General features: G+C 43.0%; 1 protein-coding gene across 1 annotated transcript; it reads right to left on the bottom strand.

Annotated features, from left to right (window-relative positions):
- Positions 1-18,278: 18,278 nt before the first annotated feature.
- Positions 18,279-49,587, bottom strand: tmtopsb (teleost multiple tissue opsin b). The gene is made up of 4 exons (XM_076760959.1): positions 48,770-49,587; positions 39,925-40,253; positions 26,727-26,960; positions 18,279-19,471 (listed from the first exon to the last, which is right to left on the bottom strand). The coding sequence occupies exons 1-4, from the start codon at positions 49,149-49,151 to the stop codon at positions 19,175-19,177; spliced, it is 1,242 nt and encodes a 413-aa protein (XP_076617074.1). The 5' UTR covers positions 49,152-49,587; the 3' UTR covers positions 18,279-19,174.
- Between the last annotated feature and the right edge of the window lie 1,229 nt (positions 49,588-50,816).

The following is a 50,816-nucleotide window of genomic DNA, read 5'->3' as shown; positions in this document are numbered from 1 at the left end:
TGGTTGTTGAGACTTGAAAAACAAACCAAGAAAGATGCTTGAGAGGAGAGAGAGAGAGAGAGAGAGAGAGAGAGAGAGAGAGAGAGAGAGAGAGAGAGAGAGAGAGAGAGAGAGTGTGTGTGTGTGTGTGTGTGTGACATCTGGCCTTCAGAATGTGTGTTTGTCCCCATTCAAAAGTTTCCCCCTTTTGTTTCCTCCGCTTGTCGTCGTGTAACTTGCTGATTACTTGGATCCTGCGCTGTGTGTCTCTCGAGGGCCGCGGGCGGCTCTCCGAGGCGAGCGGCGCGCAGCGGTCGCCTGGCGACAAACCGGCGACAGGTTGTCGTGGCAACCTTGGTGTGATAGATGTCCCCGCCTCCCGCTGTCGTCTTGGCGATGCCCCGGTGTTTATCTTGCTATCCTTCGCCGTGAGCGCTCATTCATCACGCCGCAGCTCAAAGGGGGCACATCCCTCACTAACAGCACGTCTGATTAAATATGAATCACCTTTTAAAACACTGCCAGGTGCGTGTGCTCAAAACAAAAGTGTGGGGATAACTGTTGTCCGAACGGGCCTCCGTCTCGTCCTGAACAGAAGCAGCATTTGCTCTGCTTCCCTCTGTGTGTCTCCTCTCCCATATTTAATTAAAGCAAAGTAATGGAGCACTCTGAAAATTAAATGTGAAGGCCCATGAAAGTGGAGCAGCCAGTTGCCCGGCGTGACAGAGTCCATTCTAATAAAAATTTGTCTGAACACGTAAGTGTGTGTGTTTCTGAATTATGTTAGTGTGTACGCTTTCCAAACTTTTCCTGTCTGATGAAACATGTGCCACCTGGATCAACGCTGTGTGTGTGTGTGTGTGTGTGTGTGTGTGTGTGTGTGTGTGTGTGTGTGTGTGTGTGTGTGTGTGTGTGTGCGCGCACACATCTGAACAGCAGCTGTTTAAAGGCAACAGATGGCTCCTCCTCCTCCTCCTCCTCCTCCTCATCCTCTCTCCTGAGGCCCTTCACATTTAACCCTTGATGGAGGGAGAAAGTGGAGATCATCAACTAAAAAAAAACTGTTATTTAAACCTTTATGTAAGAGGGACAATAAGTCCCTCACTGTTTATTCGTTCAGCATTTTTATTTTATTTTCTATCAATAATTTCATCTTTTCCAGAAAAAAGCCTCCGGGTCTCAATTTAGTTTGATTTCAGCTTGATTCAGGCTGATTTGATTCACTTACTTAATAAGATCCTCTCTATGCTAACAAAAATAATCACATTTTGAAGCTTGGTCACACCAGAATAAAACAATAAAACACTGATGCGAGCGGTGTTTTACATCCAGATTTGTTTAAGTGCCACTCAGGGAGAAGAATTCACATCATCAAACAACAAAACTGACCACAACCAACAATAGCAATGACACATTCACAAGCCGGCATCATGTCACCAAGCTTCAAGTACCTCCCTATTTCATGACAATGCACAAATTAATGGTCTGACTCAGGCAGCACAATGAATGTAATCAGGTTTTATTCTTAAATGCACAGAAACAACAGTCAAGGACAGCTTTATGTAACAATCCAGTGGTGGAGAGGAGGGTTTTAATTTATGTATTTATTCTGTTCATGGTCTCCACCAGCTCACGAGGGAAACATCTGGCTCTGTGGATGCTAGTCGCCTGTCTCATGTTTCATCTCTCCACTTTTACATCTCTTATCTCTAAACAGTTAAAAGGGTTGCACGATTTGTCTGTTTGACGTTTGTGCAAACAGAGGAGAGTATTGAATTGGAGGCAAGAATGCATGGCCAATCATCCTGATATATTCAGGTGGATGTTTGCCTCTGGAAACAGAGAGTTCATCTCTTCAGTTTTTCCAATTTTCTTGTGGAAACAAACATTTTTTTTTTCCTTTTTACAAATTGATTAACAACTCAAAGGTCTCCATACATGAGCGCAGAGAGCCTTTATTCATTTCTCTGTAAGATCATCACTCATCATCATTGACTGCAGATTTTGGCAGTTTCTCCTTTCCTTCATGCAGATTCTCTCAAGTTCTGCTCACATCAGATGGGACATGAGTTGTTTCCATGTCCTTCACAATGTTTCCAATGAGGCTTAAGGCCTGGCTCGGCCCTAAGTCAGCCTATCTTTGGCAGTGTGCTTCAGGTTGCTGAAATGTAGATCTTAGCACCAGTCATAAGTGCCAGTCACGGCTGCAGAAAGACACGATGCTGCCAGCACCAGACATCATTGTAGAGCTGGTAATAATAAGTAAGATCTGGGTTTTGTCACATGTAGATTGGGCACTCGGGACATCAAATCTTTTCAATCGCCATCATTAAAGTGCTTTGTGGAAAACCTCTCATGAGCTGTCATACCCGTTTATTCAGATGTGCTACAGAGATGGTTGTCTCCCATCACTGCAGAGGAAATCTTAAATTCACTTAAGTACACATGCTCCCCAAGTCACTTTTATGCAACGGTCAGGACAGCAGCCTTTCAATGTTGGACCGAGTAACGTCTCTGTGGCGCTTCCAGCACAAACATGACAAAAGTCTTGACCCACAACATTAAGGAAGTGAAGCTTGGAAACCTGGAACTTGAGTCCACAGATCATTCTGAAGTAGCAGTTTGACTGAAGAGGAGGTTTTTGGAAACTGGTTTGGCAAAGATTCGAGAACTGCTGTTCCCCTAAGCCAAGGACAAGATAATCAAGGGAAGCTGTTTACAACAACATGACTGACTCCCTACATCACAAGACAAAAGGTTCAGACCCGAAGCAAACCTGAGAGCATGCCGACAAAAATCGATATTAAAGAGCACTGCAGAAAAAGCGAGACTGTACAAGGGGAAGCAGCCACTCAGCAAATCAGGTGTCATGAGCCTACTCAGCGTCAGAGGACGGCAACAACACAGTCTTAGCTGACGGACATGTCGAGGACAACAAACAACATTGTCCTGGACGAGCAACTTAAATCCACAGCGGAAACCTGCTCGGATAAGTTGCACTGTCTTTGTTTGAGCAGTAAATAATTGGCTCGGTGTGCTCAGACTTGCTTTCGGTCGTCTTTTTGAGCATTTGAATGACCGACTCTAACAAAGAATCACAGTGCTTCCAAACATCTCCTGTCTGAGGAGGGGAAGTGTCAGACAGGAGGATTAACCATCTTGGAAAAACTGCAGCTGAACTCGCAGACAGAGAAGCTCGAGTGGAAGTGGCTGATTGAGAAGCAGCAGAAGTCGTGAGTTGAATGGGAAACAGAGAGGCTAGTTTGCCAGGAACGACAAAGGCTGGATAAAACTAAATGGATCAGAGTGCTGTTAGGTCTCAGTCCAGGAGAGCACACAGGGAGGACCCAGTCCAGGCAGCTAAACTGGCTCCCTGTGGAGTCCAGAGTCACACAGTTAAAACTGTCAGGTTCACAAATTGTAAATGGTGAAGCCGCAAATTGCTTTTTAACTTTCTTCCTGCAGGTCAGAGAGGCAGCACTGCTAAGAATCAGCAGCCTGATGGATAAAAGTTCTTTCTGCTAGTCTGCTGTCCGGGACTGGAAAAGGGTTCCTAATGGCATTAAAGAGACCACAAACTTAAGGCAAAACTGAAACATTTTTATTTTGAAGCACTTAAAGGCCCTAAAAATTGGCCATCTATTCATATTATTCCCATGTCTCGTAGAGTTATGATTAAATTAGATAACTTACTGTCTTGGCCTTACTGATCACATTGTCTCCATGACGGGAAATGTTCTGCATATGTTCCATCTTCTGTTGTGATTGATGCTGTTAGATCACTGGTTCTGTCACTTCTGGAGTACTGGAGGTTGTCTGCAGCACTTTTTTAGCCTGAGTGTGAAGTGTATTTAGCATTATATCCAATATGAATTCTAATTTATTTCTTATTATCCTTTTATTCATCATTATTATCGTCAAATTCATTGATTTAAGCCCTAATAAGAAACAAACAGATGGACTGTCAGTCAATCTTGGAGGACTACTGTGGAAGCCCCAGCAAAGACACCAACCCACCCAGTATTTCACTATTTTTAAGCATTCGTGCTTTAATCCCCCTGCCCAGTCTTTCTTTTTTAGCCAAAACCCTTTAGGGAGTATCTGGTGACCTTATCTGTAAGTCAGTGCAACAAAACCCCACAAGGAACCCCAAACCCAAACCCACCCTAATCCCAATCCCCATACAGATTCTTGACTTGGACTTGCTACCCTGACCTGTAAGCTCATGTATCACCACTTTTCCAGTAAAAAAAACACATTTCTTAAACCTCTTTGAAGCGGGACGAGCTATCATTGTGTTGCAGCGATTGGTGGGAAACTTTTTTTTGACAGTTGGCAGCAGGTTACTGCATTTGTTTACAAGTATTTCCACGGAGAAAAAAAAGGCTTGCCATGTGGAAATGATTGCACGGAGTCATCCATAGAGAGAACACTCCAATCCAGATGCCAAGCAAAAAGAACAGCAGCTGTTTTGCAGCAGAAGACAAAGGCAAACAACCTAAAAACTTTTCTTCACCAGCTTTGAGAGGTGAGCAAGAATCTTCTACAACCTCTGCGAGAAGAGGCACAATTAGTCTCTGACAATTTTCCCCACAGGATCCATCACAGTCCAGCTGAGCTTGGCTTGCCTTGTCTTGTTCATCGTTGTTGTTTGCCAAGATGTTCACAGTTGGTAAGAACCTAACAAGCAATAAACTCACTCTCAATTATTCTGTTTTCCATACGGTGAGAGATTTCTGCAGCAGCACCGTCAGTGGCCCTAAATAATATGAAAATGTAAACAACGGGAGAGCTAAAAACATGAGTCACAAACATACGAAACGCAGGACACTGCTGGAAGCTTTCCTGCCTATTTTTCATGATATTTTGCAGCAGTGCTGAACCTTTTGATTTCTGTTCCTTTACATATTTGTTTTCCTGGAAGCCTTATTGCCTCTTTCCCATTATATTTTGCCCATCTTTTGTTTCCAATGTTCCCGTCTACACAGGCCACGCTGTGTGCAACCACTCTTACACAAGGGAACAAGAGAAAGAGAGGAAGAGCAAAGGGCGAAGAGAGAGGCAACGGCCGCATTCAGGCAGGACCCAGAGAGGTCAAGGACGGCGGCGAGGATGTTTTTACGAGGCGAGGATGAGCTGCAGCGTTTGTCTTTATTGTCGTGATCAGCCGCAGAATGGAGGGGAGGACAAAGGTGGGAGATGATGTATGGAAGCGCATGGCGGGACGAAAACAAGTGTCACATGGCTGTTGCATGTGCCTGTATGCGCTCAGGTGGAGATCAGAGTGTGTGTGTGTGTGTTTGTAACTGTAATTTGCTGTGATGAATATTCTCATTACACAACGTGCCCTTTGACATTTCCTTTGGGAACTCTTTCAGAGCGAAGAAGAAAAAGTCAAACCTAATAATGAGTGCATGAATGTGCAATAATATGCATATGCGTGTGTGTGTGTGTGTGTGTGTGTGTGTGTGTGTGTGTGTGTGTGTGAGAGTTCAAAGTCTTGTTAATAGCAAAACCATATTAGCTCACAGCTGGGATTACAGATGAGCAGCTCATAGCCACGACAACAAAGAGGCATGAGAGGACAGTAAGAGAAAAATGACGACAAAAACAAACATGTTTACCAGCTTTTGGTCCCATCAGCGTTAAAGACGCAGTGACAGTATGAAGGACAAATGTGATGCTCACTAAAGGCAACTCGCTGAAGCTGACAAGACGAACAAAAATGGTGGTTTAGAGCAGCTGGTTTAGAGATTTTGCTGCATCAAAACTCTGACAGAGTGAAAAATTTAGGTCCAAATTGTCACAACGTGACTGCAGCTACAACCCACAAACCAACCAAAGAGAATACGACATTTAGCAAACGCTGCATTCGATTCAAACTGACATCAGATTGATATTGTAGTGTGTGCAACAGCCAACCTCAGAGCTTTCTGCTGCATGTAACTTTCTTTGTGACCACTGCTTTCCAATACCAATTTACCACTAACCTTTGATTTGATTGACATCTTGGTGCAGCAGCATATGAATTAATTTGTGCATAGTTAACAGATAATGTTGATGAGCTGCAATCAAATCCTTGTTTTACATTGTCAGTTTTCACTTAGAAACATTTGTCATTGAGACTAAATAAAGCACGAGTTTACTAAAACAAAGATTTTCTTCAACAGATATTTTCCCACTCAGTTAAAAGAACCGTTTCTGTCCACACAACCTTCTTCTTACAAAATATGAAGCAATTCCAAACGCTCAAATAGGCCAGTTGGGCCAGTAGGTGGCGATAAAGTCTACATCAACCGGTTTTGGTGATAGTAACTAAAACACACTGACAATAGCAGCTGATTATTTAGACAGAAACTGGAGTTTGGAAAATCTACACTTAAGAGAGCATTTTTAAAAATCAGTTTGTGACCAAAAATGCAGTTTGCATGCAAACACAGAAGGAGAAAACGAGATTCAGCTCGTGCTTCAAATGAGGTGTCAAAAAACATGAAACCCCAAGAGCTCTGTGTATCCCTGAAACTGACAATCTGACAAGCAGGCCCGCTTTGCACAGTGGCTGCCCAGGTGTGCACAGGTGAGAACGTAGGCAGGATTTAAATTTTTCATCTGTCACACAACTAACTCCCACTACAAAACAAATTCCTCAGTGTTGGCTGCACTACCTGTTTGAACAATGACGTCTTCTCCCTCTTAATCAGGGCAGGGATTTTGGCCACCTTGTGCCTTTGGACGAGGGCAGTCGCTGTTCATCTGATTTGTTCTAACCATACCCCGGCCATTTTCCAATCGTTTGGGTGTTCTGAAGTGTACAAAGGTCTTTATGAAAACAGCCTGTAAACGTTAGTTGTTTTGCACACATAAATGCCATTATCAGGTTGAGCCAGCATAGCGTGGACATCGTCTAAGCAGCAGGACAGAGTGAAAGCATAAAAGGGGAGGCGATGTGAGGCAGTGGGAATACTTATCAGAAAAAGAGGAAGAGCGGGTAAAAGCAAAGGAAGCAATGAGGCGTGCTATTTGCTAATGATCACACGGGGAGGTGAGGAATAAACAGTGAGCGCTTACACTGAGTTATATGAGGTGAGGGAGGTAAAACACAGCAGACTCGAGCCTCACTAGCCACTCCCCTGTTGCATGCTGGGAGCAGCTGCAGGAGGTGTTGGGCTGTCGGCATTTTGGAAGACTGTTGGTCAACTTCCTGTTCAAATGAGAGAAAAATAGACATTAAAGTGAGACAGCGGGACATCTTTTGCACCAGTTTTTCATGCAAACACAGAGTGTAACGCAGGTTTAATGCTTCTAAAGCAGGTGTAGCAGTCTGACATTGGATGTAAATATGTGCAAATTAACTGAGCAGTGGATGAATGCATGACCTGAAAGTGATGGTGGCACCAGTAAAGTGTATGCATTCACAGGGCATGAAGTGAAAAGAAGAACACTTATGAGTAAAAGTTTAGATAGTGCTTGTCATTATGTGGCATTGAGTTATGCACAAACACAGACTGCTCAGGTGTGTTTGTACGGAATAAAACAGGAGGCTGCAGAGAAGGTTGTTGTAGACTCACTGGAGAGAGTCAGTGGGAAGAGTAATTTGACCAATTAAGCCCGCTCCCTCAAGAGCTTCGCCCAGGTGGTGATGCGTCGCAGCCCAGGTTTTTTGCTGTTTTAAAGTTGTATGCTAATGAGTCAAGTGACTCAGGTCCAAACAGCAGTTTAAATGCATCTTTTTCAAAGCTGCTGCCTGTGTGCACTTAATGCACCTAGTCTCCAAATGAAGTGTTTTCCCCAGCACACTGCCACCAGCCAACTGAAGAAGAGAAGGAAATTGAGTTACTTGAGTTAGTGAAGTGGATACTCCCACTCCACATCCACGGGGTACGTCCAGGTCTCTTATTTGATATTTCCTCGCTCCGCAAGCCTCGAACCGAAAGTTGTTCTGGTCGGCCATCTTGCAGGTCGTCCCAAAGCTCCCAACGGATATGAGAGCAGCCCCCCTGGAAGACTTTCAGCTAAACAACATCACATATAAATACTCATTAAATGATATTTAATGCAAGAAAATCAGGATCCCCAACAATTCAACTCAGTTTATTTCATCTACAACCTGTTTTGTTATATCACAAGTCTCACTAACAGCATCCTCCCAACATGTGCAACATATTTGATGAAAAGAACAGCTCGTGCTCACTCGACCCTGTTTGTATTGGGTTTTTATTTTATTTTTGTGCCACATTTGGAGAAAATATTACATGACTACAGCTCTTGCTCAATTCTGTTCTTTATCTTGTGTTTGAAACATTAGGAGCTGTCATGGCTGCCACATGTTAGAGGCCCATTTCAAGAAGCAAACTGTCACTGATGGAAACCACACACTGGCTGATCATTCTGCATGTTATGACAGTTAAATGTGCTTCATGGGTTGTACGGTTGCCCTTTACTGACGGGTCTGAAATATGTTTCATTTAACAGGGAAAGATGAATACGCAGTGAGGCTGATCAGGTACAGGGCGGTGACTTCACTGTTTTACGTCTGATTCTGTTTTGCTCACCAGCACAAGCACCTGCTCTGTGTGATAATTGATGCGAACGTCGTGCTATTGTCATTGTCCACCGCATCCTAAATATAGCGTTTGCTGTAATTAGTATGTATCTCACTTATTGTAAGCGATCACACTTTTGCTTTGCCCCTCGTTTTGTATGTGACACCCTCATGAGTCAAATGCCGTACGTGAGAATAAAGCCTGCATCATAGCAGGGATGAGCTGACATGTTTTGTGCTCCACAGCGAAGTCATGAGGACATGGAGGGAAAACTGCCTTCCACACAAGTGTCCAACAATTTAAAGGGAAAATATAAAAGTGAGGTTTTGTGTTTTTGTGTTGAGTGTATTTATTAAGAGTGTGCCTACACCTCACTGATAAATCCCTCATTTGATATCCACCAGGAGCTCAGTAATCCACCGACAGGATGGGGACAGATGGGGGACAGGTTTTCCCTGATGCATGAGACAAGCGTCCACAGTCCTGATGGACTCGTGTAGGACATGACTGACATGGCCTCTGGTGTTTGTGGCTCATCATTTCTGGGAGCTGGAGGAAGAGGAGTCTCTGCACAGCCTGGCACAAGCACACCGGTGGATGATGAGCCACCCACCTCTCACCAAGAGACAACATACCTGCAGGGGGGCTTTAATTGCCTTTTTAAAGAAGGAAGTGGAAAAGGAGGACCGATGTTTCCAAGCTGGGAGAGGCAACACTGAATGTTATTTGGATTTGTTTCAAGAAGAATTACTTAGAAAGCATGATTTCATCACTTATTTATCATCGTCATTATCGTTATTACTGACTTCTGACTAGACTGTTAAGTTGGAAATTGGGACACAGTCCAATCTGTTATTGAAATTCTATTATTATTCAGATTACATTGTGTTTTAACCTTTGTGCCCTTCTGCATTTAGCGTTGGGTGTTGTCATTTTGATTATGTGAGCAGGACGTTTTCAGGCAGCTGAGCAGTGCAAACAGAATACATTTGAATAGGCTTCAGTGATTTTAGCCACTTAATTAACAAATGTCTCTTCCTTTCCAGAGTAACACAAATCAAATGTAAAGATATTTTATGAAGATGCATCAATAAAACAAAAAGGACTTCAAGGCGCACAGCTAATCATAAAGTGTGGTGGCCTGTCTCCCAGGCCTTCATGTCCACAAGGTCTATAAATAATCATGTTCCTGCAGCTCAACAGGGTGTGCGTGTGGAGCCGAGAGCAGCCCTGCCAGTCGGACTCGCAGCCATGTCCGCTTTGATAGCGCCTCACTGGACGTGCTGGAACCACGCCAGTTTCCCCTACATCATTGAAGGCCTCAAGGATGTCCCGCTGTGGTGATACAGGTGATGTGCAGCAATGCACAGGTAGTGCTGGCTGAAGGTGCAAAGGTGTGGTCGACCTCAAGAAACCTGAAGAACAGCTCTCTCCAACATGCCAAAGACCTGCTCTTTAATGGAACAGGCCTTAGCATGATGGTGGAAGAAGCAGCTCTGCAACCTTCCATGATGATGGCCACAGATATTTCAGTGCAGGGGTAGCCACCATGACCCACAATAAACTAGTCGACAGTGGGAAACCAATAATCAATAATTTGTATTTACTGACGAATAGTGATGGATCAGGAAGTTACTTAAGTCTTACTTGAGAGAGGATACAGAGTGCTGTTGATATTCAGGACTCCAACATGTTTCCATCACGCACTGAGAGAAGAGCTTTCTGCTGAGGTAATCCTGGTCACCAGGTCTTGATGTGGACATGGCAGCCATCAATGGAGCTCACATACCTGGAGAACAGCGAGCTGTTGGCCAGCTCTGTAAATACTTGGTCAACCTCATCCAGGACTTAAGCAGCAGGCAGTCTGATGACCTCCTTGCACTCCAGTGTTCACTTGTCTCAGGCCTTCATGTTCCTGCAGACAGTCTTTAAGCAGTGTGCCAACCAGTAGACCTCATGGACTGTCATACCAGCTGGTGTCAGCCATGAGGTCTTCCTGATCCTCAAAGTGCACAGCAGTCAGTCTTCCCACACTTCTTTTATTTATGGAGTGACATTTGTCCGACTTACCTGGAACACATGATGTTCTGAGGATATGATGTACGCTTTCTTTCATCGGCCCGGCTGAGATATTCCAGTTTTTGCGTCCAGGCTTGTGCACGCACTGGAGCCATGTTTGGCAAAATGCCATGATGTCTGATTAGACAACCTGCAGCCACCAATGTGTTTGCTGTACTTGTGATGTGTTAGTTTAATATTAAAGGATTAGATTTGTGGGATGATTACCTCTAATAAAAACAGGATTGAGCTCAGCTGTCTTGCTCTCCTGCGTCTTGAATGCTCCTGTTCCTGCTGGATAATGTCCCATGTGGCAAGCGAAGCAGTTGTGTTAACAGACATCTTAATCCATCTGATCACTGGAGAAAATACAAATTTGGTCAAGCGTTATCTGACACCTGATACGTAACATTCTTGATGAAATTGACAGGACTCTGCTGGCATGAACACACATAATTAATTCAGTGGTTGAACTGAATGAGTCTGCTCATCACAGTGACAGAGTAAACAGCACAGCAAGACAAGGCTAAAGTCTGTTCTTTCATTGCCTTCGATGAGCAGAGTAGATTCAACTGTGCCAGCGCCTTCAGAAACATGCATCTCTTCACATCAGCTTCAAGTTGTAAATGGTAGAAGATATGCAATATTTTTGCCGGAATAACCCAATATTAACACTTAATGCGTTCATTTCAACTTGTAATGACGGAGATATATATAGCCTGCACAATTTGTTCATATCTGGGATAAATGTCAGTATTTGATGCAATTGAAGCTTGTTGCTTTATTGGGGTTTGCTAAAGGAAATAATAGTTTTAGTTCTAATCCTCCATCCCTCCAGTGAGAGATTGAAGAACTGATGTTGGATTTACTCGAAGAGTGGAAAAGTTTCCATTTTTGCTGAGCAGGTTTTGTTTTTACTTTTGTTATACTGGTAGAGAAGAATGTGCAAGTGCAAAGGGGAAAAAAAGAAAAAAAAAAAAAAGGTGGACAGATGGATTTTGAGGCCCGACCTGTTCTACCCATTTATGCCACAGACACAGTGAATACCAGCCTCCTTTATGCTGATGACACCATCTTGTCTCCAGATCTTTATTATTTAAATTTTGGGGAGGAAGATCTAATTGGTGCAGCGCAGCTTCATCTGTAATTAATTAATAACAAAACTCAAGCTAAACTGAAAACTCGTCTTCGAACAGAGGTTGTTCTCCTTTTAAAACAGAAACATTATACAATCCACTTTACTGTCTGCATTGAATTATAGAGCTATCCTATGCTCATGCTGCCGCCGCCATTACCTGTAAACAATATGACGCCATTCATCACAGAGCTGTTTGATTCATGACTCGCTCTCACACGCTGGAATCAATCGAATTGGTTCGCTTTTGCAAAAGAGATTTCCCTGAATGACTAAAGCTTTTGGTCTGACTCTCCTTTTACATCTCACTCATTCGCTCCCTTTCTCTCTCCGTCATATACACCCAGTTTGATGTGTAATGCCTTTTGTGATTTGTCTTTAAAATGATTATTTTACCATAAATAGCCCCATTCATCACTTACTTTTGGCAGATTTTAAACATCCATAATCCGACTTCCATTTCAGGATCTAATGCGCTGAGGATGGGGCAATCAATTCTGTACCCTGATGACATAAACATACGTTTTAATTAAAGTTCTGAGTGAGCAGTGGCTGTGTCATGGATTCCCCATCAGCAGCTATTGGAGTGGAGTATGATCAGCGTTCTGTTGGTGTTGTCTCAGGTGGTCTCACCAGAGCCTCTCCATATTGACCAGGTGTAGGAGATAGCAGTGCTGTGCTAAATGAGCTTCATTTGTCAGTAGAAGGTGGTGCTGTGGGCTAATGGGTTAAGTAGTGAAATCTTTGCTCAGCACCTTAAAAGTTGAGAGCCTCAGTGAGACCAGACACCATGGCTTGTGTTTCCTACTTCACCGTACCATCAGTGAATAGTGTTACCAAGTCTCCTGCAGCTGTATGTACCTTAAAACAGTGCTGGTCCTGAGAGTTGTTTTGATTGTTTCACCTTATTAGCATAGCTTTATATATTTCTTGTACAGAACAATTTCCTGAACAGGTGGATGCAAAATGGTGGTTACTGTTTTTAATACTGAGTCACATCAGTTTGCCTCTCCAACTCCAAACATTCATAGTCAAAATGCAGGTTTACCCTCTTTAGACTCATCAATCTGTCATATTTAGGCTATGGGGCAATACACTTGTATTTGGCGCTGTCCACTAGATCACATCACCCAAGATGCCTGTCAGTGTCAGGTATAGACAGGGTCACTGACTCACTCACAAGCGTCATGTTCAGGTTTTTATCTCAAGCTCAAACTACAGAGTAACTTGCAGATGTTACAAACAACAGGTTTAAATGCTCCCACAGAGCTCCCAGTCAACTCGCCCCAATTAATACTGTATAAACCAGTGCAGATTCCCTGTAATCTTAAGAGGTATTGTGGGAGAGTGAAGGATACATATTGAAATTCTGGCTTCATTTCTGGCTGACAGTCAAAGCATCACCACTTGATCTTAAATACCATTTGGAATGTACCATTAGCATCAGCTGTGGGGAAGAGTCAACCCAGAAAAGGTAAATGTAGATGGTGGTTTCAGTAGTGATTTCATGTCAGCCTTTCTTAGATTACTTCAGTGTTTATTAACTTCCCTGCTTATTACAGAGGAGATTAAAAAGCTGATCAAACACCCATTTTAACTCATCTTCCAATCCAACCAACTTGATGGAGTCCATTGAATCCAACTAGCAGCAGCTGCCTCACAATGAGCACCTGGCTGATTACAATGCAGCTCACCTGGCCTCAATTAAGTCGTGGACCTCACAGGAAAGACCCAAATTGTATTCAAAACCGCCGACTATACAAGCTGCCAAAATGTAGCCTGAATCTGGTCACCCATCTCTCATTTTAGAGCATAAGAAGATGCCGCGCAGTGATGGTGGTTTGTCATTAGCTGTGTTACTGTTAACTTCATCTTTCCAAAACCGGAAACCCGCTGTGCTGTCCTCACGACGCGTGAGGAAGTGTGCTGCTAGACAGCTAGCGAACCATTTAAGAAAACTCCATATACAAGGCTTTCTTTTCTTGCTTTTATGGAGCCATTTTGTAGTCAACATGCCAGTTAGTGATAAATGATGACGACGGTGACAAATGTTGACAAATGTTGACAAATATTGACTGTAACATACAGAAAAATGCAATTACTATCTACAGTACATGTGGTATGCTAACACAAACATGTAGCTAATACAGGTCGGTAACATCGGTATCCGCCAACGGAAACGCAATTGACTTTGCAAACTTACTCAAAACACTAATTCATAACATTTGTGGCCTCTATATAAGTGCTTTGTACACGTAATACTTACAAAGACGAATATTTCCCGTGGCTCAAACGCTCCAGAGTCAACACAGCGTATTATGAGGGTTTTACGATCTTGTTTCTGCCGTACCGCTAGCCAATCTCTCGTGAGAGAAAAAACACCAAAGACTGTCTATTGATGAGATGAGCACCCGCTCTGCAGAAACCAAAACGATCCTTTACGAAGGGTGTCTCACTCTGATAACTTTTAACCATAGCATTTTAACAGTTTTTAACCATGAAATTAACTTATTTATTTAAACATTATGAACTTATTTGTGACCTTACAACTAACTGTTATGAAGGTATTAATGACTTTGATCCAAAGGCATGACACCCGCTAAGCCTGTAAGCTCGATTGAACAGTCTGATGCTGCAAACTGAAAAACAGTTGGCATAAAATACGGAAAAATATTCAAAAGGTCCCAGATCAATGGTGTCCTCCAGGGGATTCCAGTCACAAGCTCAGTTCTGTTTAAAGGCTTGGTCGCACCAGCACTGAAAGTGCTCAGATTTCATGGTGAAACTGTTTTGACAGTGCTGACCTTTCGGCAAACAAGAGAGTTCAAAACAAGAGATGCTGTCAAAGCTTATTAGCTGCACTGCGTCAGCCATGTTTATTGAACCTCCTCCATCAACTGCTCCACCACAGAGACTAAGGAGTTTTAGGAGTGGATGGTGCCTATACATCTCTTTAAGCTGTTGGAATGCAGTACATTGTCTCAAGTACTGTACTTGTACTTCCATTTTAGGTTTATACTTCATACTCCTTCACCAGATTTCAGAGGAAAATATGAACTTTTTCTCCACTGCATTTATTCAACAGATTGACTTTCTAGTTACTTAAAGAAGCAGATTACAAACACAAAATGTTATTAACAAATAGAATATGATGCAGTATTTTATATTAAGCTTCACAATGCTACATAAAGTCATAGAAAATATCCTTCAGCGGCTACAACATTAAATTTGTACATTAATTTATCAATGATTAGAATCCTATAATATTATTCTGAGATGGGCTATTTGGGTTCATGAATTCGTTTGGTATTTTTTGATGCTAATACTGTTTCACTTGTGTGGCACTTTCTGGGGTCTTAAATCAAAATTGGAATAGCAAATTTTAGACTTTTGCTAAAAAGAGTAAAAAATGTTGTGAAAATGTTCTCACACTTGGGAGTTTTATTTTAAAAAAAACATACACGTGTGTGGATAATTTCAAAATCCAAAACGGAGAATCCTTCGGTTAGAAATAAAAATCACTAAAATTGGATTCAGTGCAGAAGTTTGTGCTGAAAAGGATCCAGTTATAAGATTTCAGTTCAGCCCGTTTGGCATCTTCTTCTCTATAAAACTGTTTCACTCATTCGAACGGACGTGGACATTCATCCTGAAAACACAGCGATTATACAACCAATTCTTAACTGCCTCTCTTTATCATGCCGCTAATGAGGATGCATGTAGCGATTTACTGGAGATACACACTCACTTTTCCAATACGAGAATTGGATTTAGTCCAGCTACAACTCACGCGGAGATGTGATGTGAGGACATTTCTGCTCAATCCAATTACAGCGGAGTCAGAGAAGGGACACGCTAAGGACATGTCAAACAATAAATTGTTAATAATGGATGTGTTCTTCTGTTGTTTCAGCTTTGCTAAGTGTTTTCTGGCAACAAAGGGACGCTGGAAATTAGCTCATTTATCTTTTCTGACTCATCTTCAGCGTGTGGATCAATGTTTATCTACATTTGTTGTAATCACTGAGGTAAAATTAATAGTGCAGGAAGTGCTGCATCTCATTTAAAAATGAGCATCAAATCTGTGCTTCTTTATCAGTCTGATGTCTCGAGAGCATGCTGAAAGCACCACTCTGCTGACTAAAATGTAGAACTCAATTAACTTTAGCACCACATTTTCATAAAAAAGGGGTTATCTCAGTATTTGCTTGTACTTTTTCTCTCTTTCTCGTGTACATAACTGGGAAACGTTGGACAAACTGATGTCACATTGTAACAATTATTAGTGCATTCAAAATTTCTGAGCAGACATTCGGTCCAATCACAGTCACATTAATCTGATTTGGGGCCCATGGAGCAGATATTTGCTGTTGGCTCCCTGCAGACCAACCTTTATACAGAGTTTTCACCACATCTGTCGCCATGTGCTGGCAATGTATGAGCTGCTTAAGAATGCAGGTAGGTTGAGGTAAAGTGGGGACAACTTGCTTTAAATATGATAGCCTGGTGATATTAAACCATCTAGAAGTATCCAGCTGTGAAGTTTCTCTCTGGCATAATAGAAACTTTCATTGCCACGGTGATAATTATCCTGCTCTGAACCTATCATATCCTGCGTTACTTCATTATCTGAATCTCTCAGGCGGAAAGGGGTCCAAGGATGGGTGACAAATCATTTTCTGCAAAAATTAAACCTGGCCGTGCTTCAAAAACACCCAAAACCTGTAAACAGTCAAGCGAGGACACAAATATGAAGCAATTTTGAGCATGCTAAATCAGAAATATGACCAGAGCCGACAGTCTTATTGGAGTAACACTGACAAATGAGATTGAAGGAATTTATTTTGAGTAGCGCTGCAAGATCAGATTTGATAGGGTTACTTTTTGGGATCATGTTATAAAAGAGTCTGAAAGTCCAGTGCAAAGAGCGTGTGTTAATTAGTTAAACGTGGAAGATCCCCACTTAAAAAAAAACAAACATTATATCACCAGCCGGAGATGAGGACGGTTCAGCCTGCCACTCCAATCTGTAACATTTATCTCTTGCAGCTTGCCAGTATAATTTCATTAAAAAGTGAACTCTGTGTCCTGATGTCCCATCACAGTCGGGTAATGATTTACACATTTTGCAATGTTAGGCTACATAAAGGGTAGAGCTGTTGGTTTGGATGTCTGGGGTTGATAATCAGCCCATATTTAATCTGTTTTATTACATAACCTGTGTCTCTGCAAGTGATAGGACCACAGCCGGTTGACTCCTTAGTGTTTCTAATTACATCCTAGACAGACAGACTCAGACAGACACACATGCACAGAGCTGTTCGGAAACATTGTATTCATGGTGGTAAAGGCCAGGCCATAGGAATGCTATGACAGGGTCAGTTTGCCCAAATTACACACAGCGTGTCTGCAAATACACGTTCTGCTCACAGCCATTTCCACCCAACTTCACATTATAAAACACGCTTTACTGTGCAGTCACATATGAGCTGTAACTGAGCAGGTAATTGTGCTGTTTCCCTCCTGATTGTCCTGATAGAAGATAAAATAGTTGCTATCAGTGGTGGAATTTAACTGAGTTCATCAATATGATGTATGTTAAACTATGATGTATTTTCACAGCGTGGTTTTGGTACTTATCCTCGAGGGAAGGATGTCTTCCGCCAGTGATGATATGATAACTTTCCACAATTATAAAATTGTCATGGTGTCACACTGCAGTGTTTTACTCAAGATTCAAGTCGTAACTAATGTCGACATTAGTTTTTCCTCAAGGCTCCAATCCAACGTTATGCTTAACGTGAAATCACCTGAAGCCAAGCACATGCTGATGCCTCTTGTCAGCCAGCATCTCATGTTATAGCTAATTAAAACCTAAATTTTATGGATATAGTGCTGTGCTGTCAACGCACAATATTTTTAACAAACTCTGCAATCATGCAACCATCCCTAGTTGTCAAATGAGGTGAATGTGATTTACCAAAAACAACCTCCCTGGAGTCCTGAATCACTCAGCTGTTGGTCTACAGGTCTCCACGACAGGTGGATTGTGCAGCAGGAGTGGTTTGAAATGACTTTAAAGACATTTTCAAACTTTATTCTGCCTCTGCAAACGAGGAGCAAACACATTTCAGCCACTTTTAAACCCTGCAAGAAGTGCTTCACCCAAACTGTTTACTGAGAGGCTGCCCAGATGTTCTTGCCTCTCTCTCTTTGTGTGTGTGTGTGTGTGTGTGTGTGTGTGTGTGTGTGTGTGTGTGTGTGTGTTTACAGCCCTCATCATTCATTCATGGCTGTCAGTTGTTTTATTCAACTCTTACGCTCAGATTGTGGTTTGTTTTCCACTCAGATGAAGGCTGTAATTTAGAGCGTTAATCTTCTTCCGTCCCTGTAAATAATGCCTGTGTTAATAATTCATGGATTAACACCACATGTGAATATGGCCAAGAGGGATGGGACTGAGAGAAAATGACACCGAGCTCCAGTTTCTGAAGGAAGACACGCACACACCGACACACACTTTGGGTGAAGTAAACAGAAAAAGAAGCGAGACGCCCAAATCTGTTTGTGACATGATTTCTTTTATGTTACATAAGCAAAGGAAAATACAATCAGGAGACAACACAAAACCACGTTTCCACTAAACCAATAGGAAACTGCCGCTTCAGAAACATCAAGACAACTCAAAACAGTGACTTCACATGTCCCTCATAACATGCCGAAATGTCCCTTTAATGGCTTTCATTACAGTCGCAGATCGGACGACGGAGGGCCCGTATGGATCAACGTGTAAATAAAGGCATAATAGAAACCTTCTCAGTTCCAAATTGCATAAAATTGCTCAACAAATCTTTAATACTCTGTATCAAATCCTCAAATATCAGGCATGGAAACGGGGTCAGGAAAAAAAAATGCTTACCCCCTTCTTCAACTGAATTATCGTCGAAAAAAGAATAATCCTGCGAACAGAAGCTACACACAAAATACCTCATTGCCCTGTTTACCAGAAAGAAAACGACACCAAACAGTTCATGAAATATCCACCAAAGAACACTGTGCTTTTCCAAAATGTTCCGGAATAATTTCTCAGATTAAGAAAGAACATTGTTTCGTTACGTAACAAAGATACCTCGACCTATTTATGCGTCTGCGTCTGGTCTATAAAGAAGTCTGTAATCTTAGCATGAAGCACTATGCTGAGCCGTAGCCTACCGCTTTATGTACAGTGCCTCTGGTAAGTACGTTTTGTGTGTATCCCTGTTTGCCGACTTCACAGGGCGATGATAACCTGTTCGGGGATTAAAACGTCCCAGTTTGTATTTAAGATTCCCACTGAGCTCACTTTGTGCTCGCTCTTTTCAAATCCTCCCCGATTAAGAGGATTTGCTTCTTAATTGGAGACCTGCGCCTCGCTCCTTCTCTGCTCTGTAAACGTTCGTCTCCTGTCGTGTCCCTGGTTTTACTCTCTGTAGTGAGCCACCAGGACCAGTTTGGGTTTGGGGCTGATGGCGGCAGAGGCGTGAGAAGCGGCAGAGCCTTGATTGGACGGGGACGGAGCCGCGTGGCTGGCTCTCTGCGAGGACGCGTGGACGGAGTTGGGCGAGGGCAGGGCCGAGGAGGGCGCCGGAGCCGACACGTGGTGCTCCCTCTCCGGCCGGACCGTGCGGAGCGTCTTGGTCGGCCTCGACAGCGTCTTTAAGGTGGAGCCTCGCTCGGGGGTGGAGCAGCTCAGGAACGCCCTGAAACACCTGTAGAACTGCACACAAACATAAACAGGGTCACTGTCATTGTTCAGAGTATTTGTACACCATAGTAACACTAGTAATCTGATATTTTGTCCTCTTGTTTGCGTTGGTTTAAGTTGTACACATAACATGTATTTCCTGTCTGTCCATCCTGGAAGAGGGTTTTCGAGGTTTCTCCTATTTTTTCCCCTGTTAAAGGGATTTTTGAGGGAATTTTTCCTTATCTGAATTAAGGGTCTACTGTACAGATTGTAAAGCCCTTTGAGGCAAATTCGTGATTTGTGATTTTGGGCCGTATAAATACACAAATGATGTGTACCCTGAAACCGAGTGGCTGTGATAGTGTATATACAGGCTGGAAGACGGCGTCAGAGGTGCTCGAGAACGAGAGTTTCAGACTGACGAGCAGGTGCTGGCGAAGCAAACAAACACTGTAGTGGTGGACGAGAACAGAAGACAGCGGCAGCGATGGATGCAGCATCACAAGTGACGGCAACGTCAGGAACAAAGAGCATGAAAAGCCGAGAAACACCAAAGGCTGAAGAAAGAACTCGATCAGACGTGGAGGGCGAAATCCACAGCAGTCCCAGAGGTGAGAGGAGCACTCAGGGTTTGGACCCCCATCAGCAAGAAAAATAGTGGTAGCAGCAGAAGTACGAGTGGTAGTAGTTGTTCAATTGTAGTTGTGCTGTACTAGTGACACCGTATGTAATAGTAGTAGTTGAAGTACACCACAGTCACTACTTGTACTAGCAGGTAACTCACATTAATAGTTATGGAAGAAGCAGAAAGGGCTGCATTTATGTAGTACAACAAGCTGCCATGCAAAGTGCTGGAAGGTAGTAATAGTAGTAGAGTAACAGTAACAGCAACAGAACATTTAGTATACATATAGTAGCAGTATAATACATGTATATTCATGTATGCATGAGTGTACCAAAAGCAGTAGACCTGTTAAATAACAGCAGATGTAGACATAGTAAGATAAGTATATCATAAGTAGTCAAATAATACTACATTGAACAGCATTAAAGTAACACACTTCATGCATGTAGTCCTGTAGTAATAGTAATTGCAGACGAAGGAAGTAGTGGTTGTGGGGGTGGTACAGTACTTCTAACATTGCATGCAATAGAAGCAGTAGAAGTAGAAGCAACCATAGATCAAGTAGTAGTAGTAGTAGTGGAGTAGTAAAAGCTGCAGTAATAGTAGGAGTGGTACAACAGAGGAGTTAACAGTAGTCAAAAACTAGTAGTTGTAGTTGTGATAACCACAGTGATACTTAAGCTACTTGAATTACAGTATTTGTCATAGTGGTAGTACTAGAACTAGTAACAGTAGCAGAAGTACAAACACCAGTAATAACCAGAGTAGTAACAGTCATACTAACTGTATACCTACAGTAGCAGTATCAGCACTGGTATCAATAGTACTTTTGTGTAAATCATTATGATGAGTACACGTGAGAGCAAACGTTCGACTGATGAAGATGATTCAGCTGCAGCTCCTTCTCCTTTCCTCTGTGGTGGGGGTCCAGCAGGCAGCGTGCCCCCCTGGATAAACGTAGTGTACTTAGTATACTCTCTGGTTCCACACGTATACTTAAAGTCTACTACATTTCCCCAGGGCGCCGCGGATCAAACGGCGGGCGTGCTGCTTGAAACAGTTTGTGGTGACATATTTAAGCAGTTGGCTGACAATTTATCATATATGAGCCAATTAGTTTTTGTTACCCCGAGGAAATGACGCAGCTTTCAAATTTAGCACTTGGGTTTAAATCTTCTGGTGTCTCGAATCCCGACGTATTAATCGAGCAGAGCGCTGGGCTTGGACGGGGAAAAAGAAAGCCGTCGGTTCAAGAGCAAAACCTCCTGGGAAATGAAAAACGCTCGATGTGTCAAGTGGGAAGTGTGAAGGGGAAAGGGATGAAAACTGGAAAGGGAGAACAGGAGGACGAGCTGACGTCAGGAGGGATTACAGTTAAAACCGGGCACAGATTGGGATCTTCAGGCTGAGAAGTGACCAAATCCTCACCTGCCACTGCAAATCTGTGCGTCCTCAAGACAAACAGACGCGTGACGGCACTGTGATACGTTTCTCTGCAGCAATATGTGCTTGTGTATTTGCAGGAAACTCACTTTTCCTGTCATGCTGCCACTCGTGTGACTCCATCCAGAGAGCCAAAACAATTAAGAGTAAGAGCAGCAGAGATGTCAGGAGCGTACGTGACGGAAATATTCAGAAAACAGAGTCGGAAAACACTCTGCTGTTGTCAACACTTCCTCTAAAAAGACCACAGGGTACGTCAGAACATCTGAACTGCCGTGATGCATTCAGGGCCTCAGCTTCCACTGAGGCCACATTCCCAATTTATAATCTGAAGTACAGTAGTGGGATTATTAAAGGCAAGTAAAAGCGAAGAAATACATAAATAAACACATGCAGTCCAATAAACTTTCCACATCAGGACTGAAATCCTGGCAAACTTGGACAAAGATCTTGAAAAGCTTTTAGAAAAAAGGGTCTCTCGGGGTCTCGCAAGATGAATCTGAGCAGTTGAAGATGATTAAGAGGAGAGAAACCAGAAAAAAACATCTTCTGTTGTAAAGTTGTGGTCATTTTTCAGACTTCATTCTAATTTTTGCTGTTTTCCTTTGGCAAAATTTGACCTCTTCAGACCTCTAAATGCAAAATAAATCAAAAGATCACAAGTACACATTGATTTGCTCTTAAGGGGTCACAAGCCAAAAAATAAATAAAATAAATAAATGAAAATAAAATACAGAACAGTGCAGACAAAAGTAAGAGGTTGCATTCATCACATTTACAGCTGTCTTAAACTTTTTCCTGTCAGCGGTGGAAGAAGTAGAAATACCACAGTGTACAAATACTCAGTTACAAGTACGAGTCATACATTCAAAAAGAAGTACCAGCATGAAAATATACTTAAGTACCGAAAGTAAAAAGTACTCATGATGCAGAGTCTAATGTTATTACTGTGATTGTATTTCTAGATGTGTTAAACGTTACAGCTGGAGAAGGTGGAGATATTTTAACTGCTTTACGTGCTGCTGTGAGGCTTCATCAATGATAATCATCATTAATTACTGTGTACTTGCTGATTATACTTCAAATTTGTCATCTGAAAACGCAAAGACAATGAAAAGGACAATATTTGCCTTCTGAATGTAGTGGAGTAGAAGAAACGTGGAAATACTCCAGTAAAGTGGAGTAAAGTTTCTTTGTGTTCAAGGTTTATCACACAGATTATTCTGAATAATTTAGGTTCATCGAGAGAAAACTGATACAAAATGCATCTAATCAGAACTGTGAGAGTCAAATATGATGAGACTGAGAGGAACTGAGCTGACAGCAGGTGAACAACAGGTGAGAACAAAGACGATAAAAAGTAACTTTTCTTTCTTTCATCCTCCTTTTTCTTTGTTCCTTACCTTCTGTCTTTCCTCCTTCCTTCTCCTTTTCTTTTATATCTGCTTCATACCTCTCTTTTCCTGTCTTCCTTCCTTCCTTCCTTCCATCCTGCCCTCATTTTTCTTCCTCTTTTTCTGTTTCTTCCTTTCTTTCTCTTTCATTTTTTCTTTCATTTCTTTCTTCCTTCTTTCATTTATTTTTCGTCCTTCCTTTTCTCTATTTGTTTCTTCCTTTTTTGTTTGCTTCTTTCTTTCCTCCTTCCTTCCGTCATTTCTTTCTTTCTTTCTTTCTTTCTTTCCTCCTTCACTTATTTTTCTGTCTTTCTTTTCTTTCTTTCCTCCTTCCTTCCTACATTTACTTTTTCTCTTTCCTTTTCTCTATTTGTTCCTTTCTTTATATCTCTTTTCTTTCTTACTTTCTTTCTTTCTTTCTTTCTTCCCATAAAAAACAACAGAAACATGAGAAAAGCTGCTGTGGGACAGTTAACAAGACTGATGTGGGATGAGATGGATTCACAGACAGACAGACAGACAGACAGACAGACAGCAGCGGGACCTTGAGCAGAGACGCCTGTGAAGGCGTCGTGGTTGTGCTGACAGCTCGGCTCTGCCGCATGAATCTGAGCAGCGCTTTAAGTCTTCAACTCGCCTCAACACACTGCTGCCATAGTTATGGGCTGGGAGGAACTGAAGACTGAAAGCGTCACCCAGCGTGAGCGCCTCCCGCACGTTTATCTGTGGAGCTGAAAGTTCAGTTAGCAGCTTAATCATCACACGCGCTCGCACACGCGGCGGAAAAGCGCGTCACAAGTCGGCCATCAAAGGAAGTCAAATGTCTCCCGAGCTCAGAGGCGACAGAGAGACAGAGTGAGGTGGAGGCAGATAAAAAGAGACAGAGACAGATAAAAGAGTGCGTGACAGAAGGAGGAAAAGGTCACCGCCGCACTGTCGTCCTCTGATAGTACCATCACATGCTCATCAAAAAATCAAAGCTAACGTTACCTTCCAGAGATTAAAGAGAACTTTCTTCCTCCACTCGTCCTCCTGTCACCTGTCTCTTTCATATTTCACCTTCCTCTGCCCGTCCTCCATCTTTATGTCCTTCATTCAGCCTGTTTTTTTTCATTCATTCTCACTTTTACTGCCATTTTCTCTTCTTCATTCCTTCTTTCCTGATCGGTCAGCAATCCTTTCTTTTGCCCAGCTCTGTTTCCTGCTAATGTCTTTCTGACACTCCTCATTGCTTTGTCCTGACTTTCCATCTCATTGCTTTCTTTTTTCTCTATTTTCTTCCTTCTTTCCTCCCCTTTTTTCGTTCATTACTTTCTTTTGTCTTTCCTTGATCCTTCCTTCATCTTTCATTTCTTTCTTTTCTCTTTCTTCATTGTTTTTTCTTCACTCCTTTTTCGCTATTTTCCTTTCCTTTTCTTTCTTTCTTTCTATGCATTTTCTTTAAGGGAAATTCTCAATCTTACTCTGCTTCATGTTATTTTTACTGATTTCATCTTTGTTTCTGAGGGACACTGTCTGAAGGAATCTCAGATTATTGATGTGAAGCTCATCTAAAGTTGATCCTGAACCCTGAAGTGATGTAACCTTCAGCTTCAACCTGCCATTAGAAGTGTGTGTGACCTAATTTTAAGCTCTGTGATTGGCAGCTTCCAACTGAAACACCCCTTCTGAGCTGAGTTTATGCTTTTACATGGACAAGCCTCAACGTTTAACCAAAGAAACAAACACTTTCTAATGCGGCTGTTCACCTTTTGTACTTCAGAGTGTCACGTTCATCCCAAACATTTGTTGGTTGATGACAGCCAGGTGAAGTAAACTGACACAAACTGAGCAGGTAGAAAAACACAACCAGAGACGCTCTTTGTTGCAGAAAGCTCGTCAAGATGTCCGAAGCAGTGTGGAGTCACGTGTGAGCCGTCCTCTCCGTGACGCTCGTGTTTGTACACAGTTATTAGACTGATCTACTAATGACTGTGGTCACGATTTATTGACGGTGAAACGCTGCACAGAGCACCTTGAAGTTTGCTCTGCTGTCAATTAGCAAGGCCAGAGGCATCAACCTGATTACTTCCTCTGTCTTCTTCTCTTTTTTTCCTGTGCTGTGTCCTTGAGTGTCAGTCAGTGTGTATCGCAGCCTCTCGGGAGGTGTGTGTGCTGGTGTAATATGTCGATGCTGCTGTGGCTTTGACACATGATAATAACGCTGCACCTCTGTCTGTTATCTGTGCTCTGGGTGTGTGTGCGTTTGTGTGTATTTTTGGCTGGATGTGGGAATGTATGTGTTGTGTCTGGAGGTGTAAATGAGGACCCAGCAGATGGAGAGTGGAGGTCTGCCTCCACCTACATTAACCTCCCCTGGGTGTGAATCTCATGTATGTCTGACTCTTTAAATAAAGGTGAGCAGGTCATTAGACGCCACTGATGCCAGTTTACAGCACTTCAGTTTAGGATGTGCATTTACCCACAAAGCAGTGGTGGAAGGAGTTTACTCCTGTCAGACTAATGGAGTGGAGTGGAAAGTACATTACTTCAAAATGTAGTAAAGTAAAGCTGAAGAAAATGGAAAAACTCAAGTACAGTACCTGAAATTTGTACTTGAGTAAATGTATTTACTTGCCACCATCACCAAAAAGACACTTTACCACTTTGTTCAGCATGTATAGGCACAACATGAACATCTGATATACGACTATAATGTGGTTGTAAGCACACATAAAGACATTGGGTCTATAGCTGTTGATGACATTAATAAACACATATATCTTATGAATCTAAGTTTAGGACAATGGCACCTGTGGAGGCCCTGGACACACGCCTGTTTCCACCAATATTCTAATATTTTCTTGACATTCAGCGAGGAGCATTTTGAACCAATGAGTAAACACAGGAAACAATGCAGAGGACGAGAGGTTCGACTGTGATTGGCTCTGCAGGACTGTGTACGACTGTGCGGACATCGTTCAGGAGAAGGGAAAAGTTTGACTGCGATGACAGGAGGTGAGAGAAACTTCAGCTGAGCAAAGTGAACCCTGATCAACAGGATTATAAAATCTTCTCTCACACATTTCCTTTAGTGCTTAGTCATCATGTTTGGCAGTGGTTTCAGCATCATTCCTCCCACTCGCATGTCATGCAAATAGCCTGAATCATTTCCACTGCAACATGCAACACAACTGATTTTACAAGCCTGATTTCAGAAAAGTTGGGACTCTCTTGAAAAATGTTTTTGGTTTTGCAAAGTGTTCCTGAGCCCATGTCGTCATATCCTTTATCCAATCATGTGTTCACAAAGTGGTGAATCTCGCTCCGTCCTCACTTGTGAACGACTGAGCCTTTCCAGGATGCCCCTTTCACACCCAATCATGATACTCTCACCTGTTACCAATGAGCCTGTTTACCTGTGAAACGTTCCAAACAGGTGTTTTTGGAGCGTTCCACATCTTTCCCAGTCTTTAGTTGCTCCCGTCCCAACTTGTTTGAAACATATATATTATTGAAGCATATACTGACAGCAATCAGTGAAGCAGATGAGGTAACGCATTAAATATATTGTCTTTGTGCTGTTTTTAATTGAGTATACGTCAAAGAGGATTAGCAAGTTGGAGGCATTCAGTTCAACTTTGCCCAATCAGCACTGATGCCTGAAATTTAACACGTATGTCCACCTCATACTAAAATAACATTTTCGAGGAACATCTAACAGACCGTGATTGATTGACAGTGGCATCCTCAGACGCTGCTCGAAACCAGGCAGAAAACACACGGTCGGATCAGCAGGAAGACCGATGAGCCGAGAGAAACACGGCGACAGAGAACGCCTCACCTGTTTGTTCATGAATATGTAGATGAAAGGGTTGATGACGGTGGAGAACTTGGCCAGCAGCGACGGCGTGATGCTCGCCTCCGGGGTCAGAAGGTCGCGGGGGCCGAAGGTCGCGAGCAGAGCTGCCACTCCGTAAGGCAGCCAGCAGACCAGGTAGCACACCACCATGGTGACAACCATCACCAGCACTCGCTGCTCTCTGCGGCGGGTCACCACCGAGCTCACACTGCGAACCTGGCAGAGAAAAAACTTTATTGGAGCATGTGACTGAAAACAAAAGAAGAAATGAAGAGAAAAACATCGCTGGTGCAGTTTTCAGGGTGTTCTGCACAACAGCCGGCCCACATACTACAGAGAGATCACATGATGGAGTATTAAGGCCACTCTTGGGGTAAAACCACACATTTTCACATATAAGCTGACGAGCAGCTCTCACCTGTTTACTACAGGAAAGAATTCAGTTCGTCTTGAAGGTGCTGTGAGTCATTCCGGAGAAAGATTGTTGATATCGCTGAATATCAACAAGCGAGAGGGACGGTGAATCTGGCACGCGGCGTGGAATCACATCGACAAGAAGGAGGGATGGCAACACGAACAATCTTTCTCCAGAATGACTCATGTAATGACTTACGTAATATCCTGATTTTTTGGGTTACTTTTCATAATGTTTTGCGATTTTCTCCAGAAATCATGACTTTGTTTTAGACTAAAAATCGCCAGCTTTAATTGTTGCAGGATCAAAGTGCGTCCGGTGTCTCTTTGTTGTCCACCTCCGCGGCAGATCAGTCGGACATTTACATCTCTCTGACTGCCTGCCAAAGCTAAACGCCGCTGCTGAACTGCTTGAAGATGCAGCTCCAAATAATCCCACTATAAGAGAGGCGGTGAGTTTTCCCAAGCAAGTGAAGGCTCTTCCCAAGGCTCACCATGCCTGGGTCTGTCTCAGACTAGTGCAGAGTGGACAATGAATCCATGCAACTGGAATGGAGGGCGACACATTCAGCATCTAAAACACCTCAATAAAAACTAGTAAATCAGGCTATTTTCACCCTCTCTCACCTGGTTTGCTTTCTTTAACGTGCTCCATGTGGACTTTGGGAAATACTAAAGGAAGGCTTTACTTCATTTTCCTTGCGATGTGTTTTCATGGTGGGCTCAGACCTCATTACAGAATCCGTCCTGAAGTTTAAACAAACAGCAGAAATGTCCCTGCGCTCCAACGTTTGTTTGTCTTGCAGCTATAAAACACCCCCATCAAACAGATAATCTGTTCATGTTTGGAGGGACGTCCATCATTAACCATGGTGACAGCTGTTTCCTGTCTGTTGTGCAGAGTTGTGAAGGTTTTGTGGTTATTTCTATAGTCGCTCCACAGCTGAGAGTCCTCATGTGTAAGTTAGCGGCAGGTACCAGTTTATGAAAGCGAGCGATTTACCTTTTCTTGCACACTAAGTTCGGGTCTCAATTGTTCGCCTCCTCTAAAGTTGTCAGAAAGTTATTGTTCCCTTCAGTAATTATGAAGTCAGTCAGACGTTGAGGTCAAGAGCCGACAGTTTGTGGCAGGTGGTCAGCGGTGGTCCTGGATGATTTGGTGCCCGAGGCAACACTCTGCAAGCAGGAAGTGTAGCGCTGCCGTCGGGTTAGCTGCGGGCTACACCTTGAGTCTGTTTTTGTTGGTTTTCTGGCAGATATTAGTTTACAGTTTAGCACATTTGCATCATTTAAAGTCATGCTGCATGATGTAAGTGCAGTGTAAGCACAGACGTAGAGGGAATCGACGCTTTAAATACTGAAGAGAATCTAAACATGCTGAGATCAAACCAACAGACTTCCACAATAAATCTGCTACACCGGTCCAACTTTACGAAGGACTCATCTGCTATGAATTCTGGGTAAATTAAGTCCTGTTGGCCTTCTGGAAGAATTCAACACCTACAGAGACGTTTTAGGAGGAAAACAAAGCAGAGTGTTTTGCCTGCCTGACTTTGTCAACGTGCTCAGATTTGGCTGATTTGATTATTTTTCCTGAGTACGCAGGCTTCATAGTTGAAAGGTTTCTTTTCTTAAATGCCTTAATTGTTGATGTACGATCTGGAGTCTCCACAGGGCGTTTTATTTTGAAAATGTACCAGATTCTTAACACTGTTCCTGTGTGTGACTTCCTGTCTGGTTCGATCTGCTCCAGGCAGATTGACGCGCTGTCCGTCAAAAATAGACTTGGCACATATTCTCGGCGGAGCAGAGCGTGTGTTGACATTTGACAGATTTATGACTCTGAAGAAAAAGGGCGCAAACTAATTTTCCCCTCCCTCCTATGTCGCCTCTACAACAAGCCGCCGCCACAGCTGGAAAAAATCCAAACTTCAGTCCTCATGAACATTTTCAAGTGACATTTAAACCCAAATAATCACAGCCTCTTCTGCCAACATCAATTTCGCATGGAGAAACTCTTAAATATTCATAAATTGGTCAATGTGATTTAAAAATCTAAATGAAACGATGAGAGTCAGGGGGAGGGAGAATGAGGAAGATTCAGATCGTGCAGCTTTGTTTAATTAAATAATTTGGGCTCATGAATCAGTGGCAAACTCTGCGTTACAGGAAGAGACACATCCAGCGCTACTGATGCCAGATCTGCTCTGACCGAGGTTGCTTCTGGCTGCTCAAACAGCCACCAAACATCGTGTGTAATTTAGCCTATTTGTCATGCAGAGTGTAAAATGAAGCTGTGCGTGGAGCATCGGCGACAGTCCCCTGAGAAAACGTCTCCCAGGTCAAATCACGACGTATCTCTCACATTGACTTTTAGGTTTCCTTTCTTGCTTAACTTACTATATTTGCCTAAAAGCTGTTGTTAAAGGTGGGTTTGATGTAAATGTTCCATTATTTTTAAAACAGCTTAGAGAAATGACGTTTTGTTAAATGACAGCGCAGCAAAAACTCTCATTTGAGATAACTTTAGGGATGTTCTCATATCTGAGGACTGATGGCTGATATGAAGGAATGCATCAACAAACTGCAAGTCTAATTCAGAGGACAAACAAGAAGACATCACTGCTGGAGGTAGTCATTTGTCATTTTGATTGGTTGCCAGACTGGACGGCCTTATCTAGTGTCAGCTCTGAGAGAGGCCAGACAACATTAAACCCTATCTCTGAAGTATTGCAGTGCAGTTTCTCTTTGTTTGCATGTGTTTGTAACCTTAATTGACTGAGCCCAATGGACGGTTGGAGAGTTGAGGACACCATGCCGGCCAAACCTTGAAGCGATTACAGGTTGAGCTCGCTGGACTTCAGATAAGACCTGCATCCAGTTCATGTTCAATCCTTGAGCTCCAACAGTTAGAAGAATGATTTGCCGAACTAAGTCATCCCCTCCATGTTACTCTGAGCCGCCTGCACCCTCTCAATCCCAGTGACAGGTGCTGTGTCAGCTGTGGAGGATGTCATACGAATATTTCAGGCTGGGGATGTGGCAAAAAGAATAATATGTTACAGCATGTTGACAGTTTCAGGTCAGTAATGGACCAGACACTGTCACATGATCAAGGACATGCTCCATCACCGTGCTGGTTTGTCAAACATCAGTGATGCAGTGCTAAGAGTTAACAAGGAGGAAAGGTGTTGGAAAGAGCAGCGAGTGTGCGATGCAGTCAGGGAAAGGGCAAAAAACTTGGAGAGAAAATTGGAAAAAGGACAAATACCTTGTGAAGAGTTAGATGAGAAGCAGGTGAAAGTTAAATTAGCTTAATGCAAAGATGTTTACACACTTTGGTTTGAAGAAATAAGATGCAACGTGTTCATTTATGAGCTGCTTTGTTGCGCAGATTGCTTAACCTTTGAATTTTGCTCAGTTTTATGCTAAGCTAAGCTAATTACCTGTTGACTATTCCTTTAAATATGGCGCGAATTGTCATCACCAAGCTTGCTATGATTTAAGACATATTGTTTTATATGTTTGATTTTTTCCCCCACTTCATTTAAAAAACAGTTTGATCAGTTCTTTAAAGTAAAACTTTTTCTGTGGTTGACTAATTGTACGGGCAAGTTAAGGGCAAATTTCCTATTCAGTCTCCAAGTGCAGTCGTCCTAAACAAAACAAATTAGAAAAGCAGTCTCTGCTTCGAGAGAAAGAGCTGCATAGGTGGAAAGTCTACAGCCTGATTGTCCATCATACTGAAGGGAAGGACAAAGGAGGCAACACTTGTACATTTCTGCAGAGGCTGAAAGTCCAGCCTGAATCTTAAGTCTACACCTTCAACCGACCAATCAGACGGAGGAGCCCCAGAGCTGCACAGGGGCCCTGAAACAGACCCTAAATATGTATTTTTCTTGTGGTGCACATAGCTCCATATCCATACACACTTCAAATTTTGGGAGTAAAACATTCATCAAGTGCATCACTCAAATTTTAAAGCACAGTCGGAGTGATGAAATGACAAATGAATGACTGTTCGGAGCTTGTGAATTGAATTTAAAGGCTCTAAAGGCTCTGAAAACCTACGGGATCATTATCGTAGCATTATCATTTGCAAATGCGTGTGGAGAGTTGTGCATCTCAGTCCGTATGTGCACACACAGATTTGGGAACGTGTACAGGAATCTGCAAACATGTATTCAGATTTGAAAGTGTGCTGAGATTTAGGAATCTGGACACAAATCTGTAAACGGCTTTTTATCGAAGAGGGAAAAGTATTTAACTACAAGACAAAAAGACAATTCTTCAGATCCACCTACAGTATGGCTCTCAGGTCACTGCCTGTTTACATGTGACCCTGCTAAACTCCTGCTATGGCGGAGATTTGCAAACGTCTGTGGCGATCAGTCTGTAACTTCAGGGTTTTTTCACCCTGAGCTCACGCTGCCAGGTTGGCCCTTTTCACTGAAGAACTAAAACAACAGTGATGGAACGGTGCAATGTTACCGCTGCTAACTGCTCTGACCAGCGACTGTCAATCTTACTTGTGGCTTGACTTTAGCAATGCTAACAGTGCAACCTGCAGACCTGTAATGGTGGAGGCAACTAGAAACAGTTAGCACAAGCTAACGTTAGCCAAAAGCTGCACTGTTGCAGTGTTTCCTCTCAATGAGTTTCAATGGTAAAATGCAGTTTCACATTCCTCCACACACATTTGGAAATAATGTTGCTATAATAATACCTCATGAAAACCCTTTTTCTCAATCAGCCCACTGTTATTAGTGTAACCGTTTCCACCAAAGTTTGATCAGCTTGTGTCGTTCCAGTGTTAATTTTGTCGGCTATGTTGTTATTTGGTCTTGTGTGTCAAATGTCCTTCTTAGTTTTTATCCTATTCAGAGTTTTAGATGACATTTTAGTCTTATCTTGGTCAAAGAAAACAACTCTTAATCAATGTTTTAGTCAATAAAAGCTGTTTTTCAGTCATCCGACTGAATATTTCAGTCACTCTCATTTCGGCAAAACCTTTAATTTTTGTCATTTTAGTCAAATCAAATCAAACTGATTTTGATGGTAACGGGACAAATAAACAGTGAATTCTTATGTCAACAAATCCATCAGTAAGCAAGGTGGCTGCTCAGGTGTTTGGTGCATACTGTTGTTTATGGCTGCAAGGCGTTTGGCTTTTAAAATCACAGCTACTAAAATCTGCCAGCGATTGGCTTCGTTCAGTCGGTTGTTGGCTGGAATTCAAACGCCTGCTTTTGTTGACTTTTATTTGAAAATGGAGACATACTGTAACAACACTTAATACAAATTTTCACTGGTAAATATACATCCTTTATGACTGTAAACTGCGTTAAAAAATAAAAAATGTTCCCATATTTTTAACCAGGGACGTTTTCGCCTAACGTGGGTTTTTCATCCAAAGGTTTAAATATCAATTTTGGGGATTTGCACTTTTCAAATGGCCAATAATGTGGTTCATTTACTCCTTTGATTGGACGCTATAGAAAAGCTATTATGGAGCAGAGCAAACAGTGCTGCTGCTGTATTACAAGCAGATCTAATCACTCTCGTAAATGTCAGCCATTAGCTTAATATCCGTGATATGAAAATCGGAAACAAATCATATCGTTCAGACAGAGGAATCATCACATTGCCCATTAATGCTGAAATATTTTAAACAAAGTGCTTCATGATTTTTTTAATAGCTATAAAATGATTTTGAATACCAAATAAAAACAAATTAAGCTCACAGCAAGAGGACGGCCGTTAAAGCCGGAGGAAGCTCACCTCTGCCTCAGTTTCTTTGTCTCGTACAGTGTCTCAGGTTTCATTACACAATATACTGTACACACACACTCACACACACACACACACACACACACACACACACACACACACAAGAGATTTAATCACTTTCACCAAAACTCTGGGAATGTGTCTGTGTGTGTATGTGTGTGCGCGTCTTACAAGTGAGAAAAATGCATGCTGTGTAAGCAGAGGATTATCTCCCCTCAGGTAACCTTACACCTCGGCTGCTGAGACACAACAGCACAAACACGCAAACCCAAGCACACACGCAGACTCTGACGCCGCAGAGCAAAATTAAACAGAGCCGCCGTCCGATGCCAATCTCGATCACCTTGAGCACTTTCTCTTGTCTTTCTCCACAGAAAGTTGGATGTTGTTGTCGCTAATTAACAATTTTGCCAAAGATCTTCACACAACATTAGATTATAAAACCAACAAAGCTGTGAAAATGATTAGGATTGTTATCAGTTCATTAACTTAAGTTGTTATCTGTACTATTCTTGTTTTTAGGTTCTGGCAGCATGTTGTTTTAATGAGTTGAGTCACTTATCAGTTTGGCAATTTGGACGAGAGTTTAATAACCTGAAGTCGATCGCAAATAGCTTTGCGTTTTGTGTGTTGTGGAATCTGCTGCGTGCAGCTCCGAGCGGTGTCAGCGTCCTTGACCGAGGCACCGGCTTAGAGCTGGAGCTGGTTCCCAGGAGCTGCACGCCGGCTGCACACTTCTCCTCAGGGATTTCACTACATTGGTCTATTTCTGACTGTATGTGACAATAAAGGAATACGCAAGACAAAGGCAGCTATCTGTCTGCCTTCGGGCTCTCTGACTTTATCAACCAAGAAAATCACAAACAGCTTTCCAAACCTTCCCTCAGTGTTGTTAGTATGTGACACCAAAAGTGCACACTGGTTTAATTTGTTGATTCTCAGCAGCTCAGCAGTTTATTTAATGTGGTCAAAAGGCAGCTTATGCTCCACTGTGTTTACCGGCCAGTTGCAAACTTTGTCTAACGGTCTAACTGCCTGCTGTGTCTGGAAACGGTGCTGATCAGACGCCAATAACTTAAAGTGCAAAACCCAAGCAAGGATACAAGGACACGTTACCCAAAAAGATTTTTATCCACAGGTTAATGGCCAAGTCCTTTCAATAATACTTTATAATTGAACTTTTCCTTTGCTAAAGTTGCTAAATTCTTATTTTCAGGTGATTACACACGAATGAAAGCATAATTATGAATATCACATTCCAATCCTGCCAAATTCTGCCAATAGATGCTGTAAATAAAACTTTTAGGTCACGACTTTATTAAGATGTTTTCAGGGAAATCTGAAAAAACTAAACACAACTTTTAAAGAAAACAATTATCTTTAGGTCAGTGTGGTGGAGGACTGAGTGAGTGTTATCCTGTCCATCAAATCCACAAACACACATGCACCTGCAGGAACATTAACCTTGAATAATTTTGAAAAATGATAGGCTGCTGTGACTTAGTGTCGACCACATCGAGCTCTGCAGTAAAAAACTGACGGGGAAAAGTGATAAACCAAAGAAATCACAGCCATAACTCTTCCACGATCCACTTCTCTCTCAACCATCCCGTCGCTCTGTTTATTTCTCCATCTCTTCTTCTCTACGCCTACGAGGATCCATCAACATACATGCCACCGTCTTAATCTGACACTGACAGGAAGCAAGATGCTGGGAGACTTCTCACTACATCTGGCTCTGTTTTCCTCAGTTTCTCAGTGTAATTAATTCAGAACGCATCATCGGCTAAATAACTGTGTCTGAAGAGTCACTTTCTCCCTCTGGTCCTCTTCTCCTCTATCTAAAGGCGTTTAATGATGACTTCCAGCAGATGTGAGTTCATCAAATAAAGAAATGTACCCATCTCATCAATCCATAGGTCTAATTCAGGCTGCGATGGAGACAAACGTCCCTCTCCCAGTGAGGGAAAACTTCCCAAATTCATTTCAGTCCTCAGGCACTAATGGGAAATCATTGCATGCATAAGAAAGCGAAGCAGTCAATGTAAAAATAAAATGTAGTTTTTCCAGGCACTCAAAAGAAAAATACAATTGTCATCAAAACTTAATTATGAATACAAATTAATTGGATATAAAATGAATTTCCAGGAATTGTGTTCATATAAATGGTAACAGGTGCATTAATGGGAGGTTAAAAGGAAAAACTGCAACAACCATCCGTGCAAAAGTTTTTCCACTTCCTCCAGTGAGCATTATTTTGCAATATTTAGAATATTTTAATCAATCTCACACTTTCTATTTCATTATGTTCATGCAATTTTAATATATACACACTTTAATCAAGACCCTGCTTCAAAAAGCAACACAAAAGAAAGTTCAGTGCGCCTGCAGGCGTTGCAGAAACCCACAGAGGCATGTCACATGAACCAGCAAATGGTGTGGCAAATGAAATTCTTGTGCAAACGGCGTCAACACATCAACATCCAGGGCTCACAGACACGAACAGAGTGTGGTTCATGGCCGCGAACAAACACATTTAACCATCCCACACAAAGTTACTTAGATACACTCTGTATGTATGTAGCTGCCAAATCGATTAGCATAAAAGAAATAATTTAGCATCAGGATAAAGGCAAAAAACAAGCAGCCACACTTGCAGATGAACAAGGACATCTGCCACCTACAGTCTTACACACACACACAGACATACAGCCATCTATCAACTGCTAAATTATGTAAGTTTTGTCTCCCAACATGATGCATAAATGCTTTCCCAAACCCTTTTCTTTTGCCCTGAAGCAGTTAAACTTGTCCTGAGTCTGAAAAGTATCATAATCAACTTTCAAAACTCACTGTGTATAATTTGTCTAATTGTAGAATATTAACTCCTGCTTGGGTTATTAAACCCCCACAACCAGAGACGAATGTGAAAGCTCCTGGTGTTGGTAGCTGCTGCCTTGGTACACCACGCAGACACACATGTCCAGACCAAAAAAAAAAAAAAAAGATAAATGACGAGTTTTCGTCTCCTGTGATTAGCTGACAGTGGGTGTGAAGGTCTGTAGCCTTGAGGTTTAATGACGTGCCTCAGCAGAATGTAATGAAGACTGTCGCCTGTAATCCTGTCATTAACACCAGCCTGTAGACGAAACCTTTGCGCTGCTCTCGACTCCCATCGCTTAATGACTATTTTCAGCTTTCTAACTTTGAAATTCTCTCCGCTCCCACCAGAGGGTACCACTCTCAACCCTCCTCTGACCTACTCCTACCACGGTTTCTCAACTTTGTTTCGCTGCAATCCCCAAAACATTTGGTATTTCAGAGAGAGCCTGCTGCTATCATAAAGTACAAAAACTTTATATTACATGAGCAGCATCCTTGAGGCGCCCGGCAGCTCACCTGGTAGAGCGTGCACCATGCATCGAGTCCTAACTGCAGGCCCTTTGCTGCATGTCTTCCCCTCTCTGTCTCCCTGCCTTTCCTGTCTCTCTCCAGCTGTCACTATCACAAATGAAGCAGAAATGGCAAAAATATCAATAATAACATTGGCAGCACCCTGCCATCAAAACACCTGTGTTAAAGATATGCAAAGGAGCCATTTATAGCAAATGGGAAGGCGTTGTCCTTTGAGGAATCTCTGAAAGAGTCCAAGCAGCGCCACGGTTTTTGTAGCGTTGCATACATGATGGTTCAAAAGTTTGGACTCTTTTTCCGTCAATAAGCATTGATTAAAAACAGTATAATTCAGACATCAAATGCATTATTCACATTTGAAATAATTTTGGTGCCAAAATAAGAATAAATATTTCAAATTTCCATTTCCTTGCATGGCAGCGAAGAATACTGTTGTAGTTTTTCTCCAAAACGATTTTGAATTTGTTGCTGAACCACATATGTGTGGAGGACTCATCACCTCCTCCTCCTGTGGGACGATCTGATCACAACCTGCAGCACGTCCTGCCTGAGCACAAACCTCTCGTACACAAGCAGCCAGCTGTCACTCGAAGCTGAGGAGGCTCTGAAGGACTGCTCTGATACAACTGTGTGGGAAGTACTTTGTGATGTTCATGAGGACGCTGACAGTCTCACACAGTGTATAACGGACTACATCAGTGTCTGTGTGGAGAGTGCCGTGCCCATCAGGACTGTACGGTGTTTCTCCCAACAACAAACCCTGGTTTACTCCCAACATAAAGGCTTCCGCTTCAAGGATAAAAGAGGCTTCAGGTCAGGAAATAAAGAGGAGCTGAAGAATGCACAGAGGGAGCTGAGGAGGAGGATCAGAGAGGAAAAAACAGCTACAGGAGGAAGATGGAGGAGCAGCTGGAGTTTGAAGGGGCCTTAAAACCATCTCTGCCAACAAGGAACCCAACTCCCAGCCTGTGGGGAACCGAAAGTGGGTGAATGATCTGAACCTTTTCTTCAATCACTCATCTGCGCCTCCCCCTGTCCAGCCCTCCCCATCATCTGCAGCCGCTGTACATCCACTGCATTTCCTCTTCAATGCCCTACCCTCCCCCCACAACCTCCAGCACACACCCCAGCCGCCCCAGTCTGTCCTTCACTACAGACCGGGTGAGGATAGAACTCAGGTGGATGAAGGCCAGAAAGGCTGCAGGTCTAGATCTTCTCCGAGTCCTGTGCAGACCAGTTGAGCAGAAGCTGGGGAGAGAATTACAGTGGTGGAAACATCCTGTGTTGTACCAGTGCCAAAGACTCTGCACCCCAAGGACCTCAACAGCTGCAGGCTAGTGGCACTGACAATAACACCTGATGAAGATCATAGAGAGGCTGGACCTCATCTGCCTCTGCCCCCTGTTCAGCCCATCAATAGACCCACTGCAGTTCGTCTATTAACCTGCCATTGACGTGGATGACCTCAATGATTTCTTTTTAGCACTGTAAGTAAAATCAATTGTAAACTGCCTCCAATATGTAAAATCTCACTTACTGCAACTGACTTCACCACTCTGTTAGTGGAATTGTGCCTGCTTCTTTTAAAACAGGGGCTATCAGGACCCTGTCTGTAAAGCAACATCACCTGGACCCTGATCTGATCAAAAACCGCAGATCAATCACAACGCTGTCATTCTTCTCAAACTCATTGAAAAAGCAGGGGCTCAGAAACTCATAGATCACCTTTCATCCAACAACCTGTATGAACCTCATCAATCCAGCTTCCATAAAATTCCACGCACAGATACAGCAGTAAATCATTTACCACAAAAGCGGTGAATGATTTAGTGCTGGCTTCAGACTCTGGCTCAATTCTAATATTGGTGCTTCGACACCTCAGCGCAGCTCTCGATAGGATTGATCACCACGTTCTGTTACATCGCTGAGAAAATTATATTGGTCTCACTGACACTGCTCTGTCACATTTAATTGACAGATCTCGCTTCGTCTTAGACAGCAACTGTTCATCAGACCACAAGAAGGTCGGTTATGGTGTGCCACAGGGATCTGTGCTCGGCCCCGTTCTTTTCTTTATTTACATGTTGAGCCTTGTTCAAACTCGATGACCATTTCTATGCAGATGATACTCAGCTTTACGTCTCCAGGTGACACTGGAAGACAGTATATCACAAATCAAATGGATGCCCTCTCACATCCTTCCTTTAAATGAAACACCGTCTATGTGCACATAGTTCCATAGATGTACTATATGTTGCACTTTTCTGCATACATGTATATATATGTGTGTGTGTGTGTGTTTTCATGTGTGTGCTGTTCCACCTCTGTACACTTATTTTGCTAACACTGCTCATTCCTGTTTTACTGTGTTAAAAAGTCCATTTGCGAAGCTTTTATGTAGTTCATCTCACTTACACTTTTGTGTGTTGTACTAATGCTGCTCATTACTGTTTTCCTTGTGTCAAATATTCCATTTGTGAAGCTTTTATGTAGTTTATCTCAATTACATTTTTGTGTTATGCTAATGCAGTTCATAACTGTTTTTCTTGTCTCAAATATTCCATTCGCAACGCTTTTACGTAGTTTATCTCAATTACATTTTTGTGTTAATGTTGCTCATTGCAGTTTTTCTGTGCAGCCTTCTGAAGCATGCTGGGCTATAACAAACCTTTTTCAAACAAAATCCAGAGCTTGAACTCATCAATTTATGAGTCAGGTGAAGGGAGAAACAGACAGACAGAAATCAAACCTGAACTCAAACATCCATCATTTATAAGGAAATTATTACTCACACACAAACTGCGTCTTCAAAAGTATTCCACGTATCTGCCAAACATGCTTCATGCCTGGTGTTTGCATAATGCACGTGCCACCATTAAGTTTTAAAAAGCCCCTCGTTTTCCAAACACAAAGCCCAGAACCTTCTTTCACGGCTGGATGGCAGGAGCAGACGTAAAGTTTACCGGTTTAACAGCAATATCAGGATTCAAATTCTGGCTGTAGTCCAGGTACTGGATCATATCTTAACCTCTCTTGTGTCCACTGTTCTTGCTTCAAGGTCTAAATTACCTTTGGCAGATTGGACATGGTTTCAGACACTGACAAAAACTCACAGTGGCTGTTTGGCCTACGCGTCTCTGTGAGTCAGCAACAGTGTAAAACAGCAAAGACAAAAGATGTAAGTCGGTGTTGGCAGCTTTAATAAACTACTCTGTCGAGATGTCAAACCTGATTGGAGATTGTTGACATCGGCCGGTGAAGCGTGGCTTCATTTCTCAGCTTTCAAACTCAGGTCTTTGAAAAGTATGAACTCATATTCTTTCCCCTTTTCTCAACTTCGCATGATTGAACATTCAGACAGGCTGGAGGCTTCTGATAGTGGATCAGTTCAGGTCACAGATAAGGGAGCGCACTGCTGGTGTGCATTTTAAGCACTAATAAATACACTGCCTATCTGGTATCTCAAATCAATCTTTTTCTGACTCATAGACGCTTTTTCAACTCATAACAGAGACGGCGTCGCGTTTTCTCTCATATAACATTTACTTTAGCAGAATCTCACCTGTCTGATGGTGTGCAGCAGCTTTCCGTACGAGTAGAGGATGACGCAGAACGGCAGGACCAGGCAGAAGGTGAACAGGCAGATGATGTAGGAGATATTGTTTGGCGTCTGGGTCCTCCAGTCCACCGAGCAGGTGGTGCCGGGCCCCTCGGGCCCGTATCTGCTCCAGCCCAGCAACGGAGGTACAGTCCAGGCCACAGAGTAGAGCCAGGAGAAGCAGATCCCTCCCAGCGCCGGGCGGTACTCTCTGCCGTCGGCTATGGTGGGCGCCATCATGGTGCAGTAACGCTCGTAGGACAGAACGGCGAGGGAAATGAGGGAGACGATGCCTGAAGAAGAGGAGGCACAGAACAAGGGGGCCAGTAGGTTGGGCTGCGTTGATGCTCATAATACTGCTGTATTTTGACACTTTAGCAACATCCTTGAAACTTTCATGCCAATAAAGCCCTTTCAATTGAAACTGAATTGAACTGAAGGTGTGCAGCAAAATGCCGTGGTAAAAAAGGGGCGAAGGAGCTTAAATATGAAATACAATATGAAGAAAATCTTAACAGTATTTTGGCTTTTAGCAACACAAATGTGCAGCTTTTCTCCAAACTGGAGCATCTGTGATCTCTTGTGCTGCAAGACAGAGCTGAGTTCAGATCCAGGGTGAACTCAATTTTCTGCTCGTTTTGACCACAGATGTTGTTTTTCACAAACAGTCGATGGACAACAGTGGCGTTCATCAGCGATCAGATTTACAACCTGAAGAGGAACATCTCATATTTCCCCGCAGGCCCTCTTCATTCTGCTCGTCTCTGTGCATTTATGGAGCCCCGCAACTCAAACTAAGCACAGCACTTGAGCTCATGCAGATGTGTGTGCGCTTGAATTTGCAGCAGACAAACAAATCTGAATCTTTTTGCCCACATTTGCCTCTTTCCTTCACTTTGCGCTAATAGTGCCCTTATTGTGCCGTCATTCATTGCAATTGGCACCAAAACGTATTTGTAGTTTTTGGCATTTTTTCAATGATAATTTTCTCGATTAATTGATTACTCCGTTGGTCTGAAAAACACCAGAAAATCAATTCATCATCATGTAAGATGAAGAAAAGCAATAAGTTGTCATCAAATATTCGATTACTGCTTGAAAAATGACTTCAATGAGGAATCGATTAGCTGTACAGTTGCCAATTGATTTTCTGCTGTCGCTTTTACGACGTGTGAAACAATCACAACATTCAATTTTACTTAAAATATCGTAAAAGTGTTGTGAGTGTAATTGAAACACGCACAGAAACACTGATTTGCAGTGGAGGGGAGGCAGACGGCAGCACAGCCACACACCGTCTTTTTCTAATTGTTAATTGCTTAATCGATGAATGTGTCCCGTTGCAGTAAATTGTTGCTGAAGTGAGTGAGTCTTAAATCAGAGCTAATCAGCGCATACGGGCTAAAGTGCTGGTCCAGGGGCACTTTACCTCTGTTACACTGAGTCTCCCAGGGACAGACACTTTGATTAGAGACAATCACGCCACTTCGACGCTTAATGACTGTTTCTGATTGGCTGACATCGCTGCGTGTTCGGTGAGGACGGGGAGCTGTGGGCGCCATGTAGAGAGCAAAGAGTGAGAGTCTTGAGAATAATGGACATTATTTTGTGTTTGTGTGTGCACGCTGGATATCAGTATAAATGTAATGTGTGTGTGTGTGTGTGTGTGTGTGTGTTTACAAGCAGACGGAGAGGGCATAAGAGCTCTCTCTGTTCATTACTGGTGCACTCTGGGTAGTTAAAGCACGCAGGATTCACAGGTCGAACACATACCTCATGAACGTACCATTTTAAATAATAAAAGGATTAAATGAGATTTTTTCGGTTGAATACAAGTTCATCTGACAGTGGACGTGACCTCACCCACTGTTTGTGGACTACCGTTTTGAGCCTCCAGTTTTGCATTGCAGCTGTCACCACCTTGTTTTTGGTACAGGAAGTGACCATATTTGGACAAGAGGGTGGAGCTGCGGAGGACACGCACTGCTCCACCTCAGTCCTGACTGGATATGACTGAGAACCTGAGGATACGTTGTAGTAACGACCTGTCAATCCCAAAGTAGCCACGCCACAGTTTATCGTCTATTTTTTTCCTAAATGGGAGCATAATTCACAAAATGAACATCACGCTGTGTTGAAGAAGACTTGACCTGGCGATTGAGACCATAAACTCATCAGGAAACCAAATCAACTAGGCTCATTATCTCATAAGCTTACATACAATCAGGCTTCTTTTTACAGCCCCCTGCTGGCCATTAGAGAGACTGCAGGTTTAAGGCACGTCTGCATTGGCTTCACTTCTCAGACCTGTTGACCTATTGTATTCAACATCATCGCACAAACCTGAAATGGCTAACATGCTAGCAAAGAGCTCTTACACATCCAGCAGGCTCAGAGTTGACTTTCTGCTCACCTGATGACTAACTCAGTTCTTTTTGGTCTCCAGGGACTCCTGAGGTAACCTGACCCTGTTAATTAGATCTTGTATGGACTATGGCCACTTGCACATGGACTCATATTCACTAATGTATTCATCCATATTAGCATGTGCACAGTTCTATCTACTGATAGAGGTTGATTCGTATTATCTTGGTTTGTTCTATACTCCTCTACCTGTGTTTCAATCTCATTGCTGCTGCTGTGACAGCTGAATCTCCCACCGGGGATTAATAAAAGTTTATCTTATCTGAGATATCAGACTCTTTACATGCTGTTCTCATCTGTGTTCAGCAGCGAGTTGATGACTTGGTCATTTTTCTGCGGTTTGGAGCTGTTAATTAGGGCTGTTTCTGGATTGAAAAACAGCTGCTGTGCACAGTCCTGATCCATTTTTAATGGAAAAAAAAAAAAGATCTTGTGATCACGTAATTATTGTCTTGTCATTGTTTTCACCTGTTTGTGTAGTTAGATATAACCAGCAGACAGACTGCGTTATGACTAATCTACTGTTGCTTTGTTTTAAACTAACTGTTGTGAGGACCAAAGACACAAAATCAATCGCGTGCAGGATTATTACAAGGGCAAGAAAACAAAAACTGTGTACAAATTGCAAATCGGTTATAGACCGGTCGTGGATAAATAAATCCCTCCTGTCTTTTAGTGGCCCGTTACCTCAGAAACGGGGCAACTTCTCCTAACAGGGACCGATTTTCCATTCATTTCCTGTAATGATTGCACAGTCTCTCCTCTGAGCCTGGTGGGGATTCGGGGGAGCGTATCAGCCCCGAACGCTGGCTTTGATTCAAACATGGTCCACTTTGATTCTCCACCATGCATTTTAATGGTTTTCCACCTGAGGCCTGATTCCTCTTCACCTCGCTCTGGAGTGGTGCGGAATAGATTTATGGCGAAATGAATGGCCCGATGTCCAAGGCCAGAGTAAGCGCAGGAGCCAATCATCTTTCATTGTCTCCTGCTTTAGCGCCCTTTGTCCCTCCATCTTGTCCCACTCGTTTCCTTTGTGTCCCTCTTTCTCTCTTACTTTCTCCCTCTTTGTTTCCCTCTCTTCTTCTTTTTCTTTTTGCTATAATCTGATGAAAGTAGAGGATTACTGAAACCTGATTTTCCCAGTGACGTGCTCTGTAGAAGTTCAGCTCCTTTATTTGCCATGTGCACAACAACCACACTGAAGTTGTTCTCAGGCTCCCTTCAATAATGCTTATATAACCCTGATCCCAAGAAAGTTTGGATGCTGCAAACATTTTTGACATATACTCAATTAAAAACCGTATAAAGCAATATATTAAATCTTTCTCCTCATCAGCTTCACTGATTTTTTTGTAAATATATGCTTGAGTTTGATGCAGTAACAAGTTTTAAACAAGTTGGGACAGGAGCAACTAAAGACTGGGAAAGATGTGGAACGCTCCAGAAACACCTGTTTGGAACATTCCACAGGTAAATGGGTTCATTGGTAACAGGTGAGAGTATCATGATTGGGTATGACAGGGGCATCCTGGGAAGGCTCAGTCATTCACAAGCGAGGATGGAGCGACGTTCACCACTTCACCACAGCTAACATCCATAAATATATATACTGTGACGGTTTGACAGCAACAACGGTAATAAAATCAGTATTTGTGTATGCTGCAGGTATAAAATAAGCAGATACAGGTGTTCCAGTGTGGTGTGAGTAAAGTGACAGTAATGAGCTCCAGGGCTCAGGAGTTCGGCGGTCTGTGGTACCGCGGGTCAGACGGCAGCAGGCGCAACAGTTTGTGGCCGAGCTGATCAGGGAAAGATGAGGTTTCTACTCAGCTGACAAAATGCAGGGAAGGTATTGCTGTAACAACGGTGTGATGGCATGAGAGGAAGTATTTTACAAAGGGAGAGCTGTGAGGAATGATTATTTTCATTACCAATTAGCATGCAGATTACTACCCTGAATAATTAATCGTTTAGTCGAGAGATTCATGAAAAAAGAATTTCTCATGAGACGTCTTCAAACTGATCAATGATCTAAAGCCCAAAGATGATCAGTTTAAATGATGCAGCTCACAGAAAAGCAAGCGGAGAAGCAGGATGTCGGGAAAGTTCTGCTTTTCCTGCTTGAAAACTGACTCGAAGTAATTACCGAGCAGCTGCCTGCATCACCTGATTTTTCCTCGTAACCAGTCAGTGCTTCCTGCGTCTCCTCATGCCAGTGACAGCTAATAGCTCTGTCTCTCTTTCAGACATTACCCAACTTTTCCTTTCACACATCCTGCACCTGAAAGAGAAATGGAGAAAAGAAAGACCCCTCTTATTCCAGCATGAGTGACCTGATGGGGCTTGATTACGAGCGTCCTAACAGCCCCTGAGTGCACGGTCCAGTAGCTCAGATGTAGCCTGGGTAATTGCAGCGGGGTGGACAACGTCTCATTAGGGAATTAACAAACGAACTGGATTCCATCTTGCAGGCGGAAGGTGAAACGAGAGGTCGGCGTTTTGTTTTCGTGTCGGTCCTGCCAGCCTGAGCAGATCTGTTTCTGCTGTATGAGGCTTGTAAGTGATCCAGTATCCCTGCACAGGCTGACTGAGCAGAGCCACAGACAAATCAATTAACCGATTGATCATTTCAACTCTAATAATTACCATTACTTCGCCTGGAGTAACAGTCACACCTGTACACTGTTTCCATCATTGCTTATAAGCTTTCCATCAGAAGACAGAAGACAATGTGAAATACCTTCAGCCTGTAACTTATTTCTGGACATTTTCCACCTGGGCTGTATTTCTTCTTGTTTTTCCACCATCTGATCAATTCTGACCAAACTGTCATCAATCATTCACAACTCACATAAATCTTTGATGATAGGGTGCCCATCTCTGCACTCCAGAGTTTCAGAAAGCCGATGACCAACCCAGTCCACAATTAAATCTCTAAAGCATCTCATTCAGGTGTTTTTTCATCAGCCAGCCTGTGATCCTCTCTGCGGTTGCTTGTTTCTTGTTTATTCTGGCCGCTTCTAACAGGCAGCGCTGAAAACCTTGTGCAAAATTCATGACAAAAGTTTTCAGGTTATTGATAAACTGCAAATCAGCTATAAATTTTGCATGTCTCATTACAGAGTGAATGTCAGTTTTTCAAAAGATGGGCTTGTAGAAAGCGGGATTGTAGTGGAAGCTGCTCACCCTGTGGCTGTATAGTGGGGTTATTGAGGGATTTAGTCAGAATCCTTTGATTTGATGGAAAAAAGATAAAAAAACAGACACCTGGTGAAATTGTCTGCAAGTTGATGCTGATTTAAGAGCAACTATGTCTTGGTGGAAGTCCAGACTCCAGAGAGAAAACAAATGATTCAAGACCAACAACTTCTTACTGCAAGTCAAGACTCCAGAGAGAAAACAAACGATTCAAGACCAACAACACTTTACTACACGTCCTGACTCAAGAGAGAAAACTACTGATTTAAGAGCAGCAACAACAACATCTTACTCCAAGTCCAGACTCCTTAGAGAAAACAGTGGGTTTAACGCTGAGATCAGACTACACAAATGTAGCCCAACTTTGAGACGACTTTTTCGTGGCTGATGAATTACCAATGTCACGGCCAATGGTGAACGACAATCGGCGTCTATAACGTGGAGTGTGACATGCTAAACGACCTGTCATGCAGCATCGGACGCCCTGAGACACCCCGATGAAATCAGAATTTTCTTGTCTTGACATCTCCCACAATGTTCCTGATGAGTTTTGACCAATCAGGTGCTCTCTCTGTATCGCAGTCATGTCAAACATGGCGAAGAGCTGTCAAGTGGGACAACGAAAGACCGGAAAAGTTTGTCGAGCTGAGGCAACGTTACCCCTGCCGATTTGACGTTTCCTCAAGGGAGGACGACCACGTTACACAAGTCTGCATTATCACACACAACCCTTCTGTCAGTTTGATTGACAGCAGCTTCACCCACCTCCCCGATGACTTGGGCGTGATTTTGAACTACACATCCAGACTCCAGAGAGAAAACTGCCGATTTAAGAGCAACAGCACTTGATTTCAAGTCCAGACTCCAGAGGGAAAACAACCGATTTAAGAGCAACAACACTTGATTGCAAGCCCAGTCTCCAGAGGAAAAACAAGTGATTTAAGAGCAGTAACACCTGATTGCAAGACCAGACTCCAGAGGGAAAACAACCGATTTAAGAGCAACAACAACAACTTACTACACATCCAGACTCCAGAGAGAAAACTACCGATTTAAGAGAAACAACACCTGATTGCAAGTCCGGACTCCAGAGGGAAAACAACCGATTTAAGAGCAACAGCACTTGATTTCAAGTCCAGACTCCAGGGGGAAAACAACCGATTTAAGAGCAACAACACTTGATTGCAAGCCCAGACACCAGAGGAAAAACAACCGATTTAAGGGCAACAACACCTGATTGCAAGACCAGACTCCAGAGGGAAAACAACCGATTTAAGAGCAACAACAACAACTTACTACACATCCAGACTCCAGAGAGAAAACTACCGATTTAAGAGAAACAACACCTGATTGCAAGTCCGGACTCCAGAGGGAAAACAAACGATTTAAGAGCAACAACACTTGATTGCAAGTCCAGACTCCAGAGGGAAAACAACCGATTTAAGGGCAACAACACCTGATTGCAAGTTGAGACTCCAGAGGGAAAACAACCGTTTTAAGAGCAAAAACACCTGATTGCAAGACCAGACTCCAGAGGGAAAACAACTGGTTTAAGAGCAACGACAACACCCTACTACACATCCAGACTCCAGAGAGAAAACTACCGATTTAAGAGCAACAACACCTGATTGCAAGTCCAGACTCCAGAGGGAAAACAACCGTTTTAAGAGCAAAAACACCTGATTGCAAGACCAGACTCCAGAGGGAAAACAACTGGTTTAAGAGCAACGACAACACCCTACTACACATCCAGACTCCAGAGAGAAAACAACTGATTTAAAAGCAATCTTACTGCAAGCCAAGACTCTAGAGGGAAAACAACAGACTCAAGAGCAACATCTAAGGCAAATCCAGACTCTAAAGAGAAGAAAACTGACTTACAAGCAGCAACGTCTTACTGCAAGTCCAGAATTCATAGAGAAAACAACTGACTTAAGAGCAACAACAGCAACATCTTACTGTTTCAAGTTCAGACTCCAGAGAGAAAACAACAGACTGAGGAGCAGCAACAACACCTGTAGTTAAGTGCATTTATGGAGTGATTCACTTACATTTGCGCTCAGAGACCTTTAAGTACAAAGATAGAAAACGTCTTAATGCAGCAAGAGCATGAAAACACTGACAAGCACCCCCCAATCACGGTCTCTCTTCTCTGGTTGTCTTCACTCTAATGACTAGAAAATTAGGATCCCGGTTTCTGGACAGAGGGGTGACGTTAATTAATCTGTGATTAGAGCGATTGTCCTGAAACTGAAAGGTCGCAGGTTTGATCCGGGCTGTGCTGAAGAGCTCCTGTCAACAGTCCCATGTGTACAAATTTGAACACCAAACAAAATCCCCAAGGATCAAGATAAGAGCCTAACACGAGCAAATTTGTTATGTAATACGATCAGAAATGCTTTTTCCATGTTATATGATTTTTTTAGTGTTCATCTCTTCTGCTTCTTCCCTCCAAAGTTTCCTCTGGGACTAAATCTGAATTTATTACCCTATCCTATCACATTCGGCCTATTTATGTCCCTGATGGAAATGCAGCTTCCAAGCTCATAGCACAGCTGAACATAATCAGCAGTGAACAGCACATTACCTTCACCACTTGATAGGATTTTAATTGAAATTAACTGCAGAATGAGATGTGTTAACAGGATTTTAATCAAATGTTTTGAGTGAGTTCTGTGTTGCCCCTCACTGCATGCGATGAAAGCGTATTTTCTTCACGCTCTTTAAGATGCTAAATCAAGAAAATTAGGGAGCCTCAATATGTTACAGTAGCAGATCAAGCAGGGAGCGCGCTGAAAGCTCTGGATTTTGTCCATTTTTATATTTAAATTCACACTTTTAGATGAAGAGCTGAAGGAGTGGTGCGACTTTTGGTGCTGGTTGTTGTGGTTTTGGATGAAAGTGCATGATGTCCATTTGAAAAAAAGGACATTTTGGGGACAAGGATTTCACACTTACAACAACATTTAGAGATAATATGTTGAGAAAATTATACACAGTCTGACTGGCAGCAGAATTAAGTGGCAAAACCAATATTTCATCTCTTTCAAGACTTGAGAAAAAGACGAGAAGAAATTGATTGATTGATTTAAAGATTTAATTATTTCAAATAACCCGAAAGGTGTTCTTTTGGTCATTAAAACTCCAGTGGCACATGCCACAAAAAATGAAAACAGCTGCTTACCTAAACATGCGTTAACGAACCCGTACCAAACGCACCCTGCGCGTCCGATCAGCCACCGCCCCTGGGTGCTGGCCGCGAAGCTGAACGGGGTGCCCAGCACGCTGACCAGCAGGTCGCTCGCGGAGATGCTCACCAGCAGGAGGTTCATGGGCGTGCGCAGAGCCCGGTACCTGCAGAACAGCGCGAGCACCAAGAAGTTACTCAGGAAGCCGAGGGTGCCGATGAAACCGAGGCACACCGCCACCACCAGGTGCCCCTTCGGGCTCAGGTTCGGAGGAGGGAGAGACCCGGATACCTCCTCGTATGCGTCCGTCGCCGCCGTGCCGCCGGCTCCTCCCCCGGGACAGTGCGTACAACTCAGGCTCACGTTGCAAGCGATCATACCGGGCTGAGTCGCGAAGTTTGGACCGGCCCGAAGTTTGCACCGACCATGCGGTCTTGGTGCTGTTCGCTCGGTCAGCCCATCTGGACGAGCGAAGGGGCAGGGGTTAGCCCTCTGCTGCACCGTGCGCGCATTTGGTAGCTTTTAATAAAGAAGGCAGAAATTTGTAAACGCTCGGCTATCCAGTCGATGACGGCGACTTGGGCAATGAGTGAGGACTCAGAGAGCAGATGCCGGTGTTAAATTAGATCCGCCCCTGCGCCGTGCGCTCCCGGTCCAGAGAGGTGCGCTCCTTCTCTTGCGCGGCCACCGTTCAGCGCTAAGTGCGCCTGAGCTTTTATCACCCCCTGCGCCTTTTAACGCGCTGGGGGACGAAACCCCCCAACATGAGGAGGTGTGTGCGTGTATGTGTGTGTCTGTGAGTACGCATGTGTGTAATAGCCTCAAACCACCATCAGACTCGAATTAAAGCGTTGCGTAACAATGTTTTGGGGGATAAAACACGCTGCAAATTAGGCTCATGACTCCACACCTCTCTTATATTCATGGGCCATGAAATGAGACACAGGGGCTGTGATAAAGTGCACAACAGTCAGTGTGGGTCATCTGTCCTTATTGAAACACTTATTAAAATTCTGAAAAAAGCAAAGACAGGAGGAGGGGACAGACAGTCTCCTGCAGAGCCCTGCTGATGCAGACTCCAGGCAGCAGGCCCTGGGCTTGGTTTTCTTTGTGGGTCCTCCTTACTTTCCCTGAAGAACTATTAAGTAAAACAATATATATTGTCTAACAAAATATACATAACTACATAACTACGTCCTCTGAGGACAACTTGACATCCCTTTGATATGATACAATGTGGCAAGAACATTCCTGCAATCCTCAAAGTGGATTATAATCCCTACATGACATTAATATACAAAACACACATCTGTAGTAAACATGGCTTCATTCGACAGACGGCCTTGAAGAATTATGTCCCCAGACCTTAAATCAGAGCAACATCCTCAAGGCGCACACTCAGTAATCACACACAGGATCACAAGCAATACGATATAAAAACAGCCACTCAGAAGTAGATCATGGTTTTGTGTTTGAAACCTACCAACCTTTTTCATATTTTATGCTTTGGCTGGTGCTGATTTCCCTCCCTGCATGTGTACGTTGTTGAGAGGAGAGAGGGAAACACTGTATATCATATTAAAGGCTGTAATAACCACACATCTCTGCTCTGTGGATTCATTGTCTTCATTTCTTTTTTGGCAGCACGGCAGACGTTTGGACATGTCGTACCTCAGCAGCAGAATGATTGACTGGACAGTTGCTGCAGCACCTGTGCCGATGAAATCCATCGTCGTCATGATCTATACATTGACGTGAGGACCCCGAGGGTCAGAGAGATGTCGATTGGCTCTGCACAATCTATCCATTGAGAGTGGCCACCTGTATTGGGTCGCAGCCATCGATCGCTTTATGTCTGCCATGAACTTTCTTTATTAAAAAAAAGAAGAAGAGGGATTTGCAGGCCCCCGCACACGTGTGTGTTCAGTGTCTAGAAGTGGATGGATCACTGTGGAAATCCTACCTGTGAGAACAGGAACACTGTTACAAACCTGCTGTGAGGAAAAGTGATGGTTCGTCTGTCACCTTGTCAGTTTTTTTAAC

This window comes from Chaetodon auriga, chromosome 21 (genome assembly GCF_051107435.1).
Source record: "Chaetodon auriga isolate fChaAug3 chromosome 21, fChaAug3.hap1, whole genome shotgun sequence".
In the NCBI taxonomy this organism is placed as follows: Eukaryota; Metazoa; Chordata; class Actinopteri; order Chaetodontiformes; family Chaetodontidae; genus Chaetodon; species Chaetodon auriga.
This window is presented reverse-complemented; position numbering and strand designations above follow the sequence as displayed.

What these genes read in the sequence shown, in the direction of transcription:
- tmtopsb (XM_076760959.1), bottom strand. Translation starts at nt 49,151, where the DNA reads ATGATCGCTTGCAACGTGAGCCTGAGTTGTACGCACTGTCCCGGGGGA. An exon ending in GTTCGTTAACGCATGTTTAG is followed by an intron (nt 40,254 to 48,769) that starts GTAAGCAGCTGT and finishes CCTCTTCTTCAG; the next exon opens with GCATCGTCTCCCTCATTTCC. An exon ending in TGCTGCACACCATCAGACAG is followed by an intron (nt 26,961 to 39,924) that starts GTGAGATTCTGC and finishes TTTCTCTGCCAG; the next exon opens with GTTCGCAGTGTGAGCTCGGT.